General features: G+C 37.1%; 1 protein-coding gene across 3 annotated transcripts; it reads left to right on the forward strand.

Annotated features, from left to right (window-relative positions):
- The first annotated feature begins 2,354 nt into the window (after positions 1-2,354).
- RASA2 (RAS p21 protein activator 2) lies at positions 2,355-53,564 on the forward strand. 3 transcript variants are annotated; one of them, XM_057417115.1, is made up of 24 exons: positions 2,355-2,464; positions 8,983-9,088; positions 14,439-14,542; positions 15,531-15,625; positions 19,192-19,268; positions 31,419-31,502; positions 33,381-33,453; positions 34,743-34,819; positions 36,211-36,309; positions 38,240-38,396; positions 39,547-39,695; positions 41,068-41,182; positions 41,616-41,705; positions 42,435-42,558; positions 43,958-44,064; positions 44,648-44,734; positions 44,818-44,895; positions 45,275-45,348; positions 46,516-46,622; positions 46,911-46,993; positions 47,922-48,130; positions 49,355-49,458; positions 50,049-50,238; positions 51,129-53,564. In XM_057417115.1, the coding sequence occupies exons 1-24, from the start codon at positions 2,404-2,406 to the stop codon at positions 51,157-51,159; spliced, it is 2,481 nt and encodes an 826-aa protein (XP_057273098.1). In that variant the 5' UTR covers positions 2,355-2,403; the 3' UTR covers positions 51,160-53,564. The 3 variants fall into 3 exon arrangements, with proteins under 3 accessions (XP_057273098.1, XP_057273099.1, XP_057273100.1); XM_057417116.1 differs by having other exon boundaries at positions 2,380-2,464; positions 41,631-41,705; XM_057417117.1 differs by lacking the exon at positions 44,648-44,734 and having other exon boundaries at positions 2,380-2,464.
- Positions 53,565-62,124: the final 8,560 nt, after the last annotated feature.

Raw genomic sequence — 62,124 nt, forward strand, 5'->3', positions numbered from 1 at the left:
TTGTAGATGGAAATAGGGAGATAACATGTAAAATAAGAGCTTATACATATTTACGGTACTTCCCCCTTCAGGTAGGTGTCACTACTCTGTAACTTGCATTAAAAAAGAAATGTAAGCTAAATTACACAGATCATTTTGAGGTGGTCTTCAGGAGATACGTAGAACTAACAAAAAAAAATCAGAAGTTTGCTACATTTTTCTCTATTTAAATGATAATTAAAAAGACAGGTGGATCATCTCAGTGTTTGTTCACCTAAACAAAATGTTAGCCAATGGAATGAAAGAACACAACTAAACTACAGGCAGAAGCATCTGAAGTAAGCCACTAAGTGTCATCATCTCTTTTATTCGTTCTAAACTTCCTTAATACAGCAATTATTACTGATAGTCCAAGACTAGCTGACATAAATGGTTATCTCACAAGAACAAAGACCCCTCTACTTACATCCTTGTTACATAAAGAAATCTTTCCACTAAGTTTCCAAGTTAGCACACCAGTGTTTGTCGTACCTGTGTCCTTACTTGGACAGACATACCTGTCAAGCAGATGCTCTTAAGAGAGCCTGAAAACGAATATTATGCAGTTGGAATGGTATTCTGGATATAGTATGTTAGATTAAGACAAGGCACTTATAAAATGGAAAAAATATGGAGTGTCAGGAACTGGACAACAACTAAACTGAAAGTTGCATTGATAACATTTAGAGGAGGTCTGTGCTTCAAAGGAAGCTGATGCTAAGTTTAAATGGTAATCTCCAACTGTAACTGTAGCTCTTGAGAGAGTATAGAAGGACTAGAGTCACACCATACAACTTTTAAAATGTTGCAGCCTGCAGTTTAAGCACTCCATTCTCAGAGTGCTGCCCTGCTAAGTTTCCTCAGATCAAAGCTTTGATTTGGCCTGGTCAGATTCACCAGCCACTGGTCAGATGGGGGGGCAGCCAGCCTAGACAGCCAGATGTAGATAATTAAATCCTCAATTTGTCCTGCAGAGGAACCTCTCATTTCCAACAGGTTAAAATTCAGCTAATGCAAACTCATGTCTTTGTACAGATTTGGGTTTGCATGCAAATACACCCATTACTGGTGTTGCAAAGGAGCTTATTCCCCATCAACGCACTGCCCGCCACCTTCAGACATCCCCCAGCCACTATGTGAAGCATGGGAATGAGGAAGGAGCCTCACCCTTGCTGAAGGAGCACTAGGGGAGAAGTTGAATGCAGGGAGACGCACCAGTGCCTGACTGTTAGATTATATGGCTTGATGCTATATCATAGTAGCAATAGCAAATTTGTGCAGAGAAATACAAAATGGTCAGAGCAGAGGATTTCAGTTAGAGACAAATGACAGGTTCTGGCCTGAAACTTTAAAAGCTTCCCTTCAACAGAAGGACAGACTGAAGAGGGCTTTCTAAGTATAAAGAATCCAGTTCCTCTGCTGCTTTCTAAACCAGCTTTAGCACTACCAGTGGTTTAGGATACGTCAATCATTAAAGGCTTTCACCAGACTTGTGCCTACAGGGCCTGGTGGCTGATGCACCCTCAGCATGCACCTGAGTGTCACTGAGATGGATGTGCCACCTGCAGCTGGTGGCTGGGGGTATTATGCAGATCTAGGAAAGACCCGCCACTGCTGTGGGACTGGGGCAAACTCCACATGTAGGCAAGATCCCCGAGAGTTTCACATTAAGATCTTCAGGAAATGTTGATATAAAACATGATGCAAAAGCCCTTTAATGAAGGCCGTCTGCTGATGCTTAATCTATGTCACCTTTGGGTGTCTCCGCACGGCCCGCTGTGCTGCAGAGGCAGCTTTGGAAGCTGAACCGCTTAGTTGTTTTATGGCATTTCTTGTGTGGCTGAGCAGACAACCCGGACGAGGGACAGCAGGGGAGGTTCATTAGAAGCCATGGAGCGCCTTTCACAGAGACAGGCACTCAACGTGCCAGAAATCAAAGCAACCGGCCCTGTCGTTTCAGCCGTTTAATGCAATGAATAGGGTAAATACAAGCTTTTGTCGTGCCCCGCAGCCAGAGCCCTTCTACCCTGCAAGAGGCTCATACAGAACAGGGCAGTTAGGGTTAGCTGCGGAAGCGGCCGAGCGCACTAGGAACGCAGTGAACCGGTGACGGAACACCAACACCCCTCAGCCCCGCCGAGGCTGGCCTCAGAACGCCGCCACAGCAAGGAAGGAACGGCAGCGCAAAGGCCTGCTGGCAGCCGGGCGCCACTGCGCATGCGCACCACCGCCCCGCGCCCCGCTCCGGTGCTGTGGTGCCCCCCGAGGGCGGCGGCCGGCGGGGGCGGAGCGGTAGCGCGGGGTGGCTCCTGGGCGTGTGGCGGGGCCAAGCCGTTCCCTTCCCCCCGCGGCGCGTTGTACTGCGCAGGCGGCGGCACTGGCGCGATGGCGGCCGGGGACGGCGGCGACGAGGTGCGGGTGCTGCAGAATCTTCGAGGGAAGATCTGTAAGTGCGGTGCCGCGGCCGGGGCGGGCTGTGTTAGAGTTGGGCTGGGCTGGGCAAGCGCCGGGAGCTGCCGCGCTCAGGTGCCCGCTCCTTCTGTGGCTCCGCGGCGCGGGCCGCCGCCGCTCCCTCTCCCTTCCTGCGGTGAGGCGGGCGCCTGAGGCCCTGGGGGCGCGGAGGGGGCGGTAGCTCCTCACGGCGGTGCTCCTCGGGCCAGACGATGAGGAGAAGGAGCCTCGCGGAGGCCCCGGCCGCGCTCTGGCGGCGCCGGGATGGGGCTTTGTGGCGGGCGCGGCCGGCACGTGCTAGAGGGGCCGGGCCGGGGTCTGCGCGGCGCCGCACCGGGCGGGCGGGAGGGAGGTGTGGAGCAGGGATGAGGGAGGGATGAAGGGATGTGGCGGGGCCGTTGGAGCCCCGGAGTGGCCGGGAAGCATCCGTTGCTCCGAGGTTTTCCTTGAGCGAGCAGAAATGCCCCCTCCCGCCCGAACCTCGGGCCTCGGAGTGTGTTTGTCAAGCAGAAATTGCAAAATTATTGATGTGCAGGAAGTTGGTGGTAGAGGGCTGTTCTGGAAACGGTTATTAATGCTTCTGTTTCTTTGTGTAGCGTGTGTGCGAGTGAGAGAGAGGCTGATGACTTTATTTTGGTGGTTAGGAAGTGCTGACTAAAAATGCCTATGCGTTCAGTAACGTGGGAAACCGAAGGATGAGCTGGGGAGGAGAGGCCGGGGAGGAAAACAGATAGCGTGGTGCGGCTCAGCTCGGGAGGACTTCAAAGCGAGTAGGAGAAACAGGATGTGCAGTGGCTTCCTGAAGGGGTATCGAAATACATTCATACAATTCAGATGCAACCCATATATTTCCTTTCTCACACAGCCGGTCGACTTTTTTGAGAATGAAGTGAGGCATCTTGAATTGGGCATGGTGCTGTGATTAAGAACCGGTTGTGAAAATCTGATGAAGGTTTGGTGGAGGAATGGAGTCACGTTCACTTAAACATCATCATGCAGTATAGACTTGAATGTCTTCAGTAAATAGAAGACTAGGTCATGAGAACAGGAGACATAAGGTATAGCTGAGGTGCTCTCTCTCCATAGCCGTAGAGTTATTGCTGGCTGAGTAGACAAGGCTAAGCATACGGAGATCTTGTGTTGTTAGCAATTATCACAGAAATAGTATGTCAGCTTACCGTTAAAAGGGATACAGTTAGTTTTGGGGCTGAGGCATTAATTCCTGAAACTGATTTATTTGACGCCATTCTGCTTCCTTTTATCAGAAGGTGGTTTTTTTTGTTTGTTTGGTTTTTTTTTTTTCAACACTGGACAACACAGCTTTCCAGAAGTTCTGCATTTTGTCGTACTTGAACCTGATAAAAGTTTTCCATTAAACATTAAAAAACAATCCAAAATGTCTCGAGACTTAGGTAGAAAATAGTTTTATTGTCCCGTTTAAGTGGTCTGCATTGAGTCTGAAGTTGTATCATAACTTCAAATATTTGGTTACCTGCAAAAGTAATTCCTAGGGAATACATAAAAGGTTGGTTGCCAAAGATGGACCTGTAAGAACTGCAGGAGCCTGTTTGGAAATTGAGTGGAAGTAATAGCTGCAATAAAAGATGTGTCTTGAAACAGTGTGAAAATCGCTTTGTAAACCTATTTGTTTCTTCTAACAAAACAAAAACACTGTTTACAAAAAAAAAGATGCAAGTTAAATATGCTGTGGAAGTTTGTGAACCCTCCAATCCCTAGATGCTCTTTTGGCTTCTTTGCACAGCTAATACTATTTTAAGTTTTGCTTCTTGCTATTATTTTACTAAAGCATTTTTTTAGGAGAAAGCACTGTGAATGAGCAATATAAATGAATGTAATAATGTAATCCCTCTAGATCTGGAAGGAGTGACAGTAACAGACCTCATTTTGGAAAGCTAATGTTCATAGTCTGTAAGAATTCCTTGTAACATGTATCTTAAAAGAGGGAATACATTTTGGTGCCAAAGCTTTGCTTCCATTTAAACTATTACAAGACTTTGGACATTGACAATTTTGTATATGTTGCATGACAGTGTGGTAGTTTTAACTAAGTAATGTCAGTTCTGTAATTCTACATGTATAGAAGACACCATCTGCAGCGAGTTCTTTTTTATACTCTTTTTTTACAATACACAGATGGTATAATCTAAAGTTAGCGATATTATACAGATCATCACAACAGATACAGAATTGAGGCATATATTTAAAGGTGGTGAAAAAACAGAGCAGGGACATCTTTGTAATCCATGGCACTCTGTTTCGTGAGGTACGAGTGTTTGCAGCCAGTCTCCTGCCTCCAATTTTCAAGCAAGAGGTAAGGTGAACTAGTCTTAACAGTTTAAGACCGTATAATTCTATTTAAAAAAAAAAATTAAATTTTAACATTTAAATTTAAATGCAGTATTACACTTTAGCAGGTTTCCACTGCTTTCCACTGAAGGTCTGTCTGTAATTAGTAACAGCTGTCTTGTATAGGTGGCTCTGTATTTTGCATCATAGTAATGACAGAAGCACTTTACAAAGGTACGTGAATATCACGTAGTTTTAGGCATAGGTTATAGTGTAGTGCTTTAAACTGTGTAATTATCATTTCATGATATCCAGTAGTACAGTTTTCGGTGATGTTAATTGCTTTGATTTTTGGTGTGTTAACTGAAACTTGTCTTAGTGGAGCGCTTTGAAAATGTCTCTCTTGTGTCCTAGAACTCATTTGGCAAAATTCAGGATGTGTTCCTTTCCACACTTCTTGTACTGAGTTGTTAATGCTGCTTGGTTCTCTCTGATTATGCTGCATTCCTGGAGTGGATTTAATTGTTGCTGTATAATGTTTAGTCCTGTGAAGTTAATACTTTGTGTGCATAAACATCTTCTAAATTTCTTTGTTCTGGGTACCTATCAGAGGATGTACACTAATTGTGCACTTTGACTTGACAGAGCATATTGTGAATAGTATTTCTCTATCCCACCGCCTGCTTTAGCTTATGCACTGTTTAACAGTGAACAAGCTTGAACTTGATGTTTTTATGTGGTATCTACATTTAACAGATGCTGTGCAGGCAAGGGAATTTTACAGAGCTGTTGAATTTGGTAGGTTGCTCCATTGCTGTTGGTAACAGCTCTGTTATAACATTTAATTTGGAGAGTTTGAATTTATTAGATGTTGTACAGCTAAATTCCTATTGCTGTAACACTTGAGATTTTTAGCACTGAGCTTTTCCCTTTTGCTCAGGTTTGATCTAACCTTGTTTTGAAGTGAGGATATGCATAGAGAACCTAAACAATATTTTCTAAATATTTTAAAATCCAAACATATACATATAATTGGCCGAAGTGAAGGTTTGGTTTTTTTTTAATTAGATTTTTTTTTTTCTATTTTCCCTGAGTAGCTGAGTGGCAATAAAGAAAGCTTAAAAGTCAAGTAACTAACAGCAATTGTAAACTTCTGTCTTTAAAAAATAAAAAGGTTAATGTTTGTTTAGTGATGCGTTTCAGGGTTCCCTGATGAATTAGGCTACTACACATGTCATGTGAAAATAATTTCTGGTTTAAGTTAGTCCCATGACAGAAAATGGTGAATTTATATGGTCAGTACATAATAGATAAATCTTTTATTGCTGCTGTTTCATCACTTGCACATTTCGCCATTTGAACTGCAGGTTTGGGCATTACACTGTATGGTTTTAAATGACAGCCACTGTGAAGAGGCTTGAAATATAGGTCCACAGTTAGATCTGAAATTGGTTTAATTTCTCCCCAAAATAGTATTATTTGCTTTATAGGTCATACTACCTACACTTTCTAAACAAACCCTTGGAGAACACTGGTATACATTTTCTAATATGTTTCTTGTACTTCTTACCTTTTTCCTTTGCATCCTTTGGGCAGTGAAACGTCTTCAGAATTGCACACTTGATAAATGCACTGAAAATCTAAATGTTCCAGCAGATACCTTGTGTTCATACTTCATTTTTGTGTGGGCATTGTAGCCATAGGTTTTTGAGAAAAAGTAACCAAAGTGTAACCAAAGACTTGTAAGTGATATCTGGGAGTTGCTTCCTGCCCCTTTTTTTAATTTTTAAGGAAATAATCTTGAAAGAGTTGGAGCAGTATATGGCTGAAAAGTCCCACAATCACAGGTATCAAGAGGTGTTTGAAAGGATGTTAAATCTCATGATCTGTACTTCACCTGATAAGTGCCCTGAGGTTATTTTTAACACAACTTTGGGAATCATCCCCCCCAACTCTCAAAAACATCAATAAATTTGTCTGTGCCTTAAACACTTGGGCTACAAAAGAAAGGTTTTTATCTGATTAGGAAACCAAAACTTCTATTTTTTTTAGTATTTCTTTGGGTGGAAAGTTTCTTTTAATACTGTAGGATTTCAGTGTAGTAGACTTAAAAATTGTGAATTATGTAGGAATATTTAATTTTTACTCTTAACATGAAATGACAATAATTAAAATTTCCTTTCAAAGTCCACTGTACAGTGCCTTTACAGTGCCAACTACGTAGTGTTATATCTTGAATATTTTACGTAAAAAATAGGATGGTGAAGCTACAGAGTATTAGCTAAAAATAAGGATTCTTATCAGGAACAACTGACCTACAGTTCATGCTTGTTAAATACAAACTACAGTATATCAGAAGCTCTCTGAGGGTTACTAGCCTCTTTCATGAATTTGTTTTTGTATTTTCTTTCATAGGTTTTATTAAAATAGCTGCCTTTTTATAAATTTTTTTCTTAAGGCAATGCTCAGTCATTGATGCTGTTCTTGGTTCTTCTGCAGTATCTCATTTAAGGGAACTTTGAGTTTAGTCTCTTTTTCGAGTCTAGTGGCATTAAAAACTGGTTCTGTTCATGACTCTCAGTCTGTCAACATTAAGTGTGGTATTTAAAAAGAAATATGTGTACTTCCTCCTCTCCCACACCCAAGTTGATGAAAAGCTCATTGATACTTCTGAGAGCACAAGTTTTAACTGTGGAAGTTACTGAAGAGTCTGTTCACGCTTTCCATCACTGTATGTATCCTTGACCTGGAAAACATCATGCATGAAGTTCAGTCTCTCTTCCTGTTAAACTGTCACACTTGCAGCTCTGATACCATTATGGTAGCCTTTCCCATACCAGACATTACTTATTTAACTTTCAAGGCTGTAATAATCTATTTGCCAGAGGGGGAGAAAACAAAGTTCTGGTTTTACATGTTAACAGAATAGGCAATAAAGCTTATTCCTCAGTCAGTTCTTCATATTGGCAATTTTTTAAAAAGAATCTTGTGTATGATGCTTCGCATCTAGTTTCAGGCTGTGGTCTTTGAAAGTTGAGGCGATACATTATTCAGACATGGTAAGTAATTAAAACTCAATACTTTGATGTAGTCTTCATCCTGTTACTTCTAATACCTTATGTAAAGTTTAGATTCCCATTTCATTGGGAAAGGTATTTCTACTAACAAGTAATAATGAATGCTACTGTAAAGGGCCCTGGTTAAGACCTAATAGATAATACAATTCTGATTGCCTGTGTTTAAGATAACAAAGTGCAACAGGGACAGAGAGTGACTACTCAGTGATTAGGATCCTCTCATGAGAGAGTGCCAGAAAAAGCTTGCCTTGTTTCTTTTAGCAGAATAAAAGGTGAAGAGGGTCTATCTGCTCTCAAGAGAAATTCATAGGGGAAGGAAACACCCAGAGGTGGGGGACAGGGGATGGACACACGACTAACTGTTTAGGCTGAAGGACAGTGTTGCCATAAATAAATACAGGTGTCTGTGGCATTCAGATTTTGGAAGACCTTTTCAATTTGAGCACTGGGAACTGGTTTTTGCTGTATCTACACAGAAGTAACCATTTCCAGAAAGGGCTGCCTGATATCTGGTGTGTGTTATTACAGTGGTCTAGGCCCAATACCCAGCAAATCTTTGTACTCCTGTGTTGACAGTCATCCTGTCTCATTAGAAACTTCCTTTCCCACTTCTTATCCATGTTGCATTTAGTCAGTGGGTGATTTTTTTTTAATTTTTTTTTTCCCCTCTTCCTATTATGTCATAAAGACTTTATGGGTAAGTTCTTATTAATCAGCTTCGTTTAGCCAAAGTATTTGCAGAGAAAATACCAAGTGAACAATAGCTTAGCTAGATCATGTCTTGGTATTATGACCTAATGCCGTATTACCTCAGGCTGCAAGCTTCTTGGATTTAGCAAGCTACACAGGGTCAAGCCCAGATGAGACCTCTCAAGGGAAAGTGCAGGTGCTGCAGGAAGTGGTGTTCATGAGTCAGTGTGCTGTCCTCTTCCTGTCTACTCTCCTTCCACGTGAGGTTGGGTGTAGCAATTTCTGTACGCTGTTGGATCTTAGGAATTGAAAGTTAATGTGGAAATGCATGCTAATTGAATGGGAAAGTTAATTTTGGACACACTGTAAAATTCTTGTGGCTAATACTGTGTGGGTTCCCCCCGCCCCCAGATATTTACAGTAAATTTTTTATTTACAGATGACGCCAAACACTTGGTACCCAACAAAATGAGAGACTTTTTCTGTACCATAAACTTGGACCAAGAAGAAGTTTTCCGTACACAAGTAGTTGAAAAATCTTTAAGGTAAGCTTAACTTCTAAATGGAGATGATAAGCAAGGCTGCCTCAGTTCAAAATAAAAATAAGATATGTATCAACATGCATGAGCTTTTGCTTGTACCACAAAAGAATGAGAGCTGACTTGTGGCAACTACTCAGCAACGTTACAGCAAGTGTAAATCATGACAGTAGTTGAAAGGAGACAAAACTGAGGCTTGTGAGTAGTACAGTGCTTATAAAATGAAGCATGCTTATTTCACTATTAATATATTCTGTTCTACTGAGCAGTGTAACATTCTTTTTCTTGCCAAGTTGTTTTCAAGGGAAAGATACTTGGTTGCTCTTCATGCCATTTCCTACTTCTAACATGCACTTGGTCTGCATTGGTGGAATTCTGCTTCTAGTGTCTGTCTTGTAAAACCTGTTTCTAGAATAAAGGAACCAGATCTTTTCCATGTATTACAGTTGTGTGTGCTGTGGGATTTCCCTCTGAATAGGCCTCATTCTCTCCTGAAATTCTTGTTTTGGGAACTGTAACCAGTACTGACACAGAATGGCTTGCTTTGTCTTCCTGAGCTGCACTTAGCTGTAGGTTCTGCTGCTATCTTACAGCCTTACAAGTGGTCAAAGAAGTCATAACATAGCTGCAGTGTGTGGTTTCATGTCTCAGAATTCTTCAGTTCACTGGTGACCCACGCTGAAACATTGTTGTAACTGCATTGTTCAGAATATCCGAGTGACAGTTTCAGTTACTGGGAGGAGACATTAAACCTTCCTCTTTAAATCCAGAAAGCCTGTTCAAACTCTTAAAAAGTTTTCCAGTTTCAAGGGGTTTTCTTAGTGTTTGTTCTTTGAGCTGTCTCACTAGGTGTTTCCAGGTGAGGAGCAGCATACTGCTCATGTAGCACATTCAAATAGGGAATTTTTCTTTTTCAGAACGTTTTTTTAGATGCCTTCTTAGGCTTCTGTATGAAGAGCAAGCACCATGTACATGCAATCAGGAGCAACTACTTGCTCATACTCCCAATTTGTAATTGCTGTAGTCAGATCCAAAAATCTAATGCAAAAATCAGATGCAAAAATCTAACTGGCTGCAGTTAAGATTGAGTTTGTTTTGGTAATCAACTGAGTAATCCTTCAGAGAAAAATGTTAAAAAGACTGTATTGATAAAGCAGATACTTAAAATTTCCCCTTTGAGTAGACAGTAGTTGGATGGGTATAAGGGAGCCCAGTGTATCATTTAAAAAGGACTTTGCCGTCAGTTTTTTGACATGTTAATAATTGAAACCCTAAAAGTTACTACTGTGCTTGGAAGCAAGTTACATTTAATGTTTATTCTGTGTTTATGCAGACATTATTATGTTCTGTTTAAGAGTTGTATACTTCAATCACCTGATAATAGAAGTATCAATTGCATAGTAAAACATTTGATATCATAACATTGATATTTGATTTGACATCAAAACATTTAAAAATAGTACTTAAGTTTTAACTGAAATTTAATTAAATGAAAACAATGCCATTAATGCTTTACAGAGGAAGAAAAATTTCACTATAAAAAACCCAACAGTTTTGGGGGGGGATGTCTCAAGTGACACACATACGTCAGCCTCAAATAGAAAATTTTTCAGGTGGTATGAAATTAATATTTCTAAGTTGAAAACATTTTATTAGGAGTCAGAAGTCAATGTTCTGGATCACTCCTTGCTTGTAGGTGCCTTGCTGTCTCCACTCATTGCATAGGGAGCTCCATCATCTGAATTATGTCTCCATTAAGTTAGATTCACAGCATGCATAGGGTTCCATACAAACTGATGAAATGAAATGTAATAAAACAAGTTATCCTCTATTAGCAGCAACCAGATTGGGTGCTTACATTTGATTACTAGTGTGTATGCAGTTATGAAGGCTGGCACTTGTTCCAGAAACTTAATTATACCATCTTGTTGCTTATTAATGTGTTCAACTGGAATACTGTACTAACCTACAGGTACTGGAAGGGAAGATGAAAGCTATAATCTCTTATTAGCTTGAGAACTTGGTAAATTGCTTTTCAGCAAGATACAGTACAGTATAATTTTAGTCATAAATACAACTTTGAATTTGTTTTGTCTTATATTATTTGCTTACATTTTCTTACACACATAATCACAGTCTGGTTTTGTCAGTGCATTCTGGGTTGCAAATTTATACTAGCTGTAATCTAAATTATATCCTATGAATATCCATTAGATAAACATCTGTGGAAGTAACTATCACTAGAATTAAAATACTGTTTGTCTACAGTGACTTAAAATTAATGAAGAAATGAATTTTTAAAACGTGCAAGTAGGATTTGGCTTCTGCCAGCACTGTGACTATTGTTTCAGTGCAGATGCGAAGCAAATGACTTTTCGAAGTTTGAAAAACATGAATCAATGCTGGAGTGAAAGAAGGATATTTTGACTAATGGCTCAATAAATATTTCCTGACACAGTGTGGGATTTCTGTGGGTTCTGAAGAAAGAAATTTTTTTTTCACCCTTGGAAAATTTAAAGAACAGCTGTGAGGCTCCTGAAATTTCCATGGTCAGATATGAGGAACTGGGGAGGGGTTGTGGTGTGTGTGTTTCATTCATTATTAATATTATTATTATAACTAAATTCTTTTCTTCTTTTTTTTTTTTTTTCCGAACAACTTTGTGTGAAAGCAAGGTCATAGCAAACTTCTTTTGTTGATGTAACTGTTGCATTTATCAAATGACAGATCTAGGGTCATTGTTCAGTTTCTGTTATAGAAGTGCCAGTTTAACAAGGAAAGGAAGAACAAACAGTGTGTCACACATTTAAATTTAATCTCCTGTATTACTGTAATCCAGTTCTTCCTGAATGACTGTCTGGTTTTCCTTTGAATTAGCACTATCTTCTAATTTTGTATCCGTCAGTCTTTAAAGTTCTTGCATCAAAGTCACAAATGAAGGTACTAAACTAACTGAATCCCTGAGGAACAGGTTGAATAAGTTCTCCATTTTAATTATTCCTCGTTGGTATAACATATTGTACCCCTTCATCCAGTTCTGTATCCACCTTAAAATTTTCTTATAAATTGTTTGTATTTTCCACCTTAAATTTTCTCTCTGCCTGGTATTTGCTAAAGAATAATCAACAACTGATTCATAAGGCAGTGGTGTTAATCTAGATAAGGAAAAACGTGTCAATGTGAATAAAGCAATGCATTATATTCTGGTTATACTTGTGCTACTGACCTGCTCCTTGTTGCCAGATCTGAGACTTCGTGTGATGTTAAGGTTAAAATGATTGCTAGTGGCCGATCACTCTTTTGGGGGGGGGGGGGGATATGGAATATAGTGGTGAAAGTAGCTCACTTCAGCAGTAGATCTAGCTGCTAAATAGGTTTTTGGAAGTCTCTGCTAGTAGTCTCCAACCCAGACTATATATCTGATTATAATAAGATAAACAGAGTTACATAGATACAACAAGAGTAGGGACTTAACACTGAGCAATACACAATTGCTGATGTACGTTGTAGCCTAGTGTTCTTCTTAGGATGTCTGACAGGCTGAATTAGTAGCAGTGTCTCCTTGATACCAGTGCCACTAAGTTCACCCACAGTTCACTCTTTTTGCTGTAGTATCTGTTTACACTGGTGCAACAAATAGTGTAGCTATTAGAGGATCCATATCACGGAATTAACCTTAGTTTAAAATAATCCTTTGTTTCATCTTTTTTGGTCCAAGTTGTTGTGTCAGTACAATTAAAATGAGTGGCAGAGGTAATAAGGAAATTAAGGCTGCTCAGGGTTGCAGTGCTGCTAAAGGTAGCACTCACGAATTTATACCTTTAGCGCTGATGCTGGCAAGAACGCAGCTCTTGAAATCAAAGCTGAATTTGTCAGCTTTGAAATAATAAAAAAAAAAGCCAGGAGCTGAAAAAACCAAATTTTTCATCTGAGAATTCTTGAACTATTTCATGGTGTAGTGCAAAAACTGATTTGTCTGCTTTGAAACCTAAGGTAAAAGGTCTGTTTGAACAAAGGAACAATTTCACTTGTGAAATTCCTCATAACGAATTCCTGCAGTTTAAACTTTCTGTTTCTCAATATCAGTTCCAGAAATTTGGAATAACAGATTTTTCACCTGTGTCCTTGTCCACTTTTAAAGATAGTTATCAGCTCCTCCCTTATTTTTAACTTAATACCATTGGTCCTTAAGCATTTGGTGCTTTTTCTGTAACTGTTTGGAGGGAAAAGATTAGGAATGATATCTTATTTGTCCCGATATCCGTTTAGGTAGGCAATAATATGAACTGATTGTTCTAAGCATAAGCATGTTTGTATTAGTTTAATAAAGTATTGTAACAATAGTGTCAGAAAGGGAATTTACTGGGAAAGAAAAAAAAAAAAACAAACCCCGAACCTAAGCCCCAAATCCAATACTTTTCTGTAGAAAGAAAGTGGAGGTTAAAATTAGTTTTGTGAAGCTGAACACCTTTTCCTGATGATGTTAACGCATTGTCATTGAAAGTATTTTAAATCTTTAAGAATCCAGTAGTTCCAAAATAACAGTGTTGGTGTATTTTTTGTGGATGCATTTGATTTTCAGGATTCACAGCTTGCAGTCACAGAAATAACAGTGGCTTTGTTTGAAATGCAGGATTCTGGCTACTGCCTATGATCACATCAATAAGTATTCCTTAAGTTTAATGAAAACATAAATTCCTTGAGTGAAAATACTAACCCATTGTGTGAAATATGTCTAACATAGACATATTTTGGGGTCTAAAAAGATCCAGAGTCTTTTTTATGTAAAGGGCTTTGCAGATGGAGATTAATATTTATTTTTTCCACTTTTCTGTTTTATAGTTCCTGATGCTTCTTTTTGCAGGTCTGAATCTTTGGGCATCAAATTTGACACAGAAGTTACAGCTAAACAAATGTCAGTTAGTGAAGTAATTAATAAGTCATGTTTCAAAGTAACTTAATCATGTACTGAATGAAAAGGAAACCCAAAACTTGTGAGAGTCTCAGGAAGTCATTTGGGGTGGTAGAGAACCAAATAGAAAAAATTCAAGGCAGAAAAATAGATCTGAAATTTCAGAGGAAATGGCACTTTCTTTGTATGTGCTCTGATTTTTTTTTTTTTTTTAATTTTTCCTCTGTTTTGAATATATGTAAGGCATTCTCAGGAAGTTTTAACTTGTGGTGCTATTTTATGTTATTGTAATGAAATGGTTGTGGATGCCTTTGATGATAGGTAGAGTATACCGATGAAGGCCAGAGTCTAGGATTGCAGTAAAAATGCAGCATTTTAATGTTCGTCTTCTGTGTAAATTGCATAAAGTGTTTTTCTATTTTAACTTTCAGTCTTTCTTTTCAGCCCATATTTTGGGGAAGAGTTTTACTTTGAGATTCCAAGAACATTCCAGTGGTTGTCCTTCTACATTTATGATAAAAGTGTTTTACAAAAAGACCTGCGTATAGGTAAGTTCTGGAATAGTGCCAACATATTTTGTGACATTTTCTTATTTTCAGTATCATTATCTATAGTATTAAGGACACAGTTATTGAAGTGATGTATTTTTCAAAGCAGTTTATGATGCTCTTAAACTAAATGTTCCTTTAAAGTTTGAAAAGCAGGATTTTTTTGTTTTCTTGCTTTATTATACTGAAATACATTTATTTTTTTAGGCTAATCAGACATTTCATATTCTTAAAATGATACTCTCAATACATTTTTTTAAATATATTTTTTTTCCTTTGCTTCTGTTTCAGTGGAATATTTGCATGATTGTCACTACTTGTAGGACTTTAGAGAGTAAATTGTGGAATGATTCCACAGTAATTGCAATTGTGGAGAAATTCTATTTATAGATTTTACTCTTATTCTCTCAAAGCATTTTGCAGCAACTTATGTAGCTTAAGTGAAAAATTACAGGAGGTGGATTTCCCCTCTTCTCCCCCACCCCAGCATAATGGGTCTGTTGCAGCTGCTGTGTGGATATTGTTGCTGTTAAAGTCTAACAGTCTGCTGTGGAAGTCGTCTTCATATTACTTGAATTGAGGAAGGAAATAATTTGCACCAGGATGCCAGATAATTTAGTATAATGATAGCTTTCCAAATAGCAATCAGAAGCGTAAAAGGCATCTACTTCCAGTTTTCTATTTAAACATTCTTCAGCAGGATTACTGTTCTCTCACATCTTCATTGTGTTATTTCCAGCTACAAGCATGCTCTTTATTTTACCTAATCCTGTTATTAGTGATGTCCAAATAACACATTGTAATTACTTTAATTGGGCTCTATATAAAGTATTTTTATGCTTTACTTATGCTTCATGTTCCTTAAGCTTTTCATGCAGCAGTAGTAGCTTAAAAAAGTTTAAAATAAAGAATCAGACTTCAAATCCATTTAAATATTTGTCCTATTCAGGTGAACGTGATGTTTATGCTTCTCTCTCCCCTCCCCTAGGAAAGGTGTCAATCAAAAAAGAAGATTTATGCAAATACACAGGAAAAGAGAACTGGTTTATGCTTCAACCTGTTGATTCTAATTCAGAAGTTCAGGTAAGTATTAAATAGCACATTTATATTTTAAAAAATTAGAGAAGTGCGTGTAAAAGTAGAAGTTTCTCATGAGCTGTAGCAGATAGATGTTAGCATTTGTGTAATTCTCATGAGACAGTTGTGTTTTTCAGCTTGATTAGAGAATGATGCATATTCTACACTTCTAAACTGGCTGTATCGTTCCTTATGATACTTAAAACTGGCAGAAGACTTGAAGCAACTGTTGAGGAAATGACATAACAGTATTTTGATGTCTAAAATCTTTGCAAGAGGAGCTATTTACTTGAGACAGGTGAATAATTTAGGAAACTACTGAATCTTTTGGCAGTTGTTAGTTAGTTTGGTGTTATGTGAAATAATGACAGATTATATGACTTCAAATGCTTAAGGTCACCAAAAATGGAGGTACTTGTGCTCATTTCATTTTGAAATACTTTCTGTGTTCATTATCAAATAACTTGCACTTGGGAGTTTTAATTTGGTCTGTGGCTCAAGTTCTTCTGACAGGATTGTTCCAATAATACATAAAAGTGAGATGGCTCTAGAAGTTGCAGTATTCTTTTTGATTTGAGGAAGAAAACAGAATACAATATTATTGAGAAACTCTCCGAATAGTCTAGAAAGTCCATTCCACATATAAACTGAGGTGCAGTTCCTGCTTTGACTTAAATATTGTCATGCTTGCTATGTTTTTTTTTCTGTTATAAAAATGTATTGAATGATAGGTTACTTTATGTCATAATACTATGCAAGTATGCTTGAAAGTTCAATTATAATATTCCATTAATAGAATTCAGCTATTTCTTACATATTAGAAATAAGTTCTTTATATTCCATGGCCTTGTAGCTCTCAGTGGAAGGTAAACTCTTACTGATACTTTTCTGTGGCTGTGACATGTGTAAGGCACTCTCCTGCATGACACTTCCATTAAAGGATGACCTTTTCTGCTAAGGTGTGTGGTCCTCATGTTAGTCTTCTTTGACTTAGGGCGTTTGGGTAGGTTTCTGCTCTGTCCTGCTTCCTTTTTTCCATGAAATTTGTAACAGCAGAGCTGAGACCACTTCCCGTCTGCCAGATGTTGCTGAAATCAAGTTGGTTTCAACGTTTGGTCTCATGTACCATACCATACTGAAAGGTATTCCTAGGAGATTGCCAAGGTTATTGGTGGACATAGCTGAAAATAGATGGCTTTTTCACAGAAAAGCTGCACAAGAGTTTATAAAGCTAGGTAATAGTTTTGGGAAAAAAACATGGGGAAAAAATAGTTTTCAGATGTACTCTTCTCCTTATCATGCCATACATATAATTGACATTTTTTCCTCCAGTTCCCTTCATATGAGTATTTTCCAGACTTTATAATGGGTGCAAGGCAAGAGGATGGCTTCTATACATATTTTGTGTTCTTTGACTATATGCTGGACACACTGCAATTTGCTTGGTTTGGGTTTTGGTTTTTTGTTTGTTTATTTTTCTTAAATCTTCATTTGTTTCAAGAAAACTGTACTTTCTGTGTACTGGTGATTTGTTTTTATACAGGCTGCCTTTGGTATAATGAACAGCCTGTATATCAAGTACATTGATGGTAGAGGTGCATATTGAATATTGTGGCTTGTAGTTGTACAAAATCCATACCAAGCTGTAAGTGTATGAGAATGGCTGATTTCTCCTCATGCTTTTAACAAAAAACAGACTATACAACCATGTTTATAACCTGGTTGCATTTTATGTCAAAAGTTGTGATACAGATCTGCAGATCAGCCACTTCTGGAAATAATCGTACTGCTCTCAACAAACAATACAACAGAAATGTACCTCAAACTCTCCGTATGTGTCAGGCAAATACTTAATTAGAGCCATGTTACTGTAGTCAGCATGGTGCTGAAATTTGAACAAACTACATCTACAAATATTTTTCGAGAGCAGTAAAATAGCTATTTTACTCCTACTGATCAGTGTAGAACACCCAATTTGTGTTTTGTTTGGTTTGGTTTTTTTTAAAGCAAAAAGTTGACGTTTAGGCCATTCATGAGGTCTGACTACTAAAAGTAGTTAAGTCAGCTATTACAATAAATACTACTTATGTCTTTTCATTTGTCATTCAAGAACTTTGCCTTGTAAGGCTGTTGGCATGCTTCTCAGTATCCTGTTTTTATCCTGTAAATCTATTTTTGTAATTGAGTTTCTCTATTTGACAAATACTTTCTTAATGTATCTGTGTTCCAATCCATGTAGTAACAGTTTGCAAAACACTTGGCAGGCATCCCAAAATAGTTACGTTTAAAACTTCCTTATAAAAGAAACTTGATTTCTCCTCCCATGTGACATACAGAGAAAGAAACACAGCCCTTGCCCCAGGGGATTTACAATAAAAACATTGCAGTTTTATGTCAAAATGTAGGTGCTATAGAAATGTGTGCAAGGTCAGCTAAGTTTTACTTCCATTTTAGTGCTGTACAGCAAAACTGCAGTTCAGATTGTAGCTTGCTTCCTTTGTCACATGCTAAAATTACCTTCCAGGTCCCTTTCCTAAGAATCATAATAGTGGTCAGACCAGTGTCATTCGATGTTCCCTTTAGTAAACAGACAAACGGACAGATTACAAGAATATGAAAGAGAACATGGTTTAGAGGAAAGACTTTGTCAGTGTCTGGTTACCTTAATTGTGAAAGCTAGCACAAATTGCCATGCACTGAAATGAGCAACAGTATTGTTCAGACAGCAGATGTTTGTTGTAAGGGTATGGTACCTAATTTTGGTAATTTCAAGAAAATTCCATATCATGATTTGGAATTTGTGAATCATTTTATCGTGAGGGTACAATAGGCTGGCTCTTGCTGAGTTCTGAAGCTGATCCATGCTGTGCCATCATTTATGGGTTCTTTTTCTTACATCTTCCTATATCAGAAAAAGAGAAGGAGGAAGCCTGGTTTACCAATTACTGCCACCTCTTCCTTTCCTATGTGATTTCTGTTCCATGAAGCAGACTTTGTGAGATAGTTGAAAGCTGCACTGGGATACATAGTAAATTTCTAAATAATCTTCAGTCTGGTGCAGTGGACAGGATTTTACACCTGGATATTAAATATTGGTTGTTATGGCTACTGCATACTGTTGTGCTTTCCTGAATAACTCTTAACTGCCTTCAGAGCCCAAGGTCATATTAGACTTTTCTCCTGAAATGCTCATAAATCCACTCACTATTTGCTCAAGTGTTCATCCCATGCTTGGAGCAAAAAGTAAGAGGGTCTTTTGCTCTTGTGCTTTCTCATGCTGGAAGAAACTTTTTGTGTGTGTGTTTGTGTTAAATCCATGGAGGCTTGTCCAACTCATGCTCTGTCTGCAGCTGAGGATAATGCTTCTCTTTAATTATTATCTCTCAAAGTTCAAATGCATTCATCTTACTCTTATTGCAGGATATGTGCTTTAGGTATTTGCTTGAAGCAGTTATATCAGAATTACCCTAAATAGCTTCTAACTGTTAACTACATTATTGCTGTAATTACTACTTTTAAAATAAAGGCTTTTAAAACTGCTTGTGTATCTTTTTTTTTTTTTTTTTTTCCAGGGAAAAGTTCACCTTGAATTAAAACTGAATGAACTGATAACAGATAATGGATCTGTGTGCCAGCAACTAGTAGTACAGTAAGAAAATACATTAATCCTTGAATATTTAGTTGTTTATTAGAACATTGTGTAATTTGTCTCCTAGGACTAATATAATTTTTCTTTTTACGACTTTCCTTGGAGCCTACCTTGCTGAGGGAATGGCTATATGTTTACAAAACTTATGCAGAAGTTGTTCACAACTGTGCATCTCTCTTCCTCCCAAAGCACTCACTTTTATTAGAACTCAGTGTGACTATCTATTGTCATTAGTTGAGTGTCTTGTAATTCCAGTTAAATTTGGTCTGCTGCAAAAGCTATGAATCCCCACTGCAGCTGGCAGCCGGAACTTCCAGTACTGTGCTTGCTGACGTAATTAAGCTAGTGATGGTGATGTTTGGAACAATGTGAAACTTTTCAAAGTAATGTTTTGGTTTGGTATGTGAAAATCCAGTTTTAGTTTTGCTTCAGGGGGTTAACCATGATAAAGAATGTTTATTGAAAAAGAAAGTATAGGAGTTGCTGTTCTAGGGAGGTGTAAGGTTGCCACATTTCAGTAAAATTTCTTAGCAGCAAGCTGGGGAGTTTTCACTACCAAACTTAATTTTGAATCCAAAGAGTAAAGGCATTACACCATATCAAAGAGCCTCATAGAAACAGTAAATTTTTTTGTGTATGTTTTTTCAAAAAAAGACAAATTTCACCAATATTAAAGAAAAAGCTTGGAATGACACATATCAGAATCTACTAACCAGTCTGTTCTCTTGTATTATTATTCTTAGAGCTGTGTTTGATAATGATCCTATGTGATGGCTTTGGGAATATGAATATACAGGTTATATGTTGATGTGGGAGTCACAGACAAGGCAGAGATGATCAATGTGATCAAGAGATTGCCAAATTTATTACAAAGCCTTAACTCCTTATATACTATTTCTTGCATGCCCTTACAGTGATTTGGCATATTATGATTGGATACATGTCTTGAAGACCCTTAGTGACTGACATGTAATTGGTTAAGCACAGGTGTGAGAACTTGACCTCGAAAGCTTGCCAACAGTCCACAGTTCTCATTAACTCAGTGAATTCCAGCTTCTTCTTATCTTGCTTGCTTAAGCTTCTTCGGGCTTCTCATGGCCTTGCTGTATCTTTCAGGATTATTCAGAGTTTATGTACTAATTATGTGTTCTCCTGAGAGAACACTGTCTCCACATCTCCCCCTTTTTGTTTTATATATGTTTTGGGTGACCCTACTTGAGCAGGGGATTTGGGCTAGATTATATCTCCAACATATGCCAACTACAGGCTGCTGGGCCTGCCCCTTTTTTCTGTTGTATGGCTCTCTGATAACAGGGGAGGCCATCCTTCACATCAAGGTTTGGCATGGCATGTGTCCCCACCACTCCATGTCTGCCGGGTTGCAGCCAACAGCGGAGCTAAAGGTTCTTCTTGGTGGCAAACATGGAGGCCAACCCAGTCTTGCCCTTGACTGTGGCAGCAGGCATTTGGTCAGCCTCAGTCCTTGCACCTTGTTGTCAATGCAGAGTTGCACCTGCTTCATCCAGTAACAAGTTGCTACTACAGCAAGGCACACACACAAATTTACATTAGCAGAGTAGCTATTACAGGGTGCAGCAGCATGTTGAAGATGCTGATGGCAGCGAGGGACTAGCCAAAGAAATTTCTTACCAGTGGAATTCTCCCACCCTCTTAATTTATTCCATCACCTGCTTTATAACACTACCATTGTATTAGAATCTTTCCAGCTTTTGCCTTAGTATTTTCTAGCAGCTACTGCAAATTTCCATACTCTAACATCTCTTTTACAAGTGACGAATCTATACAATACAAGGTGTAGTTCCTAATTAGCAACTGGCTAGTAAATACAGGTGGTTTTATACACAAAATCACAGCTTCTAATAATAGCTACTTTACAAGCACACATATTCAGGATGTTACTTTTCAGTTGCCGCCAAGTGATGTTTTGCAATCATTCGTTTTTCTCTTCTCTGCTCATTCTGCTTGGGGTATTCATGGTCAGCTCCTGTAGCTGAGGCATCAGGTTTTACCATTCGTCTGTCCAGCTCACGGCAAGGCTTGACAAACTTAGCAGGCAGTCGCCATGGACTTGTAGGCAGGAGGACACAAATATAGCCCCTCCTCCAGGTTATCAGTTCTTGAGAAGCAGACAGGTTAAACTGCACATTGTTAACAGTCGAGGAGTTTGCTGCATCGTTGCCTCTTTTCTTCTTTTTTTTTTTTTTCTGCCACCCTGATGCTGCTTAGGTGACGGCTCATAAAGCTTGTGGTTGTACTACCCCTCTCGCTTTTTCAGTTAGCAGTTCTTATTTCAACTGATCTATCTATTCCTCCAAGTCTTGGATTCACCCCCAGGTTACCTTAAACATACTAAGCAAGGCTCCTACCATGCACCCACTGTGTTGCAGGTGCTCTTTAGGCTTTGTCTGTGGTGTCTCTACAAACTGCCTCAATACCTCAATAGATTGAGAGGTTGGTGGTTTTTTTGTTTTGGTTGTTTTTGTGTTTGTTTGTTTGTTTGTTTTGTTTGTTTGCTTGGTTTTTTTGTGGTTGTTTTTTTTTTTTCCCGAAGTCACTCACCCTGCTTTGCCGGCCTGCTCAGCAGCAGCCATAAATACCTGCCAGCAACTGCACTTTTGCATTAACCCTTTCTTGCCCGAAATGTTAAACTGTTACCCGTTAAAAACTTCTACATGAACCCAACAACAAAAAATACACAGAACACTGCCCTCAGCACACACACACACACACACGTATGGGATCCCACAAGCACACTCCACACAACTACAATATTTGAAGCACAAAATCCAGACAATCATTACTCCCACTACACAATCCCACGTACAGAACATGGCACAAGGACCCTGTGGAGACTAACAGGAAACCAGCTCCGAGAAGCATCATTGCAGTGCGCGGTGGCAGGCTCAACCTTAGCGGGCGTCCCCGCAGAGGCTTTGCCTCCCCCACATCGTATGAGGCTTGGGCTTTTATACTGACCAAAATGCACACTCATTCCGACACAGGTGGCTAGCCTATGTTGAAAAAAGTGGCCAGCAATATCTTTAAAGGTCTCCAAAGGTCAATAGAAACCTGGACATATTTATATTTACCAACTTCTAGTACATGAGTATAACAGAGAAACTGTATTAAATGAGTTGTATATGGGCTCCCAAGTCCACGGTCCATCACAGTATGCCCAATACCCCTGATAAGAGCATATGAGAGACCTTCCCACCACCAGAAAATCACACAATACATCTGTATCCCACACTGGTCTCGATTCCCTGGAGGTTTGGGGGAGGGGGAGATGGGGGGTTGGGTGTTTTTTGGTTTTTTGTGGGTTTTTTTTGTTTATTTGTTTGTTTTGTTTAACATTAAAAAAGTTGCTCCCTTCACTTTAAGAAGGACTGAAAACATCTGTAAAACTGATGTCTTAAGCTCAAATTTCAGTTCATTCAATCACTGACAAGGGGGTTGTCCTGGAGCAGTACTGACTCTTTCCAGGGTTTTACCCATCGAGCTGGCACCCACCGCGAACTGGAATCTGTAATTTACACACATATGACCTCAACCAGTTAGTTTTACTTTCATAGGACCTTTCCAAATGCTGGTTTCCAAATCCTTGTACTGGACCAGAATACTTGGGGTTTTAGTCATATAACCTGAACCTAATGCCTGACCATTTATTATAGCAGGGGGATCATTAAAGTCTCCTGTCAATTGCAAAAAAAATCATAACATATACAGCTTAAGAGGATTTTAACCCATATGTGGTCACCACTTGTTGGGCCTCCTTAACTATTTTGAGATCAAAAGCTTCCCACTCTTTACCCCCCTGCTGTGTAGTAAACACAGGATATGCAGAGAGGCCCACTGCAGAAAATTCACCAGTAATAATCACATCTTTGATTAACCCGTGCCAACAGTGCGCAGGATTTGTGCCCCCCGATACCTCTCCCACCCCCTCCCCCTGTTTGCCTTCTTTAAGGAAGTGGTTTTGCAGAGGGTAAAGTGGTGACACCGATAGAGATGTGTCAGTCCGAGTCTCGAGGGCTTCAAGCTTTTTCATCAGTTGTTGCAGCTAAGCGTCTCCAAGGCAAGTGAGTAGTTGCTGATAAGCCGAGCAGACCGACCCGGGAGACGACGAGTCGGAGTCTGGAAGCAGAGGATATAAATCTGGCTCGGATTCAGGGGACTCGGAGTCCGATCCTGGGTTGAACTCGGGGTCTCCATTGTTCGCAGCTATGTCTTTCTTGTCAGGTGTCTCTCCTTCGGTACGTGGCCATCTGCGGACCTGGCTCTTGCTTGCATCGGCTCGGGGCGTTGATTTTTTCGGCGCCGTTCCAGGTACCACAGGAAGTGCAAAAGTCATAGCCAGAGCACTATGATGGGGGTTAGGGGAGACAGCCCCTTCTGGAGCTGTGGCGGCAAATACAGAAGCTACCGCCGCCCTTTCCAATTTCATCTCTTTCAAAGTTTCAAACACCAGTCTCCAAAGTGTAGAGTGTTTCTCTGCATCTTTGGTCCCTTTACTAACCTTGCGATCATGGGACCACTTTAACAGCCTCTGTAAGGCGGCACTATCATATTGCAGTCCTCTCTTAGAGAGAAATGTGTTGGAAGAGCGCCATCACTGCCTGTTCCTCTTTGGATAGCGAGTGTCCCATCTCCTCCCCCGCCGCTCACCTGATCAGGGCGAGATTCCCAAAGTTTTGCAAACGTCTGACTTCCCAGCACCAGAGCAGCTCTGAATTTCGTCCGGCTCTCCGCCCCCCTCCTTTTGTCGGACCTTCAAATTCGTCTTCTTGGAGTTACTGATCGGAGGGTCCCTGTTCAGGCGCCACTTGTTGACGCGGGAGTCATGGACAATGCAGAGACGATCAATGTGATCAAGCGATTGCCAAATTTATTACAAAGCCTTAACTCCTTATATACTATTTCTTACATGCCCTTACAGTGATTTGGCATATTATGATTGGATACATGTCTTGAAGACCCTTAGTGACTAACATATAATTGGTTAAGCACAGGTGTGAGAACTTGACCTCGAAAGCTTGCCAACAGTCCACAGTTCTCATTAACTCAGTGAATTCCAGCTTCTTCTTATCTTGCTTGCTTAAGCTTCTTTGGGCCTCTCATGGCCTGCTGTATCTTTCAGGATTATTCAGAGTTTATGTACTAATTATGCATTCTCCTGTGAGAACACTGTATCCACAGTTATAGATGTTAGTCACAGAAGACCAGAATTCCACATGTACTGGTCATTCTTTTAATTCATTATCAGACAATGTATTTAAGGCCAGAAATTGGTAAGAAGGTAATGCAAATACAGCTGTACAAAAATGTTTTGACATTCTCATTCAAAGCTTGTCTGATAAGGGAATACTATAGGATACCAGCCTCTCTAGAGGCTAATCGTATCCTTTGTTCTTGAAAAAGTCTGACAGCCTGCTAAGTCACTTGCTTCTGGGAGTCTCTTTGCTATCATTGAGGAGACCAGTGGAAACCAATGACTTGCAGAGAGTCAGTGAGATTGACAGCATTCTCTTGTGACTCTTCTTTACATTCTCAGCATGAGTAAGGTTCAGGAGAACAAGCCAGTCTTACTGCATTTTTTTATTTGTAGTGTTTCAGAAGGACACAGAGATGTTTCTGCACTTGTCTCCAAAGAGGTTGTGGGATAGATCCTGTGAAGGGTATGGACAAGGGGGTTATAATGACTTAAGGGAAAATTAAGATTAAAAACTCTAAAGGTACTACGATTCTTTAATTTTGCTTTCCAGCAGTGTTCGTTAACTTGTATTTATTCAGAAAGTGAGGATTTATGTTTTTTAAATCTTCTCTGAGAATTTAGTATGAAAGAATGGGTTGTATTGTGAAACTCAGAGGGAAAACGGTGTGTGGTCTTTCGTTTCTCTCAGTGACTTCATGTTCAGATCAGCTCCAGGGAGCAGGGGTAGACCATTACACATTAAATTTTGCTAATGTAATTTTTGTTACGAAGTTTGCATTAAGTTTTTTCTCTTTTAGTCAGCTATCTAAACCAAGATGAGTAGCTTAGTTGGAGCAAAACCTAGCAAAATAATCTTTCTGCTTTTCTGTTACTTTGCATGAAAAGGGAAGCCAGTTCTGTGATAGAGCTAAGCCAGTGAAACTGGTAGTGCTTTAGTGGCTGTTATAGGCTGATAATTCAGTTAAAATGTAGAAATGTGCTTGAAGTCAATGTATATTTGTAACTTAAAGATAGTTCTGGAAGTGTTTCCGCTTGTATAGTAGGTGGCAGCTTGGTTCATTGTGAGTCCTGCTTCTCTTATTTTTGTATCCGACTTATTTTGTATCCAACAGAATGAGAAGAGCTTTTCTCTTGTGCTACCAAAAGCTGACTGGAGCTTTATGATTTTGTGCTTTATTTCCAACTTAACTTTCTGATAGGTATGTTAGGGGTTTTTTTCTACTTTATATAGTCATGCACTCTAGTGCAAGTTATTTTTAATTTTTTTAACTTATTTTTAAGACATGTTTAGGTTTTTCATAGGATGAAGAAAAGTTGCTTTAGAAAGTTACTGTTGCAGACAGCAGTTTTGAGTAGGAAGTGGGTTACTCACCGTGCCCTCTCAGGATCTCTTCTCATGATGGAGATAAATGATCAGAAGGAAGCCAGGGTTCTCTCGTGATTGCTATGCTCACCCACTCACTGCCACATGGGAGAGGATTGTGCGTTAAATGCTGCAGTATTACATCAGTACCTTTGTCTTCATCTGAGATTATGAAATGCACTAAAGTTCTTCAAACTGAAAGTGTTTAGTAGTATTTATCACACATGCTGATAAGCCTCAAAATGATTCACTGTATAAGTAATATATTGTATATAAATACAGTTTTGGATGTACATGTGAGTATGAGAAATAAGAAATCTCTCACTGCTATAGTATTGTAGAAATGGGTGTGAGGGGATTTTTTAAGACCCTTTTGATCTTAAAAAATGAGGAATTTACAGAATATACAGGTGAGGTTCTTTAGTAGAAAATTTAAGCTTTTTAGGAGTCTGCTTATTTTGTAGATTTCTAAGGGTAAGTAGTAAGCAATGCATTCACTGATGTGTTGTTGGTCACCAGGCCCTGAGAATTAGTTGTACCAGTAACCCCTTTAACAAAGCTGAAAGATAGGAAGTTGCAGAGCTGTGACTGAGTAAAGAAAGACAAACAGTAGGCATAGATGTATATTTCTGTCCCTGCCTCTTCTCAGTCTATCCCAAACTGAAAAAGTACTGTACAAAGAAAAAAAATAGTGAAAAAAATAAAATTCTTCACATGGGCTGTAATACTTCCCTTTCAGAGATGTGTTTTACTTCATGTCCAAATTAATAATGTCTCAATGGAATGAGGCAGGGAGACTTTTAAACCTTCACCAGTTAAGTTTTATGTAGGATAAGAAATTTCTAGATACCTGTGCTGGCTTCCATGCATAAGTAAGTTTCTAATGGATTTCCACAATATGTATTCCCTGAGAGTACAGAAATTCTACAAAGATTAAATACAGTAGCTATAACTTTCACAACACAAGATTAAGCGACCAGTTTCCTGAAGTTTGGACTTTGTGAAGCCAGCTAGGTCTTTCAGGTTGTGTGAGAGCTCTAAAAACATGATACTGAAGAATATTTTTCCATGGAGAAAAGTCAGCTTCAAGGCTTACACTTTTTTTTAAATACAAGCGTAAAGTTAATCTTCCTTTGGTGAGGTGCTGTCTTAGAGACTACTTACAGTGGGCTAAACCCTGTTTTTATACATAATTTTTTATTAATTGGAAACCTGCTGTTAAATTTCCTGCAGATGCACTCATGTACTGTTTCTGAATTACAGTATTGTCTCTGGAGCTATTTGTTTCCCTTTCTAATGTGTGAATGAGGAGGGGAAAGAGATAATGCAAGAGATTAACTGCTGAGTCAGTGTAGGCTCTTTTGTTCAAAACCACAGCAGCATGTATAGTAGCACATTTCAAAAATAGATGCTTAAAGCTTTTCTTTGTGGGAATCGGTAAAAACAAGTTTGCATGACTGTTGTTTGCATATTTACTGCTGCTGAAGCAGATGATACTTGAATGGTTTCTTGCCAAATTAGGCTGTTAGATAGTACTACTTGCCTGCTCTGTGTTTAACGCGACTTCAGCTCTTAAACAAAGAGTTTTATGTATTTACGGTGGAAATACTTGAAAGCCAGAAATGGCTTACTGCAGCTAGATCTCATCTCTTTCTTTTTTTACTTACTTTTCTAAAAATTATACACTGTAGTATCTTAAATTGACCTGTCAGTTTGTTACTGTTCTGTTTATACTTCATCTGCTCACATGAAGTGACAAATCCTAATGGTCGCAGTTACTTAGTTTCTGCAATTGGAGGCCTGATTTGACTGGTAGAGGTCAAGTCCCTCAGTCATCGAGGGGGTTTATTGCAGGCTGTGTCAGTTTAAGGACTTACTTCCATCTTACGAGCTGAATATATGCCAGTTGTATGTGAAAGGCTCATATTTCCTGTATGAAACCCCTCTTGCAGAACAAACTGCTGAGTTGTGAAGCAAGAATTAATGTAAACTGAAGGGTCCCTTACACTGCACGGTAACTGATCAGTAGATTGAGAAATAGAAGTCCTTCTCTTAGGTGTTGCTTACACTTTACATAAAGATGTAGTAGTTTAAAATACAGGCAGCTTTTAAGTTCCTGCCTGCTTCTTTAAACTCTATGCATTTATGCTTTTTCAATGAAAATTGCTTGTGCCAGCCTAGATATGTGAAACCATTTGTCAAAGCTGAAACATTTACCATATGGTAGAAATATATGTATTATGGTTGTCAGAATAGGAAAGTATATTTAGTGTTGGTTGGTTCGTTGCTTTTTTTTTTTTTTAATTGATCAAAGTGTTTTGAGGGGTTTTTTGCTGGTTTTGGTGGATTTTTTTTGTCTGTGTTTCCTTTTGCTGTTGCAGAAGATTGCAGTTCTAGCACTTTGCCTGATTCTTCAGGGAAGGGCAGCATTCCCCAAGATTTGCTAGCTGGTAGCTTGCTTAGGTGGCACTTTCCCACTTCTGTTAAGTCTCATCTAATTGAGCTACTTCATACATCTTAAAATTTTAAACGTGTTTGCTGGAGGCTGCCTGTTCAGTAGCCTAAAACTATCTGCAGTGATTCAGTCTTGTGTATTGAGCCCCTAGGGAGTAGCAATTCAGTGTGATAGTGCTGAGTTGATTTAATGGTATCCTACCTTTAATGGCTACTTGCTTTTCACAGCCTTTGGAGCTTGTGTGATCTTGTGCACAACTAGGTTAATTCAGGTTGCCAAACTGACTGAAAACTGCCTCAAAACCTAAATAGCTTTCCATAATGTTATTAAACAGAATCACTCTAGGTCACATATACAAGTCAGGAGTTATAAGAGGAGGAGAATCAACCATTTCAGTGCAGTTCAGTTGATTTAGCTGTGCTGTCAGGTAATATGTCTCCAGACAGTAACTGGAGTTAAGGGATAACTGCCTAGCTTAGAGTGAGAGGTAGAAGGGGAGGAGGTGAGAGAAATTTGGAGCAAATTCTTGAGCCTGATGGGTCTGAAAAAGAAAGATTTGGGAACGTTCAGAGTTGATGGCCAGGGGAACTGGAGTATTGTTTGTGTTTTGAGATTTTGGAGAAAGTAGGCTGTCTAAGATAGGTAGACCTTACTTGCTGGCAGCAGAAGTGGGGCTTGAGCAGGAAATGAAAAGGGAATGCTAGAGCTGCCTACACAGGGAGACTGATTGGAGTGTGAAATCAGCTTTAAACAACAGATCTGTATGAGGAGTCTGGAGATTCTAATTCTGCTGCAAGGCTGTGTAGTTGTAAGTAAAATGTTTTTCAGCTTGCAGAAAATCACAAGTGTTTGTTTGGTGTATGTTGCAGTTAAGCTGTAAGAAGACAGGGAGGCTGGGACAAGCTGTTTCTGTAAGCAAAAGTAGGGCAACGTTTTTTATCAGTTTTTGTTGATACGACAATAAACGTTTTCCCAACGTGATCAGTTTTTGTTGATACGACAATAAACGTTTTCCCACAGGATCATTATGTCAAGTATGGAGGTCATTCATACAGTGATGAGGGAAGGAATGAGAAACTTTCTACATCAGAAAAGAAACTGCTTTCTGTAGGACTTAAATCTGCTTGCTATAGAGAAATTCAGGAGCTTGGGGAACGTGGGTCTGTAGGGAGAAAAATTGTGTTGTTCTTGTTAAAATAGTTGAATTCTGTGGAGGTAAGTTTGACTTGATCTATCTGCTATGAATTTCCTAGGAAATTCAGTTTGAGGCTGGCTTAAAGGTATCTTTAGCATTCACACCTGAAACCCAAAAGCTCTGGGAGCTGCAGAGGTAGTATGTTTAGTGACACAAAATGCCTCAAATCAGATACCCCAAAGGACTGAAAAGTTGAGACAGTTTAATTTTGTTGCCACTCTTCTATGTCATGTGTGTGTTGGAGGAATCGATTAATGCTGATGAAACTGGGCATTTCAAAAACCCATTTAAATGGTGGGTTTGAAATCACTGTAGGATTCATTGTGATTCAAAAATTATTGAAATGCTGAAGGCCATGTGCTTGAAAACTGGAAGAAAAATAACAAATGATTGTGCAGTGGTTCAGCACAAAATGTTCCCTGAACTGGCTAAGACAAAGGGACTTTTTTTTGGGGGGGAAATACCATCTGGTTTATAATCATGCATACTCCAAAGAGGGTGGAGTTCTGAGGCAGCACAGGACTGTTAATGTCTCTTGTTTCCCCACTTGTGTTAAGAGTTTGCAGCTCTTGTTATTCTTTTAATGCTATTTTTCTACAGCATAGAAAGCATTTACTTAACAACAGTGTGTAGCTACTGTTGCTGCTATGTAACTTTATCTGCACAACTTCATAGTCCATGTGTTAGCATTAGAACACTTATTTGATTACTTATCTAAACTTAGATCAGAAAACTCCATTCTCTCCTTAAGTTACATGTTATTCAGGCTGGCTAATTATGGCAACCAAACCTTACTTGCATTAATTTGGTTCAATTCCTGCAATACATTATTAAAAATAGACAATTTTTAAAAGAGAGAACAGGAATATAATATTCAGATCTTGTTTTGTTTATGAAATTTTGTAATCTGCTGAATATTTCTGGACTTGATAACCACCATAGTGTGCATGGCTGCATGAGCACATTATTTTAGTAGAATGTCTGGTTTGTGCTGTGTAATTTTACAAAATGCTTTGCTTTTGTTTTTCCAGTTGGTTTTAGTTAATGCTCAGATGTGGGCAGAATCTGAAGGTTTGTCAGCTTGCTGACCCAGCTCTGTGTTACTGTTGTGGTGATCCAAACTGTTTGCAAGCTTTCGAAAAAGGTCTAGAAAATGTGTCTTTTCCTCTGTGAGCATTACTTTCTAACCATCCCATGTATCTGTTAAACACCAGCTTACGACCTACTGTGTGAATTATGGAGAAAACAGTATTTTTAAAAAGGGATGGTTAACCCTGATAATGCACTATTGTGAAAAGAGTTTGAAAATAAACTTTAAACACTATTTCAAAGGTAAACTGATTTTCTCTTTGTGGCTGAACAGTATGGATGGAACCTAGATGTGCTAGGACTACGAACTAATAGTTTTGGATGTTTGATTTTTAAATATAATTTCGGGATATATATAATTTCAGGATATGACTTTGCATTTCTCAGCTTCTTCAACTCAGAATGGAGTTTATCCAAAACAAAATACTTGAATACAAGTTCCAGTAGCTTTCTGTGTGCTTTGAGAAATCAAATTTATAAGTCTGCAGTTTCCCCTAACGTAGCAGTTCATTTTACTTAGGATTTTGCCATGCATGTATGATACTGGAATGTCTTTTGTCAAGCAGTTCCAAGAATTTAGTTCTCACAGAGCCCCCTAAGTCTGGTACATTTGAGTATTGCCTTTTATTACCATCCAGAGAGCTGTAGTTACATTCTATTTGCTGTACATACATTAAGCTGGATCAATGTATATTACTGTGTAATACAGCAGGACTTAAAAAGATCTTCTTTTTGGAAAGGATTTTAGGAAGGGTTTTGCTTTTCTAAGCCAAAGCCATTACTTCACTGATCTATTGATTCCATTTTCCTTTTAGTATAAAGGAGTGCCATGGGTTGTCTCTTATAAATGGACAGAATTGTGACCCTTATGCAACAGTCTCTCTTGTGGGGCCTTCCAGGTAACATTTTAGAATAAAATTAATAAATCTAAAATGCTATGATCTTAAACTGGAAAAGAAAGTCATAGATTTTAAGCAAAAACTTTAAAATACAAAAAGAAATCTAAAAATGCTTTCTGCATACATTACATTTTCCTTTGTTATTGTATTCTCCTCTTCCCTGGCATATTCTCAAGATTGTGAAGATGTTTAGTCTCTCTGAATGGCCTGCACTAGTCAAGAACCACTTGTCACTCAGTTCTTTCTACTCAGATTTTGCCCTGGATTCTTGATGTCTACACTGTGCTTCCTGTTAATTTTTGTCAAATTTCTGTATGGGATGATAGAGTCAGTTGCTCACTCACCTTCATCCATTGCATGTTTTCCTTGATGGGTGAGTTTCTTTGCAGCAAATGTTTAGCAACTGGGAGGAAGCAAGAGCAGGGATTCTGCTGAGACCTACCTGTGCCAGCACCTTCAGGATTCTACATTCAAACTCCCCGCAGTCTAAATGTCTCCATTGTTTGGATCAGTAATCCTGAAAAACTGTTGGGGTTTTCCAATTAAGAAAAATCCCGTATCTCACACATTTACTACCTGCAACTCCATGTTCAATAGCATCTAAAATAAGCTAGGTTTCAGTTGTTTCTTTCTTGCAGCATCAAACCAAAGTCCATTTACTGTCTCTGGTATTTAAGATAGTACCAGAACATCTTCTAGCAAACTTCAGTGTTTTAAACACTTCAGAGGGATTGTTCCCGAGTAATCTATAAGTAAATGGGACGTGTTTTTATCTCCTTGGTAATACATGATCACATTTTTTTTTAGGTTGTTTTTTTTTGGTGGTGGGTCCTTTTTTTTGTTTGTTTGTTTTGTTTTGTTTTGTTTTGGCTGGTGTTTTTTTTTTAGGAGAACTAGGGTTTTAACCATTATACCTAGGAAGCATGGTGCTGATTGCCAAAGAAGGTAAATTGACATATATTTCCTGTTTTGGTCCTGTGATACAGATGGGACTGAGTGAATGTTCGTCCCACAGAATATTTACCCTGTTGGTAGGGGAATATATGTGCAAATCTGACAGAAGTGCCTGGTTAAGATTTTCCCATCTCATGCATGTGTGATTCATGTATCATCACTGGAATATTTATATGGCCAGCACCTGAAAACAGTTGGTGTTTAGGTTGATTTTTCTTTTCCCGCATCTGTTTCCCCCGTTTTATATTTGTTTCTTTTAGAAAGTATTTTACACTATCATAGCCTTTTACTGTATTCTTTCATAAAACATGTGAAAGAAAAATGTGTGTGTGTGTGTATATATATGTGCGTGTGTGTATATATATATACACATACCTCACAAGGGAGGGAGGAGCAATTGTTTTGTTTAACCCTGTGCTATTTAGCATTAGCAGTGATTGCTCCCAAACAACACGTTCAGTGGCTGGTGTAAGCGTCTGTCTGTAAAGAGGTAGTGGGTATTTCCCCAACAAAAGAGGGTGGGTGGGAAAACAGAAATTGGCAGTTGAACAAGACAAGGAAATCTGTGTTAGTAGCCTGCAAGCAGTGTTAAAGAAATTGTCTGCAGGCTGAAGTTTGAAATGCTTTAGAAATTGTTGATATATTTTACTAGATATATGTAAGTTATACTCATCTGTGAAATGAAATAGAAACTTTTTGCTGGGCAGCTGCACAATTAACTACATACACCACTTGAAATTTTAACTTTTCAAACTATATTGTGAAGATTAACTCATTTTAAGATTTTCTTCATTGATCAAAGTGATCTCTAAAATGACAAAAATGTTTTTTAACTTTAATGCATTGATTTTCTTGACAATAGAATGTTTTTATAATTGTGTGTTTAAGTTGTCTATGGTAAAAAATTTTACCACATTGGAACAGGAATGACCAAAAGAAGACCAAAGTAAAGAAGAAAACAAGCAATCCGCAGTTTAACGAAACATTTTATTTTGAGGTAACTTTTTTTGTGGTATTCTGCCTGTTTACTTTATGTATTCCTTCAAATATTTTTAAGCAAGCTACATAGCAGTACCTAGCACAGAAAGAAAGCTCTCTTTAGCCAGTTTGAAGAGCTTTCACTAGCCTCTCAAATATAAGTAAATTTCTGGGGGTTGCCAGACAATAGCTTTCCCCTTTAGATTTTGTGTGAAAAATAGCTTCCTCATAGGCACATGTGAAGACTATCTTGAATCAATTTATACAGCATCTGTTGCCATTATGAGTTTTGAGGGAACTTTAACCTATCCTGTGGAATTCAAATATTTTCAAGAACAGTGAGCTAAAAACCCCTCCAACTTACTACTTCAATAAAACAATGAATTGATTGTACCCAATAAAGGCTAATTGTATTATTTTATTTTAAAAATGACATTTTTTTTGTTATTTTTGATTTGATTTTAATTCTATGTGAGTTACCAAGTTACAGAAACCAAGTTACAAGTTTGAATTTTCCTCTGATTTGTCTCTGTAATAAAAACTATGTTTGTATGTAAGCATACTATACTGTTTGGCTAAGAGTTGGAAGCAGTGCAGCTGTTATGTGCCTCACCTGCATTATAATTTATTGTGTTTATATAGATCCTGGTCCTGCTGAGGGACTTCAGAAATTGTTTCATACTTATGCATAGAGTGCCAACATATGCCATGTGTTTCAGTTGGCCTTCTCAAGATACTGAATGTAATTTCTTAGGACGTATGATACTAGCGTAAAAACATGACCCAAACCACTCTAATAACTTGATAACTTATGATTTGTTTGAGTTAAACTGAGAATGTAATCAGTCCAGAAATGATGAAAATTAAAATAAGAAGTTACACTGATGGTATAGGGCAAGAAGAGTGAGCTTCTTATTTGTTGTTTCCTTAAAACATCTCAGAACTAACTTTAATGCATTCTTGGGGCTGATGTTGAAACCAAAGAACTTGTTGCCAGTTTTGTCATATTTGCTTCTTGGGGTTTTTTTGTTTTGTTTCTTTGTTGTGTTGATTTTTGTTTGCTCCTTCCCCCTCCCCCCAATAGATCTATAGATTGCTGCTCCACCACTCCAGGCTCCACCATAAATATTTTTTGACCCATTTTTCACCTGCTTTTTAGTCAAAAGGCTGTTTGGTGAACTGAACTTTTTTCTTTTTAGAAGGAACAGTAGTGATTTACCAGTGTTCAAGAAGGAGGGTTTTCTTTGTTTTTTGATATCCATGATATAACAGTAAAAAAGTTAGTTAAAAAGAAGAATTTACTTGCAGGTAACCAGGTCCAGCAGTTACACCAAGAAGTCCCAGTTTCAGGTGGAAGAAGAAGATATTGAGAAATTAGAAGTCAGGTAAGTCACATAGATTAGAAAGTGCTTAATTATTAATAAATCCTAGTAGTTTGTCATCAAGACAACAAATGTATTTTATTGTAACTACAGAAAATTGCTGATCAGACTTGTAGAACAGATGCTTTCTAACATGTAAAATTACTCAATCTTTTAGTGTGCCTCTTACTGAATAAAAGGTGTTTTGTTTGTTTTTTGAAATAAATAGTGGTAGAGTGTATCTAGCAGCCTAAACTTGTTTCCTGTGCCTGCGAGTGAAAGAGGTGTGAAGACCACCTGTTAATATGTATTAGTTTGGTCAGAACTGGTAATACAACTTGTACTGGAGGATGACAACATACATGGTGCTAGTCCATGGTTTCAAATGTAGTTGCCTGGTTTAGTAAAAAGAGAGGGAATAGCCCCCCCCCCCCCTTTTTTTTTTTCATGGGATTGTTACAATTTTGTGTTGCTTTTTGGAGAAACATTTGTGTTGGATCTTTGAACCCTTTTCTGCCGCTTTACACTTAAGAGTGGCTCTGTCTGTATTTATACTGTGTAGCTAGAACTGCTGAGAGCCCCTGGGCTCTAATTTATTTTCTTTATTGTGCTCACACGTATATATGCACCGTATCTGCTGAATGACACGTAGTCTTCAAGGCTAGCATGTTTCCTAGCAGGCATCAGAAGAAGAATTTAGTGCTTATAGCTGCTTAGTTTCAATAGCCATTGTAGAACTAACTTGGTATGTGCATTTTTAACTATTAGCTCCCTGAAAATCTTAATTAGAATTGTATATTTCATTATAGATGCAAATATATTTAGAAAAATAGTCATGCCCCAACAAATCTAGTTTTGTTTTTTGTTTTTTCTTTTGTTGTTTTTTGTTTTGTTTTTATTCTTCTTAACAACTGCTGTCTCTCAGAAATGTCAGAGAGGTAAGAAGTAATAGAAAAAACCCAAGGTGCATGTCTGGAGTCTGTGATTCCTTTTGAGGTCATAAGCATATGAGCTGCTGTTTGGAAAAAAAAAGCGCATGTGTTGATGTGGCATTGCAGTGTGCCAAATTCTAGCGACTGGATAGGGATATGTAAATACATCTGGTAAAAAGTTACCTGAGAAGAAATGTGCACAGTTTTGTGGGTGGAGACTGCTTAGAATACATATATGTTGCCAGTATCACTTGTATTTACTGATGCAAGGTCTGCGAGTCTAACTATCACTGTTCTCCTTTCTGTTCTGTATGGGATAATAAGCCACTTGTTTGATTCTTCTTGATTTACTTAGAATGGACTGAGATTTCTAACTTTTTCTGCCTGTATGCATGTGGATTAGTGCTGTAAGGCAGTTAGTATTAACTTGAAGGTTTTTATTTCTCTTTGGCAGAAAAAACTAAACAGTATTCTTATTTTCAGGGTTGACCTTTGGAATAATGGAAATTTGGTACAAGATGTCTTTCTAGGAGAAATCAAAGTTCCCGTGAAGGTGTTAAGAAATGATTCCTTTCAAGCATGGTGAGAAATGGTGTCTCAGAAGTGAATTTGCTGCTGTCCTACAGATCTTGTCTTGCAAAGGATAATGTTTTATTCTGACTATAAATTGAAGTATGTCTTCCTGTTCTAGTCTAGGTAAAACATCTTTCTAAAGAGCTTCCCTGCTCAGTAAGTCAACCTTGACAGAGGGTACATTTAGCTCTTCTCTTCCCCCAGTCTGCCCACTCCCACAAAATAGAAGTGATGTTTGAGGGAAAGCATGGAGAGTGAAGAAAGGGAAGACTGAGTGTAACTATCCTTCACTAAGCTTCCTGGATTTTTTTGATCTCTATATGCTTTTCAGCCTAACCAGCAAACCAGAAACTTCTCAGAATTGCGCCACTTGCAAGTAAATTCCAGAATGATGGATGAAGAGTTTATTTTAAAGTAATTGAGTATGACTTTCCTTTTTTTCTTCCTTGGGGAGGTTCAGAAACTGATCTGGAACTAACCTGAAGTTGTTTCAGGGGAGCAGGCTTGGAATTTTAAAAGCTGCAAGGGTAAGGCATGAAGGGAACTAGGGAAAGAAATACCTCTCCCTTCTGAAGTTCTTGCAAGCAGGAACCAGTCTCTAGCCCCTTTGCTGTCCCTGATGCTAGCAGCAGGAAATGATGAGGGCAACAGATTCAAATGCCTAAAAGAGTGTAGAATATTCTGCTTTTAGTGAACCTTTAGGTGCAGAGAAGAGTGGAGGAAGCCCCTGCATATATGTGTAGAAAATGCCTAGGGAGTAGGCAAATAGGAGCTAAATGGGATACGTCTTGGCCAGAAACCGTTTCAGCTCTGCAAAATGTACCCACCTCAGGCTCCAAATGTCTTGCATGTGTCAAATTTGAGCTCTGGGTCTTGTTCTCACTGCTTGAATGTGATCCTAAACATAATAACTGTTTATGTGATTGTTTTCTATTTTATACATGGTGTATTGCAGACACAGACTTGTTCTGCCAGTGCTCTGAACTAAGAAAAAGCTGTATGACCATATTAACATAATGGCATTTCTCCATTTACCTACTAAGAGAAAGTTTGTATAAGCATGGATGCATTACTAGTGTATTGTGTTCATATAGCTTTTTGAATTGCTTTTTAATTCAGCTGAAGTACAGCAGATAGAACAGTGTCACTAGTATTAAATCTTGGGAAAATAAGATTAAGACTTATGCTGTCAAATAGAAGTCCTTGTAAATCAGTTTTACTTTGTGTTAGCATGGCCTCATGGGCAATGCACTGATTATTAAAAAAACATCTGAGCTCCTTATTGCAGAAGTACAAATATAAAGGTTTGCAAAAAAAATCAAGATTATTTCAATTTGTTAAAACTGCTTAAAAGCTGTTAAAATTTTTGTAGAGTTGCACCTCCTGTTGGAATGCAGTTGAACTACAGCAAAAGCCAATGAAGAAATGCTTAATATATTTTGTATTGAGAATAGGGGAAAAAAGCACTTATTTTTCTCTCTTTTAACCTTACTTGTTTCTCAGGAATGCAGCCTGTTAATGTTATGTATTTTTAGTGGCTTCAGACTAGACTGTTTAAATACTTGACACTAGCTGTTCCATCTGCAATGTCCTAACACCCTAAATATAACCTAGACGTAAAATGAGAAGGTCCATATTTTCTAAACATAATTTCTAACTGTTCCTGCTATCCCAGTGGAGCTACAGGAAGTATATCCTATTTCACTGTTGGGAAAGATAGGAGGAAATACATGCTTCATTTTGTGGTAAAGGTGCAACAAGGGCTGCTGCTTTTCTTCCTTTTGTGTCTCAAGGGTTTTTTTTTAATGTGGATTCCATTGCCAGTTTTCAGACTCAGTTAATATATACTAAATTAAATGTGATACTTTGCTTTATTGTAGAATTAGTCAAATTAATGAAATGTGAATCTAATATTTTGGAATTGTCCTGTTGCTTTCAGGTACTTACTTCAACCAAGAGAAAATGGAAACAAATCTTCTAAAACTGATGATTTGGGGTCACTTAGATTAAATATCTGTTACACTGAAGACTGTGTGCTTCCATCTGAATACTACGGTTCTCTAAGAAACTTGCTGCTAAAATCATCAGATGTTCAGGTACTGTGTTGAAAATTTCTTTTAAAATGAAAACTTAAAGTGAGTTGTGCAGTCCTATATGAGATATTGTGAATTATGCATATCTAGATATGTTTCTTTTGTGCCTTTGCATGAATTACTTCTGTCGCAACCAGAGGAGCAGCTTGTAGAGCTCCAAACTACCAAGATTTTCTTTTTATGTCAGAAGAAGCAGCAGAGATAGTGAAATAACCTGTGCTGTGTGACTGGAAGGGATATAATACTTGCTTCTGATTGGCTGCTCTTTTGAACGTTTTCTCACTGGCTGCTGTTGGCCCCATGGATTTAGTGGTTTTCCAGGAACATTGATCCATTATTGACTCTGAAGGGGTAGCTAATCACTTTTACCAAAAATGGTCTGCTTCAGAATTGATTTTTAATTCCACTTCAGAATGGCTTCTGTTTTCCCCAGCATGCTAATTGGCATGACTGGGTTTCTCACATGGACATTGTGTCAAAGAGCATATTGTGAGACAGGAATCAAATCATAGTAAGCAGGCTTTATATTCCTACCTCTTTTATAACCTTACGTCACATCAGTATTGATGAAGTACTGGCAGAGGGGAAGAAAGGTGAAGAGGAAGGAGATTGTAACTAAAATTTTTACTAGCTGATATTCAAATAATATTCTACTGGAATTGAGGAAGAGCTGAGTAGCTAGTGGCAGTTAAAGGCAATCTTATTTGCTTAGATGATATCACTTGATCATTTTTTAAACTGAAATTACCAACTGTAGAATGGCGACAGGCACTTCAGAACTGAGAACTGTATTTTAATGTGCTCTGATTGTAGTTGGCATAGTCCTGTAAAGGTATATGCCATTATAGTAAAGTGATTGTTTACTGCTTCTTACTTGGATTTGTGACAAAACCATATTCTGATTTTTTAGGGAGAGTTAGAAAGGTGAGTAAATGCCAAATTTTATTATTAAATGTCAAGCATAGAGTAAATAATACAAATTTTCAATTAGTATTTCTGTAGAATGGAAAGTCTTAATTGCCATGTTATGCAACAAATGCTGGAACTTTCTGTTAAGCAGCTGTGTCTAGATTGTTAGATTTGAGCTGTAATTTGGTAAATACATGAAGAATATTTAACTACTTCACTAATGATTTGATACTCTTTCTCACAGCCGATTTCTGCGTCTGCTGCCTATATACTGAGTGAAGTTTGTCGAGACAAGTATGATGCTGTTCTGCCTCTTGTTCGATTGTTGCTACACCACCATAAGCTAGTTCCATTTGTTGCTGCAGTGGCAGAACTAGATCTGAAAGACACCCAGTATGTATTACATGTCTGGTGATCTCAAGCCTGTTTAAGTTATTTATAGAGTTTCAGTGTTTTGAGTTTGAGTTTTCAATGTTATAGAGTTTTAAGTTATTTATAGAGTTTCAATGATACAGCATTGTTAAGTGAACATGTCAATTTCTTTGTCTCATTATGTAAACCTGACTAAATACATTTGCGTTTTAATGCTAGATTCTAAAAAGCATTAATTAAAATGACATTGAAGCTGGGAGTCAGAGTTAATGATTTTGTGCTGTCTGGAAAAATTTTCTTGGAGCTAGAGAGCAGTTGAATATAACAAGGTAGCAGTCTGGAATTGTATCTAAGAGTACACAGTTGTTAGTTTAAAATGTCATATTTGGCCACTCTTCAGAGTTTACTGATCATCAGATTGGTACTTAGCATTTTTCAAATAGCCAAGAATTTTATCCTGTTTCCTTTAGTATGTGATTGAAATGAGGGGTATTTTTTTTCTTCTGCAAATATGCCTTGCAAATACATAAGTACATATCCTCCTGCATGCCTTGAAAGTAGCAAGCACAGGCGTTTTTCCAAGTAGTACTGTATGGCCACATCTCTGTGGTGGTTAGGGCAGAAATGAAGTAAACCCAAGTAGTGGCCACTGAGGTGCCAAGTAATGTCCTCTGGAGGTGTGGAAGGCGTTTTGTCACCACAGGATGGTTCATTTCAAAGCTGACTTTCTCCAGATCTAAATAAGGTGAGACAATTTAATGGTGTAGAAAGAGGAAAATAATTTTCTAAACTGCATTTTAGTGCACACATTCCTTTCTATTATAATTGAACTGTAACAAAGAAAGATTAAATCTCTCAGACGAGAAAGATTTACTTTGGAGAGCTGGCTCTGTTTTCTTCAAGAGCTATAATGAGTAAAAAAAAGCATAAACCTGGATTAAATAACTTTTGGTTAAAGTGTCTGAGTTTATCAGTTAGTGTAGCAGCATCCTACTTAATGTAGCTGTGAGATTGCCTTTCACCAGCCTGCTGGAGGAAGAATTGTATGTTGGTGAGGTACAAGTCTCCATTATTTGTTAATTTTCTCCAGTTGCTCTTTCTCACACTCAGCACTGGATTATAACTTCCTTTGTCTAAAATTTTTTAGGCTTTTCCTTATGGTTTTATTTCTGTTTCTGGTTTTGCTAATAGCTATAATAATATTCTTTTTATTTTTTTCCTGCTCCTGAGTGCTGTTGCAACTTGGATATCTTTATTTCCTTACTGAAATATATGGAAATATGTTTTAAAAACCCCCAAAACTATTTAATGGCAAGCTAAAGTATTAATTGGATTTTGTAACTGAGCTGCTTATTTTTTCGCTGTTCAAGTAAAATCAATTATTTTCTTACAGAGAAGCAAACACAGTCTTCAGAGGCAACTCATTAGCAACTCGGTGTGTGGATGAAATGATGAAAATAGTGGGGAAGCACTACCTGAAGGTTACTTTGAAACCTGTTATTGATGAGGTAGGTTAATCTACTGAAACTGTTTTCCAGACACTTAGCCCTCTGGGGTATCTTGTTTATTTGATAAGCATTCTTCTTCCAGCTCCCTCTGTAGCAGTAATCATTCAGGTAGGGGAATTCCAGAAAAAAGTTAAATTGAGCAATAATTGGTTAAGTGGGAGAAGCTGCTTTTTGTTATATATGCTGCAGATGCTTGAAAATAAAATGGTCAATGACAGTTGCTCCAGCCTCTAACACGTTGCAGAATTTACCAACATGATACATTATGTAACTGATCCATATAAAAAGGCACACACAAAAGTGGGTATGATTATTGCATGCTGTTATGGATAGTTAGAACCTATTCACAGTTTTAACCCCAAATCTAGGAGAGAATATGGTTTTAAATAGGTGCATTTCCATGCTTTCTGTCTGAAAAATTGAATTCCTGTAGTTTTGTTTGTTTCAGATATGCGAGTCTCCTAAGCCCTGTGAAATAGATCCCATCAAAATAAGAGAAGGCGATAATGTAGAAATAAATATGGTGAGTTTCCCAATCTGTTTTTCCTAATTTAAACTTTTGCAAGTTCTGAGAAAAAAGCATTTTAAAGAGCAGCTCTCTGTAATAGAAAAATGAGTAATTTAAAGGTAGCAGTATAATTCTCTGATTCCCGAGTAAACAAAGGGAAAGTTGTATTTCTTGTCCATGTTTATGAATACAGCAAAGGAAAAGTCCAACAGAGAATATGTCAGGGAGGAGAAACTAAACAGAGGAGTACAGTCTTCTGAGCCAATTTGTTGGCTGTTGTGATTCCTGATGTTCTGTACTTAGTGTCTGGATGATGATGTACTTAATCAGGATTGCTTTAACACTTTGCATCGAAGTTTTGCATGCTGCTTGTCTGTTGCCAGAGAATGACATTTAAGGCAATAGTTGCTGTAACAAACTAAGTTAACATTCACCAGATATGCATGGGAAGTGCTCCTTCTTTGTAACATGTTGCTGTCAAATGATAAAGCCAGGTTTTGATAGATAGTTGTATATTGCGAGACACTGCCTGTATACTTCAGTGTGAGTATCATTAAACTGTGTTTCAACACTAATAATCCCTTACAAATATTATGAAGCTTTTTAAATATGGGCTGTACTAAAATACATAATCGAATAAGCAGGCAGTGCTTTGAAAAAAGGAATTGTAGTGTTATGTTTACGTTCAGGGAAATAAATACAGATGTTCACGGTCTGAAAAAATGCCTTTTTTCATAATTGCAGGAAAATCTACGCTATTATGTAGACAAAGTATTCCGTGAAATTGTGCGGTCAAGTATAAGTTGTCCTACCCTAATGTGTGATGTTTTTTATTGTTTGAGGCATCTGGCTGCCAAAAGATTTCCAAGTAAGTGTTCTCTAAAAACTTCTGAAAACAGTGTTCAGAGTGAAATACTTAACTTCTGCAGTTACCTTATGGGGATTGTTAAAATTCTTGCCTTGTCCAAAGCTGTGTCCTGAGCTTCTTGACAATCAGGCACTTTATTCTGTCAGTCTGTAAGTCGTAGTAAAGCCTTGCGGTCAGTCAGCAAGAATTTTGTGTTTTCTGATACAAAAATGTAGCAGGTCAGGAACGCTGCAAGACAGCAGCAAGAAAGAAGTTACTAACAGAAATATGAGATACTAAAAGAAAAGTGCAAGTAAATCAGGATTTAGTTGAAAAAAGAGTAAAATTTGGAAAAGCTGATCTCTACTGCTTCTGAAGAAGCGAGATGTAAGCTTGAAAATAAATTTGGTGTTTACATCTTAACTGCATGAACTGCAGCTGTTAATTGTGACTAGCACATTGATAACTTAGATGAGGTTAGCTTTACTACTGCCATTGCGTCATTGCATTACTGCTTATGGGTAGTTTTGAGGAGGGTGGATAGTTTAATGTTTGTAATGTGACCAGTATTAGAACAGCTTTATTCTTTCAGAGTGGTTTTAATATAGGAATAATGTGGTGCATCTGAAATACTCTTATACTTCAGTCAGTTAAAATCCAGAATGTCATATAATAAGCTACAGATGAAGAATATACTTCTCACAATCTGGAGCCTTTCTCTAATTCGTATTTGTCACTGGAACTGATGTCATATATTCCTCTAGTTTAGACAGTCCTTTCAGAGTAGCTAACTTCCCAGACAGATGAGATCGAAGTGGTCATTAGAGTAAGAATGGGATCCCACTGTATTTAGCAGTGTAAAGAAGTAAACATACCTGAAATATTAGATGAGAAAATCTTCATTTACAGTATCAAAATTGTATAACACCACCATTTGATGCTGCAACTCAAAATTGAAGTTGTTCATATGGGCTGACTGCATTTGTTGCACAGAATTAATGTATTTGCATTGATTAATGAGCAATTAGCTTTATTGGGTGAACAAACCCAATAGTCCTAGCATGTAAGGGCAACTGCTACAGTATTTTCTCTTCTGGTTCAATATACATGCAGCCATACCTAATGAACATGGGCCGTGTGTGTAAATGCTTACAATACTCTCATTGTTTGTAGTAGTAGAGCTGATGAGCCAGTTTTATGAGAACAGAACTTTCTTAGATAATTAAACCCTCCATTATAAGTAGAACATTTCTTACCATGTTCACCTTTCTCATTTCATGCGCTTCATTGATTTTTCTATTCTTTTTTTAAATATAAATGTCTCCTTTGATGTTACCTTCTTGAAGATTTTTATGTTGACTGTCTTCATTATTTCCTGTTAAGTTTAGTGCATGTTACATTTCATGGTTTTTCTCTGCAGATGACCCTCATGTGCAGTATTCTGCAGTGAGCAGCTTTGTGTTTCTTCGTTTCTTTGCTGTAGCCGTAGTCTCACCTCATACTTTTCATTTACGACCTCACCATCCAGTAAGTTTTGTGAAGCTTTGTTCTGTTTTATTTATAATAGTGAAATCTGTTTATCTGGGAAGTCATAAGTTACTTTGAGTGGGTCTGTAGCTGGGAAGTAAGATTACTAAATGTATCTAGGTTGAGTTTTCAGTTTTATACCTCACCAAAGGAACTAAGGCATTTGCAGCAAATTTCTCAGTCTTTATGAGGTGTTCTCAAATGATGTAGAAGTGCTTTTGATATTAAAGATACTATGCCTTTTTTGGGAACATGCTGCTTTGTTGAAATAGCCACATGACTGAGGGGTTTGAGATGTTTTTATAGGTAAAATTGTTTATCCAACTACTAATACTAAAGTCTAGTGGTAGTGAGTAAAATACTAGACACACTGAGTAGCTTACAAAATATATTCACAAAGCACAAATACTAGTAGGAGACAATACTATATATGCATTTCTCTCTGTGTGTGGGGAAAAAAAAGGAATGGAGATATGTCTGATTACTGCATTGTGTAATTTTTGTGCCATTTTAATTTTTTAATCAAAATTTTACTCAAAATTATGAAAAAAGGTGACTTCTGAATTTTGTTTCTTTATTTTAGGATGCACAGACTTCTAGAACATTAACTCTGATATCAAAAGCCATCCAGACTTTGGGAAGCTGGGGAAGTTTGACCAAAAGCAAACTTGTAAGATTACTAAAATTCCTTCTCATTTCATCGACAGCATTCTTTGAAAGCTTTTATTAATGTCAATATACCTTTTCTTTCAGTCAAGTTTCAAGGAGACATTTATGTGCGAGTTCTTCAAAACATTTCAAGAAGAAAACTTTACTGAATCAGTTAAAAAGGTACCTTCAACTAAATTGTTTTTACATATTTGATCAGCCTTAATTATTAGAAGGTTGTGTTACTGCTCAGTTTAATACTAGAGAGAAAAACTGTGATTCATTTCGGACTCTTATTAAACAAACCCCAAACAAAATCTACACATTTGAAACACAAGAGTTATACCTAGTGAACTAAGTTAACTTAGTTAAAAAAAAAAAAAAAGAAGCAAAAGTTATTAGAGCTGCTTATGGGCATCCCTTGTTACATCATTTCTAGTCCCTGCAATGTATTTTCATTTTACCTGTTGCATAAAGTAATTACTTTGTTCCAGGAGAAACTGTACATACATATTTTCAAAACAGCTTTTGGTTCTGATTCTGAATAGTATTTTTAATTAAGTTCCTAGATGATGTTTCCTCTACCGAAAGCAAAGAGCCCAGTGGTCTGAGTGAGCCAGTACATCTAAAGGAAGGGTAAATACATGTTTAATCTATATCAGGCAGAACAGAATTGACTTAATTGTTTTTTTTATTAATGCTGTCAGATTAATGCTCATTAAAATGCTTGGTATACTGCATAAATTGCGATGTTTGTAACTTGTGGTAATTCTGTGTCAGCTTGACGAAATACTTTAACCAACTTAACTCTTTTAGATACACTGGAAAAAAGTAATTAAAAGCAGCATAAAACCTATTAAAGTCTGTCTGCATTTCTGTTACAGTTAAGTTTGTGCTCTGTGGTGGTTTATTCAGGACTGTGAAATTGTTCTTTAAAAGAATATACTAATTTAATTTAGAATTACTTCTCATTCTGTTGGAGCCCAGCCAGCTAACTGTTCTGCCTTTAAAGTAGGAGAAAAAATTACCCTTTAATTGGATATTTAACTGTAAATGATAGAATGCTTTTATAAAAAATGAGGTGAAAGTAATTCTTTCCAAAAATCCCCCCCCCCCTTTTTTTTTTAAATGTTTATCAGGAATAGCCGATTACTTAATTCAAACAGCATTTACAGCATTTATGGGAAAAATTTATTATTATTCCTTTAATTTACCTGAGAAGCAGATTATTAGGAGGTAAAGATTTTTCTGTGAAAGAAGCATCCAGATTTCAAACAAGGAAGAAATATTCCTCTAACTAAAATACTAAATAGAAATGAAGGTTGTAGTAGTGGCTGAGCACTTAGTTGTAGCAATTTGGAAGCTAATCTTGATTAAACTGATGGTTGTCACTCAAAAAAAGTTGTTTTCAGTGAGTATACTTGAAGTGTACTGAATACATTTTATGCCTTCCCATGCTGTGTTCAGCATAATTTCATTTATATTCAGTTTCTGATCCAGATAAGGCCCATGTAGAAAGTAGCAGGAAAAAGAAAACCTTGTAGTTGGGTACACCTTAATCCGTTTTGGGAAATTATGGAGTTCTGGACCTAAATAAATAAGTACCCACTCCAGAGTTACTGCTATGAACAAGAGTGTGGTTTGCATATTTTTCAAACTCCTTTCCTGTTTACAGAACCCTGCACACCAACACCAGATTTTTATATTGCTGCATGATGAACAATAATATGTTTTCTCAATAAATGGTTTTGAATGCTTTTCAGAAGTTTAATGGTTGCATTTCATTTGATTCTGCCTTGACAGAGAAATGTACAAAAGAGCTCAGGGAAGGACTCGGATTGGTAAAAAGAACTTCAAGAAGCGGTGGTTCTGTCTAACAAGTAGAGAATTCACCTACCACAAACAGCAAGGTACATTATGTTTTCTTTACAATCATTTTTATTTCCTCAGTATTTTCAAAGTGTTTGCATCTGATTTATGCTTTTTTAAATGGATAATTGTTTTTCTTTTCCTAAGGTACATTGAACACATTTTACTTACCTTTGCCTTGATTACCAAATGCTTCTGCCTATGACTCACATACATTTCCTCAGTAATAAAACTGAATGTTTTGAGAACTTAACCTCAGGGCACTGATACCATAGGTTATAAAAGCTTTTTAAAAATAGTTTCACTCATCTGTTTACAATTTTTTACAGATAAAGAACCAATTTTCACTATTCCAATCAAAAACATCCTTGCAGTGGAGAAACTTGATGAGAACTCCTTCAACAAGAAAAATGTAAGTCAAAAGAATTTATACATCATTTTTGATGTATTCTTTAAAGAAGTTTGTAATTAACTTAGAATTACTAAAACCCTGTTACTAAACACTTCAGCAAAAAATCTGGTTTGGATCTAGGATAAAAAGCTGTATGCAGTATTTCCAAGTACTGTGAACATGGATCTCTGCACCAGTTGTTGTGACTAATTTTATGACTTCTGCCCTGTTTTTAAATATCTGGAATGAAAGTTAAAACTTCTGTGACATTTTTTCAAAGCACTTTTATGTAAGATATTAGTAGTATGGATTGTAGTATGTTCTACTAGAAATGGGGTATTACTGAACTCATATTTATTCATTTTCATCAGAACTTCCTGTAATACCTTCCTCAGCTGAGACAGTTTGTCTGTGCTCACAGACTTATTCTGGACCTGTAACACATCAGTATTTCTACTATTACTTCAGTCCAAAATTCTGAGGCAGTGATAAAAGTACAGCTGTTACTTAGGCTGTGAATGGTAGAAGGAGAGAATTCTGAAAACCTTCAGTCACTCTAACAATATGAAGCATAAAGTCTGAGGTCACATTTTAAAGATATGTGAATGAAAAGGACAGAAAATGCATTATGTTCTAATTGTTTAAGGGTTATTTGTTGGATGAGGAAATGGTGTAGGTGGAACACAGGTTTCTGTTTTGCTTGGTGTGTTTGGGCAGCGTTTTTTGTTGGTTTGTGCGTGTGCTTGTTAGTTTTTTGTTTGGTTTTGCTTGCTATTTTCCTAGGGCTGTGTAGTGAATTGAAAGAGGTGAAGTCTTCTTTCCTTTCTCCCATGTCTTGCTTTCTGTCTTTATTTAGCCTTGCTGAATTCCTTGAGCTTTGAAATACATTTTTGCCTTTAAATAACCAGATTTTTTTACTGAGTAGAATAATCTTGTGTTTCTTCTACAGATGTTTCAAATACTACATGGAGAAAAGCCTCTCTATATCCAAGCAAATAACTGTGTAGAAGCTAGTGAATGGATAGAAGCTCTTTGCCGGGTAACGAGGTCAAACCAGAAGCGGCTTAGTTTTTACCATCCTTCTGCTTTCCTGAATGGGAACTGGCTTTGCTGCAAGGCTACAATAGAGAACACAGTTGGCTGTGCTCCTTGCACTGCGTAAGTTGCTTCTCAAACGAAAATATACATCTTTTGTAGGACAAATAATGTATGATTCACTATACAACTTGAAAATCTGAAGGCAAAGCTTTTCCTGTCTACTTTAGCAAGTTCTGCTACTAAAAACATCTATTAGTAATAGGCACATCCTACTGGATTTTACTAAGTCAATTACTTCATCAGTCACCATATAAAGAGAAGGTAACCAATTCAGCATGTAAATCAGAAATACTGAATACTGGTTTCTTTTCATGCAGAATGATAGATTTAGTAGTCGAAGTATTCAGATGCCAAGTTGAATGCAGAAATATGACACGCCTAGATCATCTGCATAAAATAATTGAAATACCTTGCTGCAGAGGGGTCAGCCTGGAAGTATCTCTCTTTCCCTAATGATATTGTCAGGTCTATACAGTCACTTTTTATTTTAACCTTACATATTTTAAAACATAATGTACTAAGAAAATTGACTAAATCTTAGATGTAGATTCTGACAAAATCATTTGGGTTTTGTAGGTATGTCAGGAAAATGAATAACGTCTTACAAGGAATAATGCCTTTTAAACTGTTGATTTCTGAAAACAAACAAATAATCTGATATTTAAATAAATTTACCCTTCACTGGATAGTTTGCATAAATTACAGACTGAAGATCTCGATCGTCTTAAGTTTCAGTCTAGATGACTTTCAGAAAACTTTTATAATACTTTTTCCATGTTACTCAGTTCATTCTTTTATTACATTTCTCAACAGTTCAAAAGATTCACATTACTAAATAACTTTTGGTTAGGTTTTTTTATCTGTTTTGGGTTTTTGGTAGGTTGGTTGGGTTTTTTGTTTTTTTTTTTTTATTTAGCTATTCTGGTTTAGGAATGTATCTTGTCCTTCTGATATAGTAGATTTTTTTTTTAAGTGTTTAGTTGTAAGTTAATGGCCATTAACCTTACTTTGATATTTCTGAACTATTTTTATCTGAACATATGGAATAATGAATTATGTTGGTTAAAAAGTGACTTTTAGTATTGCTGTATTCATTGCTCTCAAAACTATATGTGCCTGTTCTTATAGAACACTTGCAATGAATGCTGTTTTGTGTAGCTATTGTGAAGCTGTCTCTGAGTGACAGACATATTAAAAGGCTAAGTATACTGACACAGAATTAGTTTTCATTTGCTTTCAGGAGTAACTTATATTGACTACTTGCCTCTTTTTTTTGCCTTTTAGAGATGTTCCTGCTGATACTCAGATTGAGATTGATGGCGACAGAGAGACAGAAAGAATTTACTCACTTTTTACTATCAACATGTCTAAACTACAGAAGCTGGAAGGTACTCAAATAGTAATTCAGAAGAATTAATACTGATGCTGCTCAGCTCTTATTCTTTAGGCCTATAACATCAATTTGATGTCTTAACAACTTACCTGAAAATAATAGAGAGTAGAGACACAGATTGTATTTCTGTCATTTTATTGCTCTGGTATCAGACATTGGTCAGTCATTTCTTTACAGTAGGCATAAGGTATGCACATTGTTTTAATTGAATTTGTATATATGAAATAGATCTAATAGCCTAAGCAGGGAGGCTGCAACTGTGGGTAGTTGCTCTTCTGTCTTTGCTCTCCTTTTTTGACTGTGGAGTGAATTCTGTTGAACGTGGTTGAGTTGCAAGAAAGCATTAGTCTTCTGTTAATGTGAACAGGAGAGAACTGGATGCTCAAGATGCTGAACGCAACCAGCAGAGAATAAGCCACAGAACTGTAAATACATCTAGTTGACACTGTCTCCTGCTTTTATCTTAACCCATTTTATGCGTAAGTTAGAGTAAGTTTATGCATTAGAATTCTAGAATCACCATTTACGTAACAGATTTGTTAATTATCAAAATTCTAACTGCGATAATTGTGGTAATTTTTGTAGAGGCTTGCGGAAGTATAGCAGTCTATCAGGGTCCACGGAAAGAACCGGATGATTATTCTAACTTCACAATTGAAGATTCTGTAGCAACTTTTCACACACTTAAACAGATAATAGATATCATAGAAAAGCTGAGTGAATCACATGAAAAATACCGAAAGAAGAGATCGTCTAGTGCTAAATATGGGAGTGAGTAAGTATCTTGTGTGATTTGATGTACATAAATGTGGGTTTCTTAAAAAAAAAAAGAAAAAATCACACGACGAATCCAGGCTTGCTTAGATAAAGATAATTAAGCTAACGGTACATTTAGACAACACAAAGACATGGAGAAAATAGGGTACATAATTTTTAGTAACGCAAATATTTTAGCAATTACTAGAAGATAAAAGAAGTTCCTCCTGTGTTCCTGTTGAGATTCCCATAAGCTGATACAATGATTATGTTGTTCCCTTGCAACTTAATATTTGAAGTGCACATAAAATTTATCCCTGTCTTCCTGTCCTCTGGGTTTGGTTTTGTTTTTCTTTTCTCCAAAATTTCAAATTTCAGCTAAGAAACAGTTAAAATACCAAGTTACATAAAACTGCAAAAATTACACTGCAGGAACATATCTTTAATGCAGTATATTAACTAATACATTAATTGTAATTCACTTGCCATTCTCAATGATAAATAATATTTCTGGTGAAGTTGGAAGGAAGAAAACCCAAACCAACCAAAAACCACCAACAAAAAAATTAACTGGTTCTTTCAAGTGCATTGTTGTTCCAAAGCAGTTTCTGATTTTTTGTTGCATCAGTAAGGCTTGATTCACCTGGGAAGAAAAAAAAAAACAAACATCAAACAATGATTTGGTTTTGCCTAATTTAGTATCAACTCAAGTTGCTAAGGAGAGTTAACTGATTTAGAGGTCTCACATGAAAGTACATGGTTTTCCACAAAACCTAAAATTTCTTAAGTAGTGGTAAAACTTATGCAAAAAACATACAGTTTTTATTAATAAATTAAAATTATATGATGAGAACTTAAAAGCTAGTGTTAACCTTAAAATATTTAAATATAGTATTTTATTTTTTCCAGAGAAAATCCGATTGTTGGAAAAGTTTCCTAACCAGAACAAACTGCAGCACACTTGGATGAAAAAAGAAACTGGAAATATTCTTGGTTGTTTTGTTTTGTTTTGTTTTGTTTGTTTGTTTTTTAAATCATTATATGCCTTTTTACAAAGTATTTAAGAATGAACATAAATGTTAGTTGTGTTGACAATCTATTTAATATTTAATAGAAAAATGTCTACTTGGAAATTTGGTCTTAAGTTTATTTTCCTTTTGCTGAAGAACTTGGAAGTTCCAGGTTCTTGGATTAACAGGTGTGAATAAATCTAAATATTGTTTTGCCATTGTTGTCTTATCGGGAAGAACTTCTAAACAAATAAGCTTTGTAATGGAAGAAAATCCACATGGCACTTGTTGGTTGGATGACATCTCTCAATACATACACTTCAAACTTGCATGAGTTTACCATGAGTGCCTGCCCTGCAGATACAGATCTTGAAATAGAAATCCCAAGATACTATGATACGGGAAAGATTTGAAGCTTCACACTCAATTCATTTGACTTTTTTTCTTGTATTAGGTGGTGTCATGACTTCATTTATCTATATCTGAAGTCTTACAAAATTGTGCAGTATGCTGCAAATAATCTGGACAGCAGATACCAGTGTTAGTAATGTTTTTAAGTACTAAAGAAGAAGAAATCAGGGAATTTATGTTGTACCTCTTGTTTACATTTGGGGTGAGTATAGTATATGGAGTGACATTAGACCACTATCTATTTTCCTTAGGATTTTTAAGGTACATAGTTTTTCTTAATCTAAAAAGAAATGCAGGGTAGCAACATTCTTTTTAAATAAGTTTGCCTACAAATAGAAAAATTTAAATGTGATCTGATTGTGGTTAAGTACTGATCAATTTACATCATCCCATGTATAATCTTACCTTTTTAAATAAAAAGTAATAACTAGGTCCAGCTCACCTTTTGACTACAAATCTAATAAATAATCTCTTATAATCACTCAAAGCACTTTAGATATCTGGACTATCCCAGATTATTTTTAGATACTTTGTAGTATCTGCTTGTTATGATCAGTTGAATGATCAACATTGTTTTGTCTTAAAGCAATGCTTCATTAAGTGTTTTTGTATCTTTAGTTACATGAATTTGTATTTGCCACTTAACACAATTTCAAACTGGCATTCTTGACTTTAGTAAGATTAATTTTTGCTCATGTCATCTGAGAAGCTAGATTTATGCTGAAAGAACATATATGTATATAACCAGGAAGAAGCAAAGATATTACTGTGGCAACTTTGCTTCATCAGTATTAAATACGGTGGTACTCCTTGAAATACTATTTTTTAATAATAACTGTATGTGGTACATTTATTTTTGGAGCATTTGCTATGGAGTCTTTTGTTGTTGAGTGTGTTTTTGGGAGGTTTATTGTTCTTTTACAATCATGATTTGGCCAAATTAATTAGGAATGTAACTTACAAATAGAATAGAAATCCACCATGCTCGAAACTGTAAGCTGTTTAAATTACTATACATCTATTATACTGTTGTAGGGAGACTTTCTGTAGTAAGAGTAAGTTAGCAAGACAGGATTGAATATCCTTTGGAATGAATGTAACTGATTAGGATAACTATTTTGGTTTAATACCAGACAAACCATTTTAGAATATCCAGGATTCAGTTCTAGTATGTGCAACGTCACAATCATTTATTCATGTCCACTGTTTTTTGCCTTTTCCTTTTTTACACATTTGATGTATTCTAAGGGACTTCTATTTGCCAACAGTTAAAACTGGGGAGTGGAGAGGAGCGAATACAGTAATGCCAAGAAATGGGTTTTGCCAAGGTAGAGTGGGTCTGATTGTCATTCATAAAACGTTCCATTAACAAAAACCTGCCATTAAACAAAGTTGAATGTGGCTGAGTGTCAAAATTAGATTTTGCTGTATATAGATAAACCCTGTGGCAATGTATCTGTTCCTTGGAGCCATTTTCTGTTTTCAAAGTCAAATTTAAAAAAAAAATAAAATTATATGCTCTTGAAACAATTTTTTATTATTATTTTTTTAAAATATGCACTTTTTTTTTTTTTTGCTTTGATACTGGAATATCTAGGTGGAAAAAAAGGACATTGAATATTTGTGACCATTAAGATTTGATATCTCATTTTATGATGTTTTAAAATGCAGTAGATGTTCTAGAATTTAATTAGGTACGAGTAGAATGATTAATAATAAAAATTGCCTTCATTTTGATTAGTCTTGAAAGATGATGTTAATCAGTAATTCTGTTAGGATTGTAAATTATCATTAGTTTTAATTTGTATTATGATGATGTATTGTTGAATGTATTTTTATTTAAATTTTATTTTCTTATCAAGACATTAAAATGTTTTGTAACATTGCTTGAGAATAACTCACAAATAAATTACAACAAACTTGAGATACACTGTGTTTATTCGAGGCTTTGCTTTTTAATGTGTAAACATTTACCTGAAGACTGAATTAATTGGTCTTACTTACAGGAGTTGGGTATAAAGAGAAAAAACTAGTTGAAAGGGAAAAGAAAACCAACCCCATGATGTCAAGCTGAGGTATCCAGCTGTTCATGTACTGCATTATTAGGTTCTAGCTAAGGCTGACAGTTGGAAAGAGAAGCGATAGTTAAATCATTTGTCATAACAGCATGCATGGAAACCTTAGTAATGTGACACATTTTTTAAAGCTTGCAATGACTGATCTGATGTACTGAAGGATATCTAGTACTGTGTTATTAGTGTTATATCACTATTCTTTTTTAATGCTTATTTATTTGTCTTTCACTACCTGTCCTGTGTAGTAGGGCCAGCTGACAAATACAATTTGTCAGACCCATCTTAACTATATTGCATGTGGAGAAAAACAGTTTCTCACTCTTTCCTTATGTAATCTGGGCACCTTTTCTGCCACCTGCTCTCCCTTCCTAAGCTTCTGGGCATTTTTAGATGATTTTGTACAAGCGTGTTTTGATGTATTAAGAGACCTTGTTTCCTTGTACAGAGAGCTTACCTGTTGTCCTTTATTACTGGTATGGAAGCTCCTATTAGGAGTTACAGTGCAAGCCTTCCAGTCATTTCAGAATTTATTTTGATTCATTCCAAGGTAGGCTGTATTAAGACCCAGTCTGTGTGGTCACTGCATTCATTTGCAGAGATCATAGGGCAAAGTAAGTTAAAGATGAAATTGGAAGTACAGGAGAATTCTTTTTTTTTAAGGATTCTGCGATGGTAATAGCAGAGTGATCTGCTCTTTTCACTGCTGATATGCTACCTTCTCTAACTATTCTATTAAACCGTGTTTTCTCCAAACCATGACATGAAAAGGTCATTCCCATCTAAGATCTGTAACTTGTGTTCTTCACGTTTTTAAGTTCTGGGCTAGGCTGGCAATCATAGATATATAGGGCCTTTGTAGCTAGAAAGTAATTCCTAGGACTCAGGATTCCTTGGAAATCTTACACAGTTCTGTACATCTTTGTCCCCCGTCATATATGCAGATAACTATAGTGAGAAAATGCATGTTTACAGCCTATAGATAGATGAAAATATGTATTCATACAGTCTACCTATAGACTATATATAAAGGTAACAATTAGTAATACATGGAAAATTACAAGATGTTATCTTTAATCTCTGCTCACATGTATTTTAAAGTACAAAGTTTACAACATCAACTCACATGTGATAAAGAATGATTGTATGGTTTTTAAAAGAGCATGCATATGGAATAAAAATTCGGCCAATAAGCAACATCTCCCCGTAACAAAGGCAACTTCCAGTAGAATAGGCAAATGTATACAATTAAGGTTTTTACAAATAGTTGCAGAAGCATATTTAATGTTTATGTAATTCATGTAGATTAAATAAACCAGAAGGCCTTTAATAGCAGTAAGTAGACTATATTGGTTTTACTGTGTTCAGCTGTGATAATACTGCTGCTGATACACTTTTCTCTGTGGGATTTAGCAATATAGGCAGCTGTTTGAATACCGGAGTTTGGGGGTAGAGCTGTAAGAACTGGGAATATAGACGCTAATTTAGTTAAATTAGGTAAAATAAAATTTAAGTTTTAAAAGTCACTTTGTGTACCTAAATCAAAGACAAAAAGTTAGATAATCAGCTCTACAGTCAGAATAAGGTTTATAAAGACCCCGTGGCTGCAGTGTTCAGGAATTCCATGTGCTTTGTAAGAATGGGGAGTTTTGTGTGTGGGTTTTTTGTTGGTTTGTTTTTAAATAGAACTGATTAGACAACCTTGCTGAATTGCCTTTAAAATATTCTTCACATTGATAAATGCTTATGGAAAAATAACAAAAGTAATCCATATATAAATCTTAATTGGATGTTCCATAAAATTATACGACCAAGATTTTTAAGTGTTTGAGGTTATAATTATTTTAGTAGGATTACTATTGCAAAGGCTATAGCAGTTCTATATGAAGTCTAGTTAAGAGTTTCACAAAAAGAGGATACAAATCTATTCTAAGTTTAGAAATGTTAATTATATCTGGTTTTAAATCAAATTAGACAATTTAGTTTGCTTTAAGGGGTTGTGATTTTGTTCCCCACTTTCATTCTCTCTGTTTGGTCATCTTACTCAGGGAAGAAAACTGAGAGAATCTTAGAACAGCCAAAGTACATCTGTGTGACTTGAAGTCAAGACTTAAAGGTAAAAATCTCTTACCTGGCCCCTCTGAAATAGTAGTGCAGAAGATTTTGGCTGTGGTTTCTCAAAAAATGCAGGATATCCCCTACTTTGCTCCAGGTTGGTGTTTCAGGGACAAACTCCAATGTGTCAGGGAGCAGAGAGAAAATTGAAAGTTCTGCGGGATGTGTGTTTGTGTGTGTGTGTATATATATATATATAACAAAAGAAGGCTTCAAAGCTAGCCAGGCTTATGTTCAGTGTGCAGACTCCCTGCTTACTGAAGGGTTACTTCAGTAGCTGGCTAAGAAGCTGAGGGGTGGGAGCTCCCCAGGGTTTAACACTACCTCAACTGCTCAGCCTTCGCTTTTCCTGGTCTCTGTGATATTGTTGCTAGGTGATACAGAAACAAGCCTTCATCAGATGGCAAAAAGCAAGCAAAAGAGATAAAATTAGTAACAGGGCAACTCCCCTATAAAATCCAAGTGATCTACAGTAATACTCAGACCTGGCATTTCTGTTGTGTCTTTCATCCATAAACCTTAAAAGTACTTCTTAATGAAAGAAGAGTAAGTATTCTGTCTGTCCTTGTTGAGGGGTGGCAAGGTGCTATGTATTGTGTAGCAATACAAATTTTAAAAGTCCAAGAGGAAGGAATATTTCCCTGTAGTTTCTGTTGCTAACAAGTATTTAAATAGTGCAACATGCAGGCAAAATGCTTTGTCTAATATTTGGTCATTTTAATCATCTTGAATCATAAACTGACAGCCCAGAGGGTGGCAGTGTAAGCTGAGAGGCTTGTACAAGCATTTTTTTCTTATGATAATGATGCAGTACACCTTACAATTTACCTCACAAGTTGTGTTTAGCCCCATACCTTTTTCTTACCTTTTCTCCTAATCTTGCTGATCTACCCAAGTAAAAATAAGACCAAATATGTTACAGGTTACCTGATGGATTTTACAAGTATCTTAAAGCTGAAACAGAAATAATCCTAGTCCTAGGTATGAGATCTTAAAGGAAGCATCAAGCTGTACAAACAGAAATATACAAGGATGAGTTCCAGTGCTGCTGGAAAACTCTATTAAAGATCTAATATTTTTAAACATATGATGATTTCTCTAACAACTGAAATAACTCACCTGGCTTTCTCCTGAATAGTTGATCCAGATTCTTGTCTTGTGTGCCATTTAAATGGTTTTGGGTTTGGTTTTTTTTTGCAATTTATGCGTATACTTAAGTTTTATATGCATATATTCTGGCACTATGTTGGCCAAAATCTTGAAGTAGAAAGGTGGATCTAAGTCAAAAAACGTGACATGGTACACAGGGTATAATGTCTGCAAGTGTGAATGAGAGGATGAATGTTGCCTATGCAATTCCTTCCAGAAGTTTAAACATGTAATGGGAGTTTCCATAAGGCAAGTTTCTATGTGACTTCTCTTGCTGGTGTTTTGGGGGTTTGGTGGGGTTTTTTTTTTGTTTGTTTAGTTGGGGTTTTGCTGATGCTGTTTTGGGGGAGGGATGTTATTTTTTAGAGTTCTTTGGTTGGTTTGGTGTGGGGTGTTTTTGTGTTTGAGTGGAGGGCAGGATTTGCTAACTGGCTTTGAGGATCTGACCTGATACCAAGCAGGATCCAAATATCTATGGAATGTTAAAAATATTAAACTACAGTACCTCACAAAAAAGGAAGTGGTAATATTTTAAAATGGAGGGAGGGGTGTCCCCTGATAACAGCAAACCTACATAGCTTGATCTTCAGTTTTCTGCTCAAAATGCAGTTTCATTCTTAAACAGCTAACCTCAGTTAAAATATGCATCATTTTGTCTTCACAGTTAATTTTTTAATAAATATGAGACAAGCTTCTAACTTGAAAATCCATGCTGTCTGGGGGGAATAGTAATAGCTGAGTTTTACACCAAAGAGTAAAACCATTGGTGAACCAGAACCTAGTGTAGAATTTGATAAAGTTGGGGTCTTCGCATCATTGGCTTTAAATCTCTGCTTCAGAAGGAGAGATGGGTAAGCCTGGGTGTTGCATGAAGAGTGGAGAAGTTCCAAGGGTTTAGACTTGGTTAAAGAAGCACAGCAAAGTCAGGAGCTATTTAGTCTCATTTGAGGCAGGGTTTTCTCATTACAGCAGAAAGGTTCTCATGCATACGTAAGTACGTAAGTTATTTTTTCTTAAAACTTCTTTAAGGATTTCCTCTCTATATATTAGGTGTCATGATGTTTAGTTGTTTTACTTAAAGAGTAATGCACTTAAGAATCTCGATTACTGGTACTTCTCTGTCTTTGAACTCATTCCTGGACTTCTATAAAGTTCATGCCAAATCACACGCATAAGCAGCAATATAGGGAAAATGGTGGGGATGTAGTTTCTTTAACTGCATTTGCTACTCTGCATTGCAATATATTTCTCTCATTTCTTCAGTCTCTCTTCCAGTGAGAGCTTTCCAGTGTAAAAGTGGTATGCAATTTATTCTAAAAATATAGTACGTTTCCCTAATTCCTGGTTTGTTTTTTTATTTCTGGATGCCCATTTCATGCTTCTCTTTCACAGAAGCTCTACATATTAACATTGAAATGTATTTTCCGTTTTGGCAGTTGATTCAAGCAGCTTCAGTAAAGCCTTAAGAGCTACCACAAGTGGTTTTGTTACAAGTGATAACTAGTGTGCTGGTACAGTGCTGTCTTCTTCCCTTGCAGCCCTGCTCTCTCAGCTATAACCACCACAATATTATGAGTACTGACCATTAATAGCCCTGTTTAGCATATTGCTATTGGCAAAATGGCACAGATAGGCACAGATGATTAAAAGTTTAAAATTATGTTTATAGTTAAAGAAAAAGCTTAAGATTATTAGCGTTTAAAAACTAGTTTTGACACAGAAGTGAGCTTAAATTCTTTCTTTGGCAGATAAATGGACAAAGTACTCAAGCATTCTGATACATGTTAGTCTATTGACAGAGCAAACAGTAGGTGCAATAATACAATTCAGCATGTGCATTAGTTGGACAAGATACTCACATGCTTACATAACTGTTCTTTGCATTATTATAAAAATTACATTTCCCTTACAGTTCTGTTATTAGTAAAAATAATATTCAATTCCGTGTTTCAGAGTAAGCGAGATGTGGGGAAAAATAAAAATCTCAAAAAGTTGTTAGAGGAAGGAAGAGAGGAAAAAAAAATTCAGGTCATTTCCAGGCATCTCCATTCTTAAAAGATTGATGAAAATATGTGAAAGGCACTGTACATGCTTCCAAACCAGTGTCTGTGCAATGTTCAGCTTAAAAAATATGTAGGGAATGAAAGTGTTTTTACAAGGCAAAGATGCATCTGTATATTCATCTGAAATGGGACTAGGAGTATGAAAAGAAAACTATTATGATAATCATGTAAGTTGGGTGTCAAACACTTGGATCTTTGCATGAATACTATTTGACATGGAGACAATTAGAATCCAGAATCAATCCTTAATAATGTACACAGCATCCTTACTGTGAAATTATTGCAGAAAGTTAATTGATTATAAATTGCATAAGATAAAACAATATTCCAAATGTGGATACCTACTATTATGCTTGGTCCCCATTTACAGTTGTCAAAACAAGTTATTTTTTTCCCATTCTATAGCACACAAGTGGCTGAGCAGCAACAATTCCAGTTGAAAAATAATTTGATGGCCTGAAAGGAACTTGGTTCACAGAATCACAGAATCCTAAGGGTTGGAAGGGACCTCAAAAGATCATCTAGTCCAACCCTCCTGCAAGAGCAGGGTAACCTAGAGTACATCACACAGGAACTTGTCCAGGCGGGCCTTGAATATCTCCAGCGTAGGAAGACTCCACAACCCCTCTGGGCAACCTGTTCCAGTGCTCTGTCACTCTCACAGTAGCGAAATTTTTCCTGATGTTCACATGGAACCTCCTATGCTCCAGTTTACACCCACTGCCCCATGTCCTATCACTGGACATCACCGAAAAAAACCTAGCTCCATCATCCTGACACTCACCCTTTACATATTTGTAAACACTGATGAGGTCACCCCTCAGTCTCCTCTTCTCCAAGCTAAAGAGTCCCAGCTCCCTCAGCCTCTCGAGTGCCTATATTTAGACTCAATTTGGAACATTTTCAGGGAAGTCTGTATGAGACAAGCAAATGCAGGCATCCTCTGCCTTACCTGAAATAATGAGGTTTTATTTATAGTTAAATCCAGTGACAAAGTACATAGGGAAGATTCACTGAATGAGCCTCGTGTTCTGTGCCACTTTCCCATGTGTGATCTCCTTAATGTCATGTGTGTCAGTGAATACATGAACTCCAGAGAGCCAGGACAGTTTATCTCTGAAAGGACTTGATTTTTTTTTTTTTTCTTCTCACAGGTCTTTAGATGATGAAATAGCAAAGAAAATAATTACTAGTTGGGGAGCTATTTTCTCTTTTTTTTTTTTTCTCCTAGAGTTAAAGGAATGTGTATCATAATTGCTTTACAACTTCCACTGCTTATCTAAGTACTGGCATTGCACAGTGAAAATGGAGCAAAGGAGACAAGATGGAGCAAAGGTATACCAAATCAAAAGTTACCTCCTTTCTAGTTTGAAAAAAATAGTTTTCAAAACATCTCTTTCATCCTAATGCTGAAAACTGTTTCATGTTGGCAATCTCTCTTCTATTAAAGGATATCCCGGTATTTTGGAGTAAGTTTAAAGCTGCGTCTCATTTGAACTGAAATGCTTGGTAAAAGGACTGGTTATGGCTGATGGCTTCTTACGTGAGAAGAGACTTTTAAAGGAAGGGATCATAATTGTTTTAATAACTATGTTTGATATTTTACTGACTTTTTTTTCTATCCATAAGCATCTAGTGCAGTTCTGTATACCTGAGCTGCTTGTTTTGCTGCTCCTCCTCCAGCTGTGCAGGAAAAATTGCTTTATAGCATCATGAAGCAATTCAGTGGAGGAAATGGTTACAGATTAAAACTAGCATTGTCAAATTATTGAAGTCATGTGGCTCTTAGTTGCAAGGTTTTTTTGGCAGGACCCAAACATGATTATGATCTGTGTCATAGTTTGCTCTTATGAGCTCTTAGATTTGGATCACTGCATCCAGTTTCCATCTAATCCCTGTTGAGAAAAATTAGAGTTGACAAGACAAACTGTAAATTAAAGGGAAAAGAGTGACTACAGCAGGCAGGCAAAGATAATTAAAGTGAGTTAACTATTTTTATATTTTATTACCAAAGGCCAGATTTTTGTGACCACGGTGCACAACATGTAAGCCATTGCCGAAGCGTATGGCTTACTCTGTTAGCAGTCTTAGGAGACATGGAGAATTGGATTTGTAGGAGGATTTGGTCATCCTCTCTGTCCCCTTAATGAAGGCAGTGCAGTCCATTGAGGGGAAGCTGTGATTCACAACTGGAGAAACTTGCACTAAAACTGCTCATGATACTCTCTGTGTGCAGAGAATATCCTTCATGAGGAATGTCAGTTTAGCACCTGCAACACACGTGATTGTAGCCATTTGGCTTTGCCAACTGATGCTCCAAGTTCAGCCCAACCACCAAAACCAATGTGGACATACTGAGACTTCAGCAGTGTGGTAAGAGACTTGATAAGCTGCAATGAACTGGGGCGGAGTATGCATGCACGTGCTATTCAGGGCTAGAGAAGACTTTTGCCTTTAGCATCTCGCTTTGTGGATAAGCTAAGGTGAAGTAGTCTGTTCCATGCATGTCTGTAATGACTTGCTGTTGATCCTTCCTGTTCAAGGAGTATGATGGTTACACTTTAGGGTGTACCTCCATAGAAATGTCTGAAACTACATACAAAAATAAGTGCTGCATGTGTATCTAAAGCTGCCAGGACAAAGATACATTGGGTGCAATCAGATACTGTGAATGCAGTTGATCTATTTGGCAACATGACTGACAGGAGATCTTCAGTGTGGATTAAGACAAGAAGAGGCTGTTTCTAACGTTAGTACTTATAACTTCCATTAATTTATCTTAACTTTAAATAGAACTTTGTAGATTTTAATTTGTACATGAGTAACATTATTCAACACTTTTATCTTAAAGTAGGCTTAAAGAGACAGGGCACTGTATTGGAAAAGTAAAATTTGTGTACTTTTATTTGGTAAAGATTAAAAAGAAATGCAAGTTTCTATTGTCTTTTAAAATAATGTATATTTTTTAGCTTTGCTCTTATCCGGACTTTGAAGCTCCACTTTTTAAGATGTATATAGTTATATAAATATTTTTTTTAATGTAATCAGCCACTTTCAAATTCCCTTTCTGGTTTTTAGTTCTCTA

The sequence above is a fragment of the Pezoporus wallicus genome, unplaced genomic scaffold, assembly GCF_028554395.1.
Source record: "Pezoporus wallicus isolate ANWC-B61680 ecotype Strahan unplaced genomic scaffold, APGP_CSIRO_Pwel_v1 contig_360, whole genome shotgun sequence".
NCBI lineage: Eukaryota > Metazoa > Chordata > Aves > Psittaciformes > Psittacidae > Pezoporus > Pezoporus wallicus.

Excerpts from the sequence above, each read along its gene's own strand:
- RASA2 (XM_057417115.1), top strand. The coding sequence starts at position 2,404 with ATGGCGGCCGGGGACGGCGGCGACGAGGTGCGGGTGCTGCAGAATCTT. Across the intron at positions 19,269-31,418 it reads TGCCAGCAACTAGTAGTACA|TATAAAGGAGTGCCATGGGT; the intron begins GTAAGAAAATAC and ends TTTTCCTTTTAG. Across the intron at positions 39,696-41,067 it reads CTAGATCTGAAAGACACCCA|AGAAGCAAACACAGTCTTCA; the intron begins GTATGTATTACA and ends ATTTTCTTACAG.